This window comes from Micropterus dolomieu, linkage group LG07 (genome assembly GCF_021292245.1).
Source record: "Micropterus dolomieu isolate WLL.071019.BEF.003 ecotype Adirondacks linkage group LG07, ASM2129224v1, whole genome shotgun sequence".
Lineage (NCBI taxonomy): Eukaryota > Metazoa > Chordata > Actinopteri > Centrarchiformes > Centrarchidae > Micropterus > Micropterus dolomieu.
In genome coordinates this window covers 18,033,928-18,106,016 of record NC_060156.1, presented here as the reverse complement: position 1 = coordinate 18,106,016, position 72,089 = coordinate 18,033,928, and the positions used below count along the sequence as shown (strand labels likewise).

Genomic DNA, 72,089 nt, shown 5'->3' with positions numbered 1-72,089 from the left:
TGTCTCCCTACAATATAAAAGCATCTTTTCAATATTGCTTGCAAAGTGAAAACTGGCCACAGTTCAACTTGAAACTGAGAGCTGTGCAGCAAAGGGCAAACAGATCAATACAGGAAAATTGGCAAAGTGCAGCAGGATTATAATGTTACTGTGTCACTAACACCCTATCCATGTTTTCACTAAAACACAAAAAAGATACACACACATTTTACAAGGTATACAATTTAAGATTCACTTTATGTTTTGCTGTTGCAAAAATGTGTCTGTTTTCATGTGCCATCAATATTAGGCTTCTCATCCTTAAAACAAAAACAATATGTGGCTCTTTAAGCATCTGTGTCATTAAAACTCAAGACAGAACTAATTCACTAGTTCAGAGTCATGAAAATCATGGAGCACTGGCCTTATCATTTCTTTTCCATTTTTTGTACAAAAGGACTTTCAGCAGATCAACATGCCCAGGGCTGGAGCGCTGTAGTTCATCTGCATGCAAAATAATAATTCTGCTATCTTAACAATCCATGAGAGCTTCTCTAGCATCCACAAAACTGAATTATGATACTGTGCTTAAGTTAAAATAGGCTGGAGGCATAAAAGTAGAAAATGAGAAGGAGGGTCATCTAGGGACCAGAAAATCCAGGAGATTACGGAAAGAGGGTGTCTCACAGTGACAGACCTGTAAGTTTGGTTTCAAACATAGACTGGTAAATTAAAGAAAGTGAAGAACAATATTTACTTTTCATCTTAGTCTGACTTTGTTTGCTCTGTTTTCCTGAGGGAAATCAGACAGAATCACCACGTCATTGCCACACTATCATGTCAATATCTAGCAAGATCAAAAAAAGTATTTTACTTTCTAATGTGTAAAGTTCATAACCATTTTTAATCAAAACAGTTACATTAAGTTTGTTTATACGTTTATGGCAAGAACAAGCAAATTTTACTCTTGCATGTGCATTTTTATACTACCACGGGAAATAGTCCCCTTATATACAGAGAAGTTTCTGTCCCCCTCATGCTGAAAATGTAAGAAAAAAAATTTATGCTATACTTATGTGAACCCATTGGTCTTTTACTCTTGGCTAGAGGTAACAAGTCAAGTCTCTCCCTTCTTTTGATTTGTCTGATTATTAAGTTTGTACTATCTTTGTAAACATCTCTCCAAAATCAATGAACGATTATACCAAAACACATATCCCGAATAAACCAGGATAACAAGAACTTTACTGACAAGACATTAATCCACAGTCCCAACAACTTCCCCTGTATGGCACCATACCTGTCCCGTCACATCTGGCAGAGTAGTGACATCAGGCTCAGAGCCACAACAACACGTCCGCCTAGTCTAGCTTCATACTCTATGGAGCTTAGTCCATGTCGAGTATCACATCATATCATTGTCCGAGCAGTTTCTCTCTTTACTCTGTCAATTTCTTTACAAGCACAGCCCTTTGACTTGAGCCCTCCTCTAACTTTAAAGAAACCAAGCAGTCCTGCTGTTACTCTTTGTCTGGCAATGAGCACTATCAGATGACTTGGCCTTAGGGTATCAGTACACTGACTGACTGACTCACTCACTCTCTCAAACTGTTTTTGGGACAGGATTCGTTCAAGTATGTCTTCTTGGTCTGGAATTTTCAGTCTCCTGCTTCCTGAGACCAGCTTGTGACATGTCTGTTGTGTCAAAACATCATCAATCAAATGTTTTAACTGATCAGGTGATTTACAGGGCCATACCAGTGTTTTTCATTGAGTTAGCCTATTGACTACTGTGCATAACAAATCTCATAAACTTAACATCGCTTGTTGTCCATTTTACAGAGCACACCATATGCTTTTAGATTGGTTCCCTATGTACCAGTAAACATTTCAAAACACGTAAATGTACCTCCTTAATTAGTATGATAATTATATTAAATTACATTTCATTTACATTAATTTTGTCTAAAGCAACTTATAATAAGTGCATCCAAATTAGGAAGTGGATCCCTCCCAAACAAACGACTAAAGTGTGTTTCGTTGTATGGTATCACAAAATTGTGAGTAGTAAGGAATGACGGATGAGGATGAAGGACTCTATAGTAGATAATAATGAGTTACTATAGAACAGACTGGGAGATACTATATTATGAATCATTAGGTAATTATTTCTCAGTAAATATCTATGAACTGACCACTTTTATCAGGCCTGTGTGGATTAAATCACATTTGATTTACAGTGCTGCCAACAACTCCTAAAACTGTCAGACTGATTCAAATGTTGCTCAGTCCTGATTGGTGCACAGAAGTGTGTGACATCATCTTTTTCCAACAGAGCTCCACCCACCTCAAACCAGTAAGAAGAGCACAGAGAAAACAGGAAAACAAGAAAATAAAATAACAAAAACTGTTCCGACTTCAAGAAAACAGGTGGTCAGGGCTTTTAGTTCATGATATCACTATGTGAAGACACATAGTGAGACAAAATAAGACAACATCCATGATCCACGAGACAACGATCCCTGACAGAACGGAGCTCAGGGAAATCACAACACCTTTGCCAAGTTTTTGACGTCACAACTGCTTCTGTCCAGCTTCTGTTCAGTGAAACAGGTTTTAAATCTTGCATGACAGCACTAGAGCTCTGAGGCTGACGCATAGATTACACTATTCTAGTCCAGTAAAACAAAGACACATATGTATGCAATGTTTTGTAAATTGTACATATCATACACAGGCTATCAATCTATTTGGAATGAATACCTTGTTAACCCATCATGACCTGAGGTGCTATTCAATTACACTCATCAATTAGAGCAATCTGTCTCCTTTTTTCTCTTTCAATGGAAATGCTTCTGTTTGTCATAGGGCTAAGGTTGCGCTAGCTCATCTATTAAATGCCTACCTGTAGTTGGACAAACATTATTGATCGTACGGCCTCATGGACTGTGCCAATTTTTCTTCTAATATTTTGTCTTCAGAAAAACAATCTGATCTTTGACCCAAATCAGTTTTGTCTCTTTTATTTTTACCAGGCCTAAAGGGAATAGAGCACTCTAGCCTTCTCCTCAATTGACTGGATACTATTTCCAATGACATCTTACTTAACAGATATTGATTAGGGACAACTGACTGACTCCTACAGACGTTATTTGAGACACAGCTTCCTTTTTTTCTTTTCTTTCAATGTAACCTCAAGCAAGGGTGTGTGCACCAAAACGGCCCCCTATCAGAAGTCAGGTAAGTGGAAATGACACTAGATAAATGACAATGCCTGATGTTTGCAACTTGGTAAAACAGTGTTGCCATGTTGATAATGGCCACTCACTGCCTGGGGACACAAAGCTGCAACTGTCTAGCCATCTGCAGAGCGCTCATAGACTCACACACTCCGTGGAATCAAGTTCATACAAAAACGACCATCAGTTTCCAGTTTCTGGCCCAGCCTCACTCAGCCACACCCTGCCCCCCGCAACTCCCACACATATCAAATCAAAACCAACCCCCCAACCTAGGCCAGCAATAGCTGCACTTTGTTTCTAGAAAGAGGCTATTCGGTTACTGAAAAATCCCCTCCTGAAAGATGCCAATTTTGAATTCAGTCACTTTTTACGGTGTCTTTTCGGTCAAACATTCCTTTATTGTCGCGTCTCCTTTTAGCCACTTTTATTACTTTCTTCCAAACTTAATCTGATGATAAAAGCCCCTCTGGCCATTACAACAGGAGAAGATGAGCCAGCTTCAGATAGTACTGTATTTCTCACAATAAAAACAAACAGACCAGTGAAACTACTTGGGTGTCTTTTCTGATCTCTTTTTCTTTGTATGGTCCTTTATCAGCAAGTATCGATGATGTTACAAGAATCTTATAAAAGACATGGAAGTATATATTTATTATTGTCCCATAAGTGGTTTAAATGAAACTCAGTATGTGTTTATTGACACACACAGGCCACATCCTCACAACAGGAAAACAAGAATTATGAAGCTCACTGAAAATATGGGCTAAATTACTTTTGGTGTTTATTCACACACACTTTGTCTGCATTGCATTACATGGTGGATAAATAGAAGATACCAAAGTATTTGCTGTTTTAACCTTGGAATAAAAATTTGATTCTTACTTTTCCCTGCTATCCACACTGTGATAATTAAATTAAAGTTACTGACAAAGCAACTTAGCTAATGAAAAAATACACAACCTGGACAAACACATTACTCACATTCACACACATAAACACACACACACACAAGCTGCTGGTTGAGGCGCTAATGTTCTTTAAAAGGCTTAATGATGGGGATTAGCGTCCACTCACGCTCACGTTTTTGGGTGATGAGTCAAATGTTAGTGGGTCACAGTCACAAACCTGAAATCCTGGTTCATCAAGTCAGAAAGAGCAAACCAAAAGAAAAAAAAGGATAAACTATGGAACTGGTTGTTAGCGCATTCATGATTTGAAAATAACTCCTTCTTCTTCCCTGTCCTAAACTGCCCAGAAATTATTCAGAAATTATCTTGGACTCCGAGTATTATCAGAGTTAGTATCAGAGTTGGGGGTCAACAGGGCAGGGACAAGATGGACACCCACAAACAGAGATGGTGGACAGCAACAAGTGGGAATTAGGGGCTTACAATCATGGTTGTGGAGGAGGAGTGATAGAGACAAAGCAAAACACTAAATAGGGCTGAGCAGTGACAGATGAGTCCGTAAAACATAGCAGTGATAAGTTAATTTGTAATATTTAGGAAGCCTCGGGGGGAGAGGGTTCCTATAATGGTTAAAACAGGTAATGTTTAAGCTGATGGTTGTGGTTAACGAGGATGCTGCTCCGCTAGGTCTTTAATTAAACAATAAAGAAATAAGGATATGGCTTTTGAGCAGAAAAGTTGGAAAACAGTAATCATCCTGTAGAAATGAATGAAAAAAAGCATATTCAAGAACATTAATACATTTACCCATGGTCCTGTTGCTGCACTATATTTAGATATAGTGCAGCAATGTTGATCATAATTACACTACCTTTACCAGATCCCACCTACACAACAGGGCACAGATAGAGCACCTAATGTCTGTGATTTAGAGAGTTAATATTTTCTACTGCCATCAGAAGAAAAAAAAAATCAGTTGAAACAAATGTCGTCAAGAGTTCAGTGACAACAAAGAAACAAGTAGCAAATGCTGTGTTTTTCCGATTTTCCTAGCTGAAAGCAAAGTTAGAGCGCAGGTGAACTCGAACAGAAGAGGACAGTTGCAAGATGCAGCGTTAAGATGACAGAACCAAATTTCAGTTAATATAATGCACACAAACAAATTCGGTAATACAGTATTGTGAAAGAAAGACTGTGACAAGGGAAGAATCATTTTGTGGTACATACACGAAATAGATGAGAGATAAAACATCTGACACCTACCCACCAGCCAGTGGCAGCAGCAGGAAAATCTGTAGTATCTTTCCACCTCCTCCAGAGAGATCCGCACATGACGGCCACTCTCCTCTACTGGCCATAAAAACACATCCAATGCTCCCTTCATCTCTTCTTCTTTGACCTCCTCAGTTTGATCATCCATCTCTGCTTCAGTCTCTGCATTCTTCATTGACCCCGAATCAGCCTCCATCTCATCTTCCTCTTGAGTTTGACTTGCAATCACAAACCAGTCCAACTCCTCTCTATCTTGGTGTTTATCTGAGCCTACACTCACCTGTCCTGCTAAAATCAGCTCCACTTCCATGCAAAACCCAGAGCCTAACTTAGCCTCAACATCCTCCTCCACCAAGAAGCCTGAATCTGACATCTCCTCTCCCCCCATCTTGCGGTCCCAGTCTGCTTCTTGTTCACACCTCTTCTCCTCTTGTTCCATGCAGCTTTGCAAAAGGTATCACCATAACAATTTCCCTCTCATTCTGACTCCACCATTCACCGGACTCCGTATTCAGCCTCTCACTCTCTGTCAGGCTGCAGGTGCTCTACAGCGTGCTGGACGTCACTCACTAACTGTGAGGACTTCCTATTGCGACCTCAGGTTACCTTCCCTGTAGACAAAAGCTACAGTGTAGCACTGTACTCCGCCCTCGCTGTTCCCTCATCTAACCTTATCCCTCCCCTAAAAAGGACAATTACCTGACCCCTCCTGGTTGAATAGAAATGCCTCCAACCTGCTAATGTAGGACTCTGACCTCAACCCTAAAAGGGACTCTAAAAGTTATGACTCTGTGAGACTACTCAGAAACAGGAAAAGGTCATGCTTGCTAAGTTAGGACATGCCATGCTGTGTCCATGCTTAGGTAGGAAATGCAGCTCCTAGCCCTTTGCCCAGTGCTCATTTACCTAGGCCAACAAAACTCTGGCTCTTCGTCTGCCTTATCTCAGGAGATGTGGACTAAAAGTACAAAGCCTCCATTCTGACCAGCCCATTCAAACACTGCCTGCATCCCAATTTAACCATTCACTGACTGTATCCATTCAAAGACCCTATTCTTGTTTGCACTACTCAAAAGACCCCATTCTTACCAACTTACTGAAAGACTTAATTCTAATGAGACCTCTGAAAGAAAGATACTGTTGCTTAATAGAATGTGGCAATTTAGACTCTATGTCAATCAGCTGTATAAAAGATACAATTCAGACAAAACGAGCTAATAGACACCATTCTGTCTCCCAAGTTAGCCATTATCTACTAATACAAGCTCACTGTGCTTGTATTAGTAGACAGGTTTGGGCAAGAGATGTCGATTGCGTATGCTTCCATGTGTGTGTACATGGGCATGAAAGCTTGCATCTGCGTGTATGAGTTGTGTGCAGGTGGGGGGCTTTGACTTTACTCTGTGACTAAGGGCACGCACGAGGTTATCAGTGTCGTAAACCTTGAGAGATAAACATGAGAGCCATTGGGTTGCAGAAGTGCACATCTCAAAGTGAACAAGAGGGTCAAACAAGGGGACAGATTGCTTTCTGAGTCTAATTTAGAGACACTGATTCATTGTGTTTTCACATAAAGCCAATCACAGAGTACCGAGACTGAAAGCATCTAGTGTATCAAATATACTTTTCCCTTAACTTAGAGGTGTATTCATCAGATATTGACTGTAAAAAATGCCAGAAAAATATGTGTTTAACGTAGAAATCCCTTAAGAAATCACTCAATGGAACAAATGGTCCTTTTCATGTTTTCCTTGTTTTTTCTGCCAAATTAAAAGGAGAAATCCACAAATTTTACTCATCACAGTCTGTTTAAAGATCGTATGTAGATTATGTAGTTTACTGCATGTGAAATAAGTTGTATAAAATTTTTAGTGGCTCCAGAGGGGACTGCTGGAAATCTGCATCAGCTGGTTAGCCAGTTCGCTGGTTTGACGATGAAAGAAATTTCACTTACCTGACCACTGTACACTCCTTACCTCTGCTTGAGGCTACATTGATCCCAACTAGTATAACACACCTGAATCTGCCAAGCAAAAAGTCGGCAATCGATTTGCATTTTGGGTAATGTAGGTGCCAGGTTTTGACAAAGGATAAAAAAAAGACGATCTCTCTGGTTCTGCTGCATTGGTTTTAATGCTTTTTAAAAAAAATCTGTCCATCGTGAGTCCGACAATGTCATAGGAGCACAATGCTTCATTGGTGGAGTACTCTTAAAGGTCAGGTATGCGATTCTGGAGAATTCCAATACCACAAACACAGACACAGCAAGTAATGTAACTAACTTTACTTAAGTTGTAGGTTAGCAAACTGTCACTATAGTTATTCACTTGTTCTCACGCAGACATAATTTTATGAATGAGTCATAGGTAGAATCATTTTCTGCAAGTAATCTAAAAATGCAACCACCACTTTTTCCCACATTTTCCTACAGTTTTAGTGCTAGGTGGCCTCACCCTGTAAAGCCAAACATCTGTTAGATCAACAACATGATTCCTGTCTTGTATGAATTCACCTCATGGCTAATGACTTAAACAGAGCTGGGGAGAAACGTAAACATTCCCTAAAACCCCACGGCTTGAAGTGCTGACAAACAAAGCAGACAAGAACAACATGCACATACTGCACATATATGCGGACACACATACACACGTACAAATAGTGCAACAATATAAATATCTGAGTACAACCTTGCTTCACAAAAACGAGGGTCAAATTAGAGACAAAGATGTCAACTGTTGAAGAAAAAATATTTACATTGTGTCAGCAACCTATAGGAGAATAACTTTCACAAAGGCTACAGATGCAATGTCAGCTTTTTCAAGACATAGAAAAATACACAGAGAGACATAAAAATACCATCCATACATTTCCTAACTCACGGGGCTTAAGCGGGACCATCGGCATCCCACTATCCCATTTAGAAGCACTCCTCCTGGCTTTCCTCACCATGCTTTTCTCCTGCGAAAGTCCCTTTCTATGCAGTGGCAAAAAGCAAGGTCTCAAAGTGGCAACAATCTGGCTGACAGGACACCAACTTGAAAACTCAGCAGCTTTAATCAGCAGTTTCCACTCCTTTGCACCAGCTTGCCTGCTGCTAAGATGCTATGTGCCGCAATTTCTGCATTTGCTGAAGAATCTGGGTCTGCTACGGAAAATATCAGTGCAGTTGCCGAGATCTGTGTGTTGGAAACTGAAGGGGCTGTTTAAGCTGCGGAATCACGCACTCACACACACACATGCACACACACACACACACAGCAGTTTACACACAAAGATACAGATACAGTCCAGTGGGGAGCAAGGGAAGCCCACAGGAAACACTGTGTGAGGCTCTGGGCGTGATGCCCTACAGAACTCTGGCCAGAGCTTCAGTCAGGAATAAATTACACACACACACACACACACACACACACACACACAGAGGCATGTAGTCCTATAAACACTGGAAAGTTGCACATAAGCATGCTGAGTGCACTCAGAAACACACACACTATCTCCCTTTCTCTTTTAGTCTTACCATCCCAGTCTCTCCAGGAGTTCCTGCGGCTGGCAGGGCTGAAAGGGAAAGGAGAGCCTAGTCCTGAGATGTCCAGGTTCTGTATCAGATGACTTAGCCGGTTCATGATCCTTTGCGACGTCTCACCACCCTCCCGCAGAAACTCATGCAGAGACATGACAGCTGGCTGCTGGTCTCACACACTCAAACAAACTTTGTCATCCAGAAAGACCCCTCACTGCACCTTCAAAGCTCCGCTGCACACGCTAATAGACTCCAAATCACAGCCCCCAAATGCAGGCATGGGAAAGACCTTCTTTGTTGCAATGTGCCGGGTCACTCGGAATCAAACTGACATGGTCTCAAATGCGTCCTGTGAGGAGATGTATGCATTGGCTACATACAAGACAAGCCCGGTGTCCTCTGCAGAGCCACATTGGCGACTCGAGGAAACAGCACTGCAAAGCTGGCAGAACCAAAAAGAGCTGAGTCACTGTCTGCACAACCTCTGAAACAAACACTGGAGGTGAGAATGGGCCCAGCTCTGCTCTGCGCACATACACTCACACTCTGATGCATACGCATACCTTGTTACAAGTTCAACTATTGACAGCTCAGAGCAACATAGGTTTCTTAAGAAAGAGGGGAGGAGGGTAGAAGGAAGCAGGAGCAGAGGGCAGCCGGTGTAGCACAAATCCCCTTCTGCTGCTCAGGCTAATTATATTCCTCCACTCCTTAACTAATCTGCCCTTTCTTTCCCTCGTTCTATCTCCCCAGATTCTTCCATGCATTGATTCCTGGTCAACAGGGAAAGAATGCATAAATCATGAAAACGGCAAAATTTAAAAACTGCGACAATAAAACTTTGTGGTGGACAGAGACAGCTCAGGGTCAGTTGTTGTTCAATATGTGTCAAGTAAGTGAGGTGGAGGAGCAAACATAGAGGGTCCTCTTTGAAAGGAGAGAGGGGGAGATTCTTGGCAGGCTTTTGTGTGTGTGTGTGTGTGTGTTTGTGTTTGGTTGTGTTTGTGTGGTTAAAGCTGGCAAGCAAAAGGCAGCTTGCAGTTTATAGGCTTAGAATAGAGATGAGAGAGGAGCTGCACTCTCACACATACTGATGAGGTGACTGCAGGAGGACAGGACACACCACATCAGCCTTCTACCCATAACCCCCCATCTCTCTGTCTCCACCCTCTCTTCTCCTGTCCCCCTGTTAATCAGGTCTGATCCCTCCTTTATGGCATCACCCACCTCCTGTGTGTTGCTTCATTTAAAGCCCTTCATCAACGACTGCTCCCACACTGACTTCACACTTATATCTGCATGTGTGGACAAAAGCATGTACACATGCCTGACTTCTCCTCCCCACAATTTGCCATTACAACCACAGTTATTGAAATCCACAAAGACCAACACAAATCATGACATAAGAGTAGAGTTTACAGCTATGCTATTACCACTGTGAGACTTGCTAAAGCCAGCATACTTAAATCCTCAAAATAACAATGTTAACATGCTGATGTTTAGCATGTATAATGTTCACTATCTTAGTAGTGTGTTATCATGCTAACATTTTCTAATCCGAAGTAAAGTACAGCTGATGCTGATGGGAATGTCATTAGTTTTGCAGATTTTAGTAAAATGCAATGAAATAAACTGAGAATGCTATTTAGTGCTGGTTCTGGCTCCTTGTGTCATCCTTCTGCCCACAGCTAACTAGCATGACACTAACAATGTCCTCCTGGATCCATCTGGCTATACACCTGCTCGGCCTTTAGGGATGAACAGCACAGCTCACTTAGGCAGGTGTAATGAACCTCTGACCTCCAACTAAAAAGGAACCTAACACTCACATTATGTAAACAATAAAGTCTTAAATATATTTGATTATAAGCACCCTTCCTTGTGCTTTCCATCCAAACGATGCAACAGATGAGCGTTTGATCAATAACAAATGACTGACGTCAAATAGCAACCATGAAGTCATGAGACAGCTGGGATGCCTTGAGCTAAGACACTTTCTTAAAGCAGCTCCTGCCTGGCTCGGCAGAAAATACACCACTCACGCGCGCGCACACACACACACACACACACACACACACAGGGGTGTGAATGCATAACAAGTCATACTCACAAAACCCTCCAACCACAACATATAATATTTTACAATTACTACATGATAAATAAAAAACAGCAAAACTGCACCCCAAGCATCACCGGATGCATATGAACACATTCCTGCTGGAAAAGCTGAGACCTGTGACTCACTGAACTGGATGTGTCCCTTTCAATCAACTGGAAGTGGGTCAAATGCCCAGTTAGAGAGTCGAGGAGAGGCTGCCTGTGATCAGGGCTGCAAGTAACAATTACTTTCATAACTGATTAATTTACTGTTGTTTTTTCTTACAAGAGCTTAACATAAATTGTATTTTTTATCCATGCTCATGTCGCGGCAGTGTCGGTCGGTCAGTTCACCACTTTGGTCCAGACTAAAATATCTCCGCAACTATTGGATCGGTTGCCATTAAACTTTGCATGCAGAGGATAAAACATACAAAATTTTCACTTATGCATGGAAATATTTCAACATCTACCAGATGGACTGGCAAAAAATTTATCCAGACATTCCTGGTTCCCAGGCAGTACATCCTAATGACTTTGGCGATCATCTGACTTTTCCTTTAGCGCCACCATGAGGTGGACATTAGTAGTTTTGAGTGAACTATCTCAGTAACTATTGGATGGATTGCTATGCAATTTGGTACACACACTCAAGTTCAGTTAAGGATGAATAGTAATAAGTTTAGTGACATCTTTCATCTAGCGCCACAATCAGGTCAAAATGTTAGTTTTCCAATACTACTGTTTATGACCAAATACTAATGCTAGCATGCTATCACACTAAACTAAGATGGTACACATGGTATAATAGTATACTTGCATTGCTTACTCTGTCTGACCAGGAGTAATTTATCTATATAAAATGAAGAAATACACATTTCTCCATTGCATGAATTATTTATGTATCGACTGAGCACAGATGTCCACTCACTGCTGATTGAATGAATACAATTGTAGATGGATGGATTCGATCGCTGCCACTGACCACATTCACAAAAAAGAAAGGAAAACACAGTCAGCCATAGTTTTGATGCAAATAGGTCCCTACTTTCTATCAGTTATAGGATCTTTTATATGCAGTCATGTTCATAGCACCACAGAGACAGTCAGAAACCAGGAGCTAATACAGAGACGAGGTGTGTTTGTCACTTGTTCTCTGGGGAAAACGAAAACAAGGGTTCTCCCTTTTCCGCATTTTACAACATGACACTTCATTTTCAGCGCAGGAGAATCAACCAGACAGATTAGACAATGCTAAATCCTTTTCATCCTCAGCTGACTTTGTTTCCCTGAATCTCTCTTTTTCTCACTCTCCCTTCCTCTCTGCTGTCTTCTGTGATCAGTGTTAGAGCCTCTTCTCTGAGCCGATTACTGCTCTCCTCCTCCTGCCACAACACATTTCTGTCACATTTCCTTATAAACAGAGTGCTACCAAATGACTACTGTAATGCCACACACTTAATGCCTGCAAATAATAAAAAGAAAAACATGAATGTTTTCACATATTTTCATTTAATTTTGTCTAGAGTAGAGTGATACAGCTCTGAATTCTCCACCAGCGCTTTAGTTTGTTTTAGTTTTATTCCTCTAGCTTGGGCATAGCTATGCCTCTCCTCACTCAAGTCCACCCACTCATTACTTTGGCTCATTTCTAGTGCTAAGCAGGAAAAGATGCAACTACAGTACACTGTGCTGTGTTTGCTGCACATCATTCCCTCTCTCTCCCCGCCTTTCCTGTCTCTTGTTACTATCTTTTATCAAATAAAAAGGAAATGCCCAAAAATGATCTTGAAAACAAATATGTGCAAACAAGCTCAAAATTGTCATGCCCCTTTAAGCCAATTGTCATGAACACAAACCCACATGTGTGTTGACAGTATAAGCATATATTAGACTTAATTCCTCTTATCTCCACATACATATTGTTACTGTACGTAAACAGTTGATTTATACAGCTAAAACAAATCATGAAAACTACAATACAGTAAGACTCAGTTATCATTAACGAGCAGCTGTGGCTTCTCTAAATGAGACTAGCATCACTGACCTCCACTGAAACAATCATGAAATGAAATGTATACTGTGCAAGTGTGCTCTATATGTGTGTGTGTGTGTGTGTGTGTGCATTCATGCTTGTAAGAGTGGCTGTGTGTTAGCAGTGAGTGGATTAGGGTTTATCTCTTTAGATGGGTCAAAAGAGAAGAGAAGCAAACATCAGACCTATCACTCATATTAGTGACATTAGTTTGATAAAGGAGAAAAAGCTTCCTTCAGTCAGAGACAAAATATCAACAATCACATCAACAGTCTGGAAAAGGGTTCTGATGTCAACTAAAAAGGGCTCCGAAATAGCTTTCCTTCATTTACCTGCAGCAGCTCTCACTGTTCGGAGCAAATATTAAAGGCCTTAAACATACACAGATTTTATATATATATATATATATATATATATATATAGGTTTGGTAATGTATCACAACACAAATCAACTTGTCTGCAGCCTGTGTTTTTGCATAAATGTGTAGATTACATGCCAGATTTAATTTAGCGATTTAACATCAAGTTTATAATGGAAGAAGCTTTGCACCTGATAACTGGACTATTTTACTGCATTACACTATCAGACCACTGTTCCATAACACCATGCTCATACAAATAATATGACAAAATATTAGATTTTCCACAAGAGTCAACTATATAAACAGGTCTTGTAACAAACACACAGATTACTGGCCACCTGCCTGTTTAACGGAAACAGCATGAACAACAGCACATTAAACCAGGTGTGGTTTCCCACAGAAACTGAAGCTCATTGACATGATGATCCTGCATTTTCCTTCATAAACCACTTTGTCAGACCTTTTATTTGGTCTAACCAAACAAGAGACACAACACAAGACACTCACTGTGACTGCAAACTAATTGATATATATTTAAACAAACAGATAACCCTCTGCAATCAGGAATACAACGACCAGGGTCTATAGATGGTGTTGAGTGCGTTGTCACCCACCTATGCTTTGGGTGACTGTCCTCAGTCTCTCCAGCAGCTCCCCCAAGGCCATCTCCTCTGTCTTCATCCACAGGATCATCCTCCAGAGGGACAGTGGAAGACCAGCTGCCCAGCCAACGGACACTTTCGCAGGAAGAAGAGACAGCTTGCCTGCTTTTTTCCTGAACGGTGCTTCAGAAAGTGGATGGTGGTGAAGAGGATGGGAGAGAGGGACTGTTGCAGTGGCAAGCTCAGCTGAGCAGTAGGGAAGAGGGTGATGAAGCAGGGTAATTTAGCCCAGAATGTGACTTCCTGGCTGATATCGTGTGCGACACACGAATGACAGAGAGGGGATGCGTGCAGCTCGGAGGCGCTGGGCTGCTTGTAAGAAATGGATGCTTTCGAGGATGCAGAAGGTGGAGAGGATGCTGCAGAGATGGATGAGGGGATGATGCTGAAGCTGCTACAGCTGAGACAGCCCCAACTGCACTGACCAGTCCTCCACAGAGGGATGCAGAGCACAGGATGCCGGCGAAGGAGATGGGGAGGAGGTGGAGCAGCAGGCAGCCTCATTCGCACATGCATGCTTCAGGCTCAGCACACATGATGGTGCAAACCTGTGCAGACCTGGCAGACAAAGAGGGGGAGGGGAAGTGAAGGTCAGCATTGCAGTTTCACACAAACAGCTGATCCAATACTGACATCCAGCGGAGAGGAAACGAATAACAGCTTTGTCATGGAACATTCTCATGCACAGAAATATAAACAGCACTGCTGGTCATGCGCCACTGGTTATGCTGCATTGCCACCATGTGACAACACTTGGTTACAACAAAAATTGTTGGGTTATTTTACAAAAGGGTAAATTCCAGTTGCATTTTAATTACACTGCAATACTTCTAGTCTTTTTAAACTAATAAATGTTTATGCTTTTGGTAACCCTCATCAGTGTTAATGCACAGGGTTTAAACTGTGAACTCAACTGGCATCACTAAAAATATTAGAGCTTCACTTGTACTAAGCTAATTAGATATTGATGCATCCTTACGATACCATTATTTCTAAAACACACAACTTCACACAAACAAACACATTCTGGCAGGTAATACAGCAGATGATATTCCACGCCAAAAAATGTCAAGGGCCCTGTTATCACATGGTATAGAACTTTTTTTTGAAGTTGCACAATTTTACTTGATTGGACACTAAGCTACTTGACAAACCAAGTGACAGTAGTATGAGGTGTAGCATCAGGTTATGCTAATTTATTTTAATTATAAGGAACACCTTTAATCTAAGTTCAACTATGCAAGATGCTAATTACCGTATAATCAAATTATTGATCAGTGACTGCAAGGATGACTGTGAGTCAAAAAAATATAATTGTTTGATTTCATGTCTTGGACCTTTGCTGCTTTGTGCTGATAAATGTCATAATAAACTAATAAATAAATTACATTCAGAACTGAGGTAAATAAAAAAAGACGACATATTTGGGGTATTAGGGTGTTGTGTGGGTTATGCTTCATATAGGGTCAGTTCACCCAAACTCTCTCTCTCTACCAAGTACTTTGGTGCCTAAACGTAACCAAACTGCAACCGCTTCACATCGTCAACAAAGCCTCTGGCGCTTAACTTCCCATTTGGGTCACAGAATCTGTTTAGCTACTAATAGCATAACACAGCCACAGCTGAATCTCCCAAGCGAACGGTGGGCGGTCGAGTAGCATTGTGGGTAATGTAGGCGCCAGATTTTGACAAAGAAGAAGAACGCGTGGAATTAAAAATCGATATTTCTTGTTCTGCTGCATCGAATTTAATACTTTTGTTTTTAGTGTCTGTCGGCTGTTGGCTCGGAGAATCAGGGCAGGTGTGCTGGCAGGCGATCAGGTGGACAACAGATGGACTACTGCTTGACACGCAGGTGATGACATGGGCTCTGAATTGACAGGAAATGTTAGAATTGTTGGTGGAATGTAAACTAAGAAAGTAGTACTGTACTTTAAATTCAAAGTAATTGTTGGCAAAGTAAGTACTTCCATGTTTTGCAAATTTAAACTTCTTCTACTCCTCAACGTCTCAAGACAAATATATAGCCTAGGCTGTACTCCACTGCATTTATCTGACAGCTTTATAGTTTACTAATAATAATAATAGTTACTAGTTACCTTTCAAATAACAATTCTTCATAACTTTCTTATCTAGTGGAAACCATGTCTCTCCAAATTTGGTTATTTTGAATTGAAAGGAAAGAGAACACACAGTAGCCCAATGCATGTATTGAGGTCAAGAGGTAAGTCTAAAGCCTACTCTTAAATGTGCAGATAGTTTCTGCCTCCTGAATCCCGGCTGGCACCTGATTCCAAAGGAGAGGAGCTTGATAGCTGAAGGCTCTGGCTCCCATTCTACTTTGTAATGTAGTAGGGCTTTGACTGCATGCCTTTTACTAGTAGTGGATTATTTCCACAGTGCGGTATTAGTACTTTTAGTTAAGTCAAGGATCTGAATAGTTCTTCCATCACTGACAACTGGCGGACCTGGATCATGACAGAAAGAAATGCAGAAATTATATGACATTAATAATACACAACATTAACACAAGTGTTTTCACTGTTTATTACAAGCAGAATGACAATACAGTGCTTTGCCCTCACTTGCTACAGACAGGCTGGCAAAAAGTCAACAGGTGAACTTTTTAAAATTATTACCCCCCCCAAAAAAAGTTAATTCTCAAAACCTGTTTAGTAATCCAAACAGTGTTGTACTAAAGGTATGATATGAAGTGTGCTGCTCAGCACAGACGTCAACATTTCAGACCTTTGCCAAGCTCAGGAATGACAGGATGAGCACCTGCTGTTCTGCTGATGGACTTAGAAAAAGCAGTTTGACATTCTGATCAGCAGTAGAAGGCTGGTGCGATAAACCCATCTGTGACACAGGCTGACACCTACAGACAGTCCATTCCTAGTCAAGTTATTTGGTCACTTTTTTTTTCTCACCCCTACAATCTTAGAAAAATAACTTGTGAGGAAGAGTGAACACTTAAACCCCAGTCGAAAGACAATATAGACCTTGTTTAAGGGGGGAAAAAGGACCTGTTGTAGAACAAAGTGCAGTGTGTAGACCTATTGATACATCTCTAATGAATCATATAATGTATATGTTGTTCTTATTTTGGTTACAAACGTGAACACACATTCTAACAGAGTTAAAATATAGTATTCTCTCTGGGATACAAAAATAGCAAAAGAAATAGTCACCACGGACAACACAAAAATGACAAGTAGTAGTGAAAATTTGAGCTGTGGAGGGCTCTGCTACCAAAATACTACTACAAAGAATTCCCCATTACATTATTAAAGTAAAATAGACCTTACAGCATTATTGTGGTAGGATTGGTGTGTGACATGTAGAATATGTCTTAATACAGTATGGCAACAGCACAGTGAAGTGAGACACTGCATAACAAGCACCAAGGCCCTTCTATTAATCTACTGAGGTCAGGACGTTGAGCCCCCAAGTCCAAACACTTGAAGAGGCTTGTGGGCTTTGAGTGAAAACTGAAAGAGACAAATCCAGACCTCCAACCAAACTGATAAATCATCTGTGCCCCAGTAAAAAAATACAGAACACCTGTTATTAAATACATGTTGGCAGATGGTGATGTGTATGAAAATAAACTGTATAAACATACAAAAATGCTTCATAATCTGACATTCAAGACTTCCCGAGTCAGTCACTTGCTGTGCAACACGACAGATATGCTTTGGACAAAGAGGACTTCAGATGTTAGAAATGTAGAAAAGAGGTTCATCCACAATGAGCTACAATCTTCGGCTGGAGGACATGATGGACAAATCAGTTCAACATTCTATTGATTTGATTGTGACATCGCCGATTCAAGTCTCCCTCCTAATCATAACAGGCTATATACCACCCCTTCTCACTACAATATATATCAAAAGTGTTTAAGTTACATCCATACATCAACAGCGAGTGCCATCAATAATTTTAGAACACAGAAAAACTCATGGATTAATGCAACACAGAGAAAAAAAAACCTTATAATGTGATAACATTACATTAGCATTCTTACATTAACATTTGCATAACGCAGAGCATGGCAGCAAACACACAAGCACAATGCAACAGTAAAGAATAGCAAGTCATTTAGGACATCCATAAATAAAAGACTCCATCGGTCTCGGGCTGCTGCTGTTACCCTACATGGCCACATGGAGGCAGGAGTGGGCACAGTGTGCTCATTGTTAGGAGGAAGAAAAGGTGTCATGATGTGGTTCATGATGGATGATGTCTGGGATGAAGGAGGATGAGGAAGAACCGAGACAGGAACAGAGCAACATGCGGTAGAGAGATCTGACATGCTACAATGTTATAAAGAAAAATAAAAGTTGACACACTCGTGAGGAAAAAAGGAAGAGGAAGAATGAGGAGTAATAGACATTGTACCAGACATGTATGCCCTCTGAACCTCGCTTTCCACTTACTAACATGTTAAACAGAGCTAGAAATATAATCCACTAAAAATGGGTATTAATGAATTAAGGCAGGGTGGCTAGAAAACTGCACATCCCTCTTCAGATTTTCCCCATTTCTCTCCTTCAGCTGATGGGTGTGTGTGTGTGTAAGGCTTTGTAATACACCACTTTTGATTGTTTTTTGTGTTTTTTTTTACACCTTTCTCTTTTGGATCCTTGCCTGCTGCTGTGTGGTTACCTGTAAGGCAAAGGTGTGTCTCATACAAACATACAGTAACAGGCAAATTCATGCATACACACTCGCACATGCACACGCACCTAAAGGGCTGAGCTTGACAGCTGCCCCTTACTTGGCCAGACCACAAACTTTTTCAACAAACATTTACAAAGAAGCAAAAAAAAAAAAAAAAGGACACATAAGTGAAGGAACAGGCAAGAACGTGAGACTTAAAATGAGGACAAAGAATACAAAAAGGCCCGAGTGTTGACATGTTGAAATGACATGTTGAAACAGGACAGTTCTATAGTGCATCAAACAATGCACCTTCGCACATGGTTCCCCCTTAGTTCTTAGACTTTTTCAAGTAAGAGTTTGGGTAGGAACATTGATGGGACTACACTTAAATAAAAAGTTAGCAAAGTATGAAGATGAGGCGTCAGGGCTAAAATATCGCAAAGGTTTAGTCCACTCAGGTGTAGCCCAGAAAATGCACATGGTGAACTCAGCATGGAGGTTGATGTGAAAACGTGTTTGTTTGTATTTTGCTCTATAAATCCTTGATTGCACATCGTCGGATGTACTTTAGATTTCACCCCACGAGATCCACATACGCTATGTTTGTGTTCACACAGAGGTTTCCGGCCCTGGAGCGTAGTAGGCAAATCCCGCCCCTGAGAGACGGAGCATGTAGGGGCTGAGAGAACACAAGTCTGCCCCTGCCCCTTCTGCCAAGTGGGCCAGTAGTTTATGGGGAAGGGCGTCAGACCTCCGGAGTGACAGCATCTCCGCGCCGCCAAGGTGGAGGTGAGAAGAGTCCGTACTCGTGCCCATGTAGGATCGACGAGAGGAAAGTGGAGTCGACTCAGCCATGCCACCCCGCGACAGCTTCTCATGATCCTACAGAGAGACGGAGGACACATCATGACAAGAAAATCTAAAACAGGAAAGTAGAAAAGGAAATCAAAGGAATTGCACCATGCAGATCAAATCACAGAACTGAAGGAGAACGGATGTCAGACAGCTGGATACATAAGATCAAACAGCAGGGTTATATTCAGAAGGTTTAATAGTAATGCTGTTTTATTTCCTTATCTAATGAAATTAATTGTCCTTATGTACTTTATATGTAGCTTTGGCAATATTGTTGCTATACATTCATGGCAATAAAGCTAGTTTGAATTTGAACATCCAGATGTTTAGTTTGAATGATTAATGACTGGACTTCTGGATCAAATTTACTAAACAAACTGGCCAAAGAAATCCATTAAGTGCACATACTGGACAGAATTTACTGATCAATGATGAGAAAACCTTCTGAAAATTCCCAGTATGATAAATATTCATGTTAGCATGCATATGCAATCAAGACAACATTCACACTCGCTTTTCCATCCTTTCAACACCAGATGTCTTCAGTATTCCTGGTACAAGATGACACTCTTCAGATACACAGTACATGGTTTGCCGAGCTGCCTGGGCAACCTGGATTTTTCCAGATCAGCATCAATAATGGACTACGTAACCTATAAGTGACCTTGCCTGGTAAAATACAACCTTAGTTACTAACTAAATGTTAATCAAATCTGTACAAACCTCAAAAATTTGCCAGTAATATAAGTCACAACTAAACCTCCTCTGACCCAGAACCTTCAATTTGAGCCCCTAAACCTTACTTTCAGACCCGTCTTAAGCTGCGGTCCAGGACCAAAAAGGAGTCACAACAAGCCTAATATTTCTTGGAGCCCACATGACAAGCGGCAACAGACTTTAAGTAGCCTAGGTCTAATAAAGAGAGGATAAAATTTCTCATTAGGCCATGACCCAGATCAAGTTTTCCCATTCCCATCCCACATGTGGTGAGAAGCACAGCACACTTGGGAACCTGCACTACAGACTTAATTAGAGATCGTGATTCCTGAAAGTAGGTTTGACGGAAGTAAATATCCTTTGTAGACACACTTATATGGGCCCATCCCCCCAGCTTGAGCTATAGCACCACAGCATGCCCCATGCAGTGCAGAGCAGCAGGAAGTATCATGGCTGCAGCATTAAGAAGCAGAATCCCCACAGTCAACGCCCTCTGTGTGCTGTTACCATGGTGACCCTAGCCCACCTAGGGGGGTGTACTCTAGGGTTTGCTGAGCGGGGTGCTGTGGCTGTTTGACATCATGGAGTCATAGGTCCTAGCAGCTTTTTCCCCACTGTCTCCCTCACAGGTCCTATCAGGGTGGAGCGGACCCCTCTCATTGCTTCTCCCTCCACCAGCAGTGCCAGGAGCCACACAGTCCTCCAGGGACCCCGCTGTCCTTACCTTCTGTGGATGATGTTAAAGGAAAGGTGGTGATAAAGGAATCTGATCAGACCTTGTATCCTGATACACTCAGTTGGCAGATTATTAGGTACACCTAGCCATTGCAATCTAATACAACAGTCCTACAATAAATACTAGCTTCCTGAAAATTATAATGTTCCGTTTTTGTTGTTTTAGAGATGTGCTGATCCAATATGATTGTAATGTTGAATCAGCACCTCTGTAAAACAGTTTCAACAAAAATCTTCACAAAGGCAGGATTTATTTCAGGACTATTTTACTAGGCTGCACTAGTTTTAGCTAGGTGGCAGCTGAGTTTATATCTGGATTGCAGCTCAAAATTGGTTTAAAGTAAGTAGCTACTTTTGATCAGATTTCACCTCCCAGCTCACATTTGATTTTGTGTGTGGAAATTTCTGACCACCGCTAAACTGAAAAATGGAGCTGAGTAGGATTAGTGTCGATTTTTGGTATCTTGCTAAATTCATAAACTTATAGATAGAAAACATTGTTTAACTTAAACCAATAAACTGCAGCAAATTTTGTGTTGGCACTTTGTCATTGTCTTCACACATGCTGACATTTACCTTCACTACTATAAATCTGGTCACTCACATCCCTGACAAACTCTGAATGTGACTTCAGATTAAATCCCACGTGTGTGACTTTCTGGGTAAGGCGCACTCTCCAATTGTGATCTGATCACCAAGGACAAATTTCAGAGGTAAATTTGCACAGCGCCACAGATCTTTGGCAAAATGAGGTTGCCAATGCCACTTTTGGGACTGCAAACCTTTTCTGTAATTCAAATGATCTGATGGTTTAGTGATGACAACCAATAGGGAAATAATGTAAAGATTATTTCCTGGATTCATTTAGGAGTCCAGTGATTCTTGTAGTGTTGTAGAACTCGAGACTGATCTTGGTCTTGAGACCGGTCTTAACACCACATATTGACTCGACCGCATTTGTACTCGATCTTGTCTTGGTCTCGGATCTTGATGACTCAGGATTTTATTTGAAGACCAGTCAATACCATAACTTTGGGAATATCAATAAATTGCTTGTTAACATCCTTACTTTGATGGGATGTAAAACGTATTGCTTCACATGCAACCAATAACCCTTATTAAATGTGTTGTTACCGTTAACGCCTGTCACCTCTGGTAAACATGGAAAAGGAGTGTTGAATAAAGACGTTGATTTCAGCTTTAAGTGTTTGTATGTAGGTGTTTTTATGGGAATGTGGATCTTTCAGATCAATTTGAGAAGTACCTATGATCTCGTTCCACATTTTATTGTGTGTCATGTAATGTGGGAAACTGGTTTTGGTCTTGACTCGGTCTCACCCTCCCTCGGTCTTGGTCTCGACTTCAGTCTCAGCCCCTAAAAGTCTGAGTCTTTTCTCGGTCTCGATAAACTCTGGTCTTGGTCTTGGTCTCGGTTTGGGCAGTCTGGTCTACAACACTAGGTTCTCATACTTGAGGGCAGGGGGGGCAGAGATGTTGAGCAGATCTAAAGTTGCATGAATGTGATTCATGTGGTGGCATAAATAAAAAAAGGGCTCTGATGCAAGCAAGTCTATTTTGTTAGTTTTTGTTTTATTTCAATTGCCTGTGTTGTTAATGATTGATAAAATTGAAATCCACTTTTGCTGGAATATGGGGGCTTGAACTTTTTTCAGCTTCTAAAGGGAAGCGTGACAGAAAAAGTTTGAGAACCACTGGTTTAGCCAACAAAATCTCAGAAAATAGAGAAAGTTGCCCCTCAAATTTCCTAGAGCCGAAGATAACATCTTCAAAAATCTTGTTTTTTCAACCAATGACAAAACCCAAAATATGAAATTTACAATGATATAAAACACAAAGAAACAGCAAATCTTCAGATTAGAAAAGCTGGAGCTTTTGGCTGTGTGTTTTAAAAATAACTTAAACAATTAATAATTTATCAAAACAGCTGATGATACATTTTTGGTCAGTTGACTTATAAATTAATTGACTATTCCTTTCAGCTCTACAATAAATAAGAAACATCAAACTGATGTTTCACATTAAAAAGATTCTGCAAATCCAATAGTTAGCCTAATGTGCTTTTCGAATATCCATCCAATACATGCAAGGTGACAACATGGAAGACATAATAAAAAAAAAGGTATGGTGGATGCTATTTAAACTTCTTAAACAGTAAATGTAAAACAGGACAGAAAACACATGAAATATATAATGGAAGAGGTGACTTCAAAAATGGCATAAAGATGTTTAGAAGAAGATAAAATACAATCCTAACCTGGATTGCAAACCAAACACTGTGTCCCTATTGTCGTCATTAGCGCACTAGTAGTTAGTTTCAGTTATAAGTGGTTTACACTGGGACATGCCCCCATGCATACAGAGGCTAAAAAATAGTCACCTCCTCATCCTGCTCCTCTCTCGTCTCTCTGGGCCAATTAGAAACTCATTCTGCTGGAGGACTGAGAAAGCATGAATATGGTGGACGGCTCCACAGTAAGGCACGGGCGAGTGGACTGCAGCCCCGAGAAGAGCGAGCAAGTGCAGAGTGCAGAGACACAGGCACACAGGAGCAGTGGGGGGGGGGGGGCAGGAGAGGTGACAGCAATGAAGGAGGATAAGGCAGGTGAAAGAAAGGAAAAGGGAGAAAGGAATGAAGGAGGATGGTGTGAATTTGGATTGTGGTGGTCCATTAGGGTGCAGAGAGAAGGGAGACAAGAGAAGAAAGAGCACAGCAGGAAGAAATCTGTCAGACCTTTCATTCATTTTTTGCATTCATGGTGAAGCTTGCTTTACAGGAAGGTGAGGCTAAGCCACAGGGGACATGAAGTCACTCTAAATCATGCTGTTGCTTAAAGCTATTAGGGATGCTAATGGTCTTCTTGGATGATTAATAGAGTGGAATAGATTTGCAGATTACTCATATGGGACTAAAGGTCATTTTAGTTTGTGAACTGCTAAAATTCACAATTTGAATTTTCTTAAATATGGGAAAGCATTAAATAGTAATCGGTTAATGGTTTTAGCAAAGCATTTAGTTAACACCATCAGAAGTCACTACAGGGAAAAAAATCTAAAAACCTAACTTGGGAACAAGATCATTTAAAAGCTCCAGTTTCATTGAGTTGATGCCAAGATTTTACCTGTGCACGTTCGGTGGCTGTGGGACATATGGCCCTGCAAAGGACCTTCTTGATGACATCTGGCAACAAGCTGACTGTAATAAGCAGGATGATGCTAAGCCAGGCCGGGCCACTAGACAGCATCTGCATGAACACGTAGTACATCCTCTGGTAGTTCAGGAAGGGCCTGAGCAGCAACAAGAAAGACAGAAAAGAGTCAGTTTTTTTTTATTTTTCTAATCAACACAAAGGTTACAGATTCTAGAAAAAAAAAAAGCCAAATACCAAATGATGCCTCCCCAGAGAAGAGAGAAAATAACGTAGAAAAGTAGTGAGCCCCAGATGACAAAGTGATTGATCCAGGTCCAGTGGTGTGTGTCCAAGGCAAGCTGAAACAGAATATATACATAGTAAACACTCCACCAGTCAATGAAGTCAGTGCAAACCGACTGGCCAGTGTTGTCGATCATTTATGTGACATGCTCGTTAACATGTGCGTGGCAAACTTGTCCACACGTAGCATCAGGAACACATGCATTGGTAATGAACTTATCAAAATGCAGGGATTATTCAATACAATAGACACTAGTGTCCCCCCCCCCCCCCCCCCCCCCCCCCCCCCCCTTCATTTCCAAAGACATGCTCACACACCTTGAGCGTAACGGTGAAGACCAGCACAGTAAAGACAAGAGTCCCGAAGGTCCAGTTCCCAAACATCTGCGAGGGAAGCGAGGAAGAAGAGGCTTAGTGGCCACATCAATCACACACCCCTACCACCCTGCATCCATGGATTAGTGAACACACAGTGCATATATTATTATTACTGATGTGGTGAGAGGTGCTCACTTTGGAAAAGAGTATTGGGGCCAATAAACTGAGAATATTTTCACTTCACCTCTTAGCATCCACATTTTTCTAGCTGCTGAAATCCTACAAAGGTTTAGGCAGACATCAGGAGTGAACAGATGGAATGAGAGTTGGAAGGGAGAGAATGAAAGAGGGAGGAGGGTGGAGGGAGAGAGCGATCAAGACAAAGAAACTGGGGAATTTATGGAATTACTACAGCTAGTACCAGTGCACCTATCTTTGCTAGAATTCCTTCATCCTTTCCTTTGTGGATGAGAAAAATTGGGAGCATTTCCGTTTTTCTTTGCTGTTTGATTGTTTGTCACCAGTGCAAAGAGTACAGGATGAAAACAGTCTAGCCACCCCCTGGATGCTGGAGCAGTGAAATGAAAAACCAAATAACCCCAACAACTAGTACCACAAATACATGGACATACAAATACACACACACATTTGACAGAATAACAAACAGATGTTGGATCTTAATCTATAATACATACTAGCATTATTCTACTTACTACCACAATGAAACACAAGGATTATGTGGGGAGAGCAACTAAGGTTTCTACTATGTCAGTGGAGTTAAAATCAGTTACTGTGTAGGATTCTGGGCTTTACAGAGATTATGGGAATAATGGAGCACTAGAAAGCTACACATTTAAATGCAAGTGCATGGATGATGTGAAGGATGAAACTGGATGAAACGGTCAAACTGAAAGCTTAAACGGTATGACAGGAACTAAAAAAGCGTGAAAGACAGAGAGAGCTGACAGGGAGGGAGACAGGCTTACCATCTGTGTGTTGGTGGTCATAAGCTGAGGAAGAAGGAGAAGGAGAAGTAGAAGAAGAAGGGCAAAATAAAGAGAGAGGAAGCACAGAGAAGGAGGAGGAAGAAAAGAGAAAAGAATCAGGAAAAAGGGTAAAATGAATTTCAGGATGTTTCAACTTAAAAAAAAAAAACAGGACCAAAGGCAATCGAAAACAGTAGACATGATACAAATTAACAATACAGAGAAAGATGCTATTACGTTGTCGATATGAATGGAGATCCAATGTTGCTGACCTATAGGGGGGCCCGGGCCAGAAACCTTACTGTTATAGATCCAAAAAAACACAAAGTCATCCTGCAACACTTAACTCCTCTTTCATGAGACTCCAGTGGAGATGGATGAGTGATCGTAAGGAAAGCACTTACTTTGTGTCCACTATCCTCTTTTAATTTCCCTGACATCTCGAACACGCCACAACGTGCCATGACTGTTCTATTTTCACTCGTTTCACAAAATGACAGATGAGACAGAGGCTCACCTGGCCATTGCTGGTGAAAGTGGTGTTGTCAAACAGGAAGTAGGCACCAAAGAAGAAGATAACAGCATCAAACACACCCAGGCATGTCCAATACAGGAAGACAGGCCAGCGGAGGAGGGAGTTCTTTGCTATGTCCCTAAGAAAGGTGGGCAGAAAAAAGAACAGTTGAGCAAAAGCAACAAACACTGAATCATAAAAGTCTTTTTTTCATCATTTTTTTCAGCAGAACCGCTCCGACATTTCTTCGCCCTCACCTGTACAAGGACGGCTCCCTCTTGAGTGTCTCCATTGTGACATGCTGCTCAACTAGGCTGTAGAGGAGAATGGGGAGTGAGGTGAAGCTGATGTTGTACAGCGTCAAATAGGCTGTGTCATACAGAGGCTGCAAAGGGACAAAGACAATACAGATGGCATCAGACATCTGCAACTGAAAGGACATCTTAAAAGAGACATTAATTGATTTTTTTGGCCACTTGGGTGCAGCAGAACAAGCTGAGACAAAGTGTGGTTCCAACTTTGTGCAGCTGGAGAAAAGCAACTGCGGCCACCGGACTCGGTGCCTGTAGCCGCTTTGCTCCCGCAAAGTTTTAATGTCTTGTGACATGGTGACGTTTTGCAGTGCCGGTGAAAGTCAGACAATTTCTTACCAGCATGCCTTATTTTAAGTCCAGCATGCATCATGTTAAGTCTGCGCTGCACTGCGCAGCGCCGCATGGAGTCAAACGATGAATATGCTGACAAATATTCATCTTATCAAGTTGTTATCGTGAATATGTTTGCAACTAATAGCAAGACACAGCTTTCATTTAGCGTTGTGCTTCTGGCTATTTGACAATTGTAAAGCCAAGAAAGTCTCTTTCGTGATCTGTTTTGCTCTTCATCAACTCCAGAGAAAAATGTCTGGTCCTTCAGCTGCTAGATGTTCTGCTTTTTGACCTGCTAATTGGTGCTAGTCAGGTATTGTAAAGTAGGTTAAAAACAAGATTCATGAGAATCAAGTTTGAGGGCCATAAAATCAAAACAATGAGCTAAAAGAGGTGGGCATGCTCAGCAGAACTGAGCTGCAGAGTAAGGTTGTCTCTACGAACAACACCTTTCACATTCCACATAGTCATTTGATCCATTGCTAACATGAAAATATTAATGACTGCAGTCAAAAAACATTAAAAACAAAAGCATTAAAAACTATATAGAGCTAGTTTAACGCAGAATACTGTGAGGATATGAAATGCATACATACTAAATACATGTTAACCCCTAATGCAGTATAAGTTACTTACTTGCTGGGAGAACCCACAGAAAAACTGATACAGGAACTGAGGGAAGATGAAGCATACATTCTGGAAAGATTTAAGAGGAGAGAAAAAATAACAAATGGAGAAAGTGATAAGCTGGTGACAAGTACACATGAAGAAATTTGAAGAATCTAAAAATGCTACTATCTACACATTTCTGTTTATGCAGAGATTGTGTGCTATAAGCTCACTGAGTGGGCTGCAAAGAGCTGGCCTGCCAAAAGGAAAAAATGAATCAGTTGGCAGGGCACTGCTTGCTATGGAAGCCGCCCACACTGATCATCATAGCCATGAATCCAGAAAAGAATGCTGCACTGGGGATTCATGAATCCGGTAATCTGTCAGAGTAGCTGCAAAATCTGGTTCTTTGTAACTCACTGTTTCACTGGGAATTACGATAAAGTGATTAAAATGTGTGAGCCAGTGGAGTACACTAGGCATTTGTCTTGTACCTTGTAGAAGAAGTACTGAACAAGTTCAGCAATCCGGATGTAATAGTAGTGGCCATGAACAAGTAACATCTTCTTCAGGTGTTTGAACTTGGGGATGGCGTAGTCACTGTTCCTTGCTGCCTGTCGGCCTTCTTTACCCATGATCCCTTTAGAAAAAAAAAAAGGAGGTTGGTTATATAATCTGATCAGGAATGTAACACAGCTGTGTGTAACATGAAAAGGTGGTCTAAATACAGAGAACCCAACCAATATACATCTATGTGGCTTATCACATAGGCATTGTATCCCTGTAAGTTTTGGCATATACGCAAAAAGGAATCTAGTGCATACATGTTTTATTGGCTGAATTTGTAGGTAAAATCTAGTTTAATATATATAATATAGTTTTTCTAGGCTATTTATTAACCATTTCTTATGAAGTTGGATTTTCTTTTCAAAATGTATATTTACTGTTGCTATGATCTTTAATAATAAAAGCAAACATCAACATAATGATTCAATACATACAGTCACCTTCAAAAGTATTGTAACAGTGAGGCAAATTCCTTTGTTTTTGTTGTTCACTGAAGACATTTGGGTTTAAGATCAAAAGAGTGCGTATGAGACAAGAGTTCAGAATTTCAGCTTTCAATTTCACATCTAGATGTGTTAAACAACTCAGGACATACCACCCTTTGTTTGAACCCACCCATTTTTCAAGTGAGCAAAACTATTGGAACCTGCGACTGACAGATGTCTCTTGTTGCCCAGATGTTGCCTTTTAGATTGATTGTCCAAACATTGAATAGCTCTGTATGACTAGTCTAAGTTTTCATACTTGGTTCAAACCTATAAAGACTGCATTTCCTGTTAAAGAGGATAAACCATCATGAAGACCAGAGAGCTGTTTATGAGAGAAAAGCAAGCCATTGTCAAGCTGAGAAAAGAAGGAAAATCAACCAGAGCCATTGGACAAACATTGGGCATAGCAAGCACAACAATTTGGGTTGTCCTGAAAAAGAAAGAAACTACTGGTGTACTGAGCAACAGACGTTAAACAGGTCGGCCAAGGAAAACAACAGTAGTTGATGACAGAAATATTGTGAGAGCTGTGAAGAAAACCCCCAAAACATCAGTAAGTGACATCACCAACGACCTCCACAGTGCAGGGGTGAAGGTATCACAATCCACTGTTGGAAGAAGACTCAGAGAGCAGAGGTATAGAGGTCACACCACAAGATGCAAACCACTCATCAGCAGGAAGACTTGGAAGGCCAGATTGAAATTTGCAAAGAAGTACAGAGATGAGACGCAAAGGTTCTGGACCACAATCTTATGGACTGATGAGACCAAGATTAATCTCTACCAAAGTGATGGAAAGGCCAAAGTGTGGAGAAAGAAAGAAACTGCTTATGATCCAAAGCATACAAGCTCATCTGTGAAGCATGGCGGATGTCATGGCTTGGGCGTGCATGGCTGCTACTGGAACAGGCTCATTAATATTTATTGATGATGTAACTGATGATGGTAGCAGCAGAATGAATTCAGAAGTGTACAGAAACATTTTGTCTGCCAATTTATGGAGAAATGCATTGAAACTAATCGAGAGGAGGTTTATCATGCAGCAGGACAATGACCCAAAGCACACTGCCAACAAAACAAAGGACTTCATCAGGGGAAAAAGTAGAAGGTCTTAGACTGGCCAAGTCAATCGCCTGACCTTAACCCAATAGAGCATGCATTTCACCTCCTTAAGAGGAGACTGAAGTGAGAAACACCCAAAACAAACAAGAACTGAAAGAAGCTGCGGTAAAAGCCTGGAATAGCATCACAAATGAAGTTGCAGTTATTGCAAGCAAGGGTTATGCCACCAAATATTAAATGTAATTTACTTTAAGATTTTTTGTTCCATTACTTTTGCTCACCAAAGAATGCTATGGTCTAATACAAACAGTGATATGTCCTAAGTTGTTTAACACATCTATATGTGAATACCAGGAAATTAAAGCTGAAATTCTGAACTCTTGTCTCATACTCATCTTTTGATTTTAAACCCAAATGTCTTCAGTGAACAACAAAAACAAAGGAATTTGCCTCTCCGTTCCCATACTTTTGGAGGTGACTGTATCTGTCACAACTGATTTCCAAGTTTGAGGAATTGTTTGTGAAAAAAACAAACACATATTCATCAGATTTGTTTTACTTTATATTTAATATCAATTTAAATATAGGCTTTAGAAATCAACTCTGGCTCTAATAGAAACAGCATCTTTCATATATAAATGGATGATTAAGCAAATTAGCCACTAAATACGCTGGTGAAATGAGCTCACCAATGCCCACATGTGCTTCCAAGATCATGCTGACATCGTTGGCTCCATCGCCAATGGCGAGGGTTATGGGGTGCTCCTTGGAGGCTTTAATTAGCTTCACAATCTGCAGAAACAAAAACCCAATTTCAGTCACTACCATCATTGATAATTTAGGAATGTGCAAGGAATGTGCAAGTGAAGTGCAGTTCTCTCACCTGTGCTTTCTGCAGGGGTGCCATGCGACAGCAGAGCACAGCGCTGCAGTTGCGACAGATCTCTAGAAAGATCTCTCTGTAGTTGCTGGGCCCGGCACGCTCCTGGTTGGGCTTTAGTATTGCGGACAGAGTGGCCCCATCGATGATAAGACCAAAATCAAGGCAGTCTACTGACAACCTGTAACAAAATATCACAGACCGATCAACAGGGAGCTTTCCACATAACCCTGCAAGCACGCTTATTCTTGTTTTACATTTTAGTAAAATCAGTATCTTTGGGTTTTGGAATGCTGGTTCGACAAAGTAAGACATTTGAGGATGTCACCTAAGACTCTTGGAAATTGTGACAGACAGCCCTAATATACTGTAGATCATACCCAGAAATGGAGCGTTGTCTGAGAACGGTCCTGTTTAGTTCAAACAGGACATCGTGCAGACTCTGCTCTTCTGTGCGTTTTTTGGTCAGCTCCAGGATTTGAGTGCTGCGACGGAACAGCTTGCTAGCGTAGCAGGTAGCCGCTGCCGTCTCCATCTTGTCCCCTGTCAGGACCCAAACTTTCATCCCAGCCTTGTGCAATGACTCAATGGTGTCTGCGGCTTTCTCCTGGAGCCTGTGCATCAATAAGTCGATAAGTGTTTCAGCCTCCAGCGGGGTAAGTAAAAGCATCCATCAACACTTCAATCAGTCAACTAGCAAGTGGTGATAACTTATCAATGCATGACCACCCACGTCCCTGCCCATGAGCAGTGTATCTACTAGGAAGTCAAACTGTCAAGCACCTGATCAATTAGTTAGGGAATACTATCTTTGCAGGCCACTACTGAAGTCTACCTTGTAGGAGAACAAAAACATCTCATACTGTAACAGAGCAGGAAATAAAAAGGGAAAAAGGAAACAAATGGCACAGCAGTAATCAGTATTAGTAGTAAGTCACCTCTCAGAGTTTAGTCTTTTATGCCTTCATGAGTCATTACAAAAACTTTGATGAAGACAACTTCATGACTCATAAATCTTCTCTGCGGTCCCCCTGCTGCTGCACTGCTTTTAAATCTTTCCCTTCTGTTCTCTCTCTCTCTCTCTCTCTACAAGGCGACCAACCTGTCCTCCACTGCCGTAGCGCCCAAAAGCACAAAGTCCCTCTCAATGATGTCATAGGCCTGCGCCAGCCTCTGCTCCCTGTCCTGCAGGGCCAGCTTGGCTTCGTTCAGGTGATGACACGCCTCCTCGTATTCGGAGTCTGACAGCCTTCGATAAGCGACACACAGAGTCCGCAGCCCCTCCTGTGTTAAAGTGAAGAAGAGAGATGTTGAGGGGGACTGGAGCTGTGAATGTTATCTGATGTCGGGTGATCCAATGTGAGCTTGCTGAACAACATGGGTATTGGAAAGGACAACACCATTACTTCGTGTCTTATTATTTTTGGGGCTACTTAAAAGCACAACACATTAGTATTCATTTGGAGTCATGTTTCTGGCCAAATGACAAATGTTTAGTCCAATTTTCATTCTCCTTTTATTTCTGCTTTGGTCTTCAAAGCTCCTGAGGGAAATATCCGGCTTTTTAGCTGCTACATGCTCCACAATGCTAACCAGCAACTGTAAGTCGCTAACTTTCTCAGTCTGTCATTTGGTGCTGGGCCAAAACAGAAAAGTTTACAACCAGTCAATGAGCTGAAAGATGCTAAAACGCTACACAGAGCTGACAGAAACTGCAGAGTTGGGTCATAATTATCTGTGGGTAAAACAATCGACACCTTTCACATTACACATACTGTAAGTCATTGATTACTAACTAAAAACTAAATTTTATTAAGCTGCTGTTAAGAGACATTTTTCTCTGACTAAAAATCAGAATTTTCAGTCAGAGAAACTTTTTTCTTTTTATGTACTCAGTGTTTAGCTAAATATAATTCTTGGCAGGTGCATTTAAGCTAACATGGGTCAGTGAACATCTTTTATGATCCTTGTATTTATGTAATTATTTTAAATGAGAAAAAAAGCTTATAAGGATACACTACATCCTACACATCATACATTGCGTTAATAGGTAAGTTTGATATTTTGAAACCTGGACCCCATTTTACCTCTCTGGTATACCACTGCCTCGATCCGTAATTTAGTTTGTATAATTGTGTGACCCTTTAAAACACCAAATTTACACAATAACACAAACAAACAAAAACACCAAAGACACAAAACAACACAAACAAACTACTGGTCTGAGGCAGCGGCTGACAATCAACTCCCGTGTTCTGTGAGGTAAAATTATGTTTTTTGTCAAGGGAGTCTGGTGGTTTTGACGAGAGCGATATAGCAATTGTTTCTGGTTAAACCAAAAGGTTCTATCTAGAATCTGTAAGGATTCTTTCCATAAAGACACGTGTAATAACAACTTTGGTGGACATTCTTTAACAGTGCGCATTTTCCCGCAAGGATTGCATTACAGCTTTGTTTTACTGCTGCTGGCTGCAGAGTGCTCGCTCAATAGAGGACCAATTTCAAAAAATATTGTCCCAGTTAGTAACAGACACAAAACATGGGAAAATAAGGTCCAGGTTGAAAAATACCAAATTTAAGTTTGAAAAATATCACTGAATGACAATGAACACAATGTCTCAACCCATTCTATATCTGTACTTCAAAATGTACACTTACTACAGCATTCTGCTCCACCCGGGCTTTCACCTGCTCCACCTTCCCAGATACTACCCGAGGAAAAATTGATGAGTCTGCCCCCTTACAAAACAGCAGGTATTCTCCTGAGATTCCACAAACACAAACATAGACAGAAAAAAAACACATTTTAAACAAACTGCAAGAATAATCCAGTGTCTGGTCACGGATTAATAAAATGCATTAACATAGCATTGATAACTGTTTCACTTCAGTATATAAGTATGTCTTACCTGAGCTTGACTTGACTATGACGCTCATTCTCCTCCTGACAGAGTCGAAATTCAGTACATGGAGCAGCTCAAACCTGAAGGAGAGAGAGTCTTTGCATAAAAGTTGTCCTCTTTGTTAACTATATCATTTCCATTAATCTTCTTTAGTGGGTTTTTCCAATGCCTTGCAAATGAAGTAAAATTAGTCCACTTCAGACACCTGTGCCTTTTTTTTAAGTCGACCACGACCTTTTTTACAGGTTCATACATACAGTACCCACTCATTATGTTCATGCTTCTGTCTGTTTAAAAGTCTGTTCTGTAACTGTTACAGACCCTGATGTGATGCGACGGTAATATCAAAAACAGAAAGTAAAACAGGTAATTCCAGGGATTGATCAGGCTTTTCAAGGGTGCTTGTTTGGCAAATAGTGACTTCTAGAGACACTTTTATTATTAATCTGCATACAATGTCATTGATAATGTTTTTTTTACTAATTTAATTAAAAAGTCACTTGCATCAAGTGCCTCTTGTAGGGCCACCCACTTCTAAATGAATGACCCCCTTTTGTGTTTCAGTTTCTGAGAATTATAGATGATCCTTAAACGTCTTCATATGCAAACCATAATTAAAATCAGTAAAATCTCTGACTGAAGTTTGAGATCAGCGGTAAGTACATTTTAGACTAGTCTGGTAGTTTGTTTCAAGGGCAAAAGTATTCAGATTCCATATAAATGGCATAAAAGAAAACTGCAAGTGTGAGAAAACTCTAAAACCTTTTGCCTTTCCAACCCCTCCAAAGTCTTCACATCTGCTGGATGCACCCCCCTCCCCTCTCCAGCTCCCCTGCTTCCTTAAAATAGCTCACTATTGACAGGCCACTGCAGAGAGGGAGAACGGGTATGTGAATACTTCCTACGGATCAAAACATTAGACACTCTCCACAAAACCACTCTCCAGTGGAATCTTGCTGCCTTTCATTCTTACAGATCAGTTGGAGGTTTTTGATCTGACTGAGCAGTTTCTAAAAACAAGCCTCTACCCACTGTTTTGTGGTTGACTTTGTGTTTTGTTCTAACCTCTGTTGAACATGAAATGCAATCCCAGAGCCGTTTCTCTCTAAGCAGCTGATTTATGATCACAACTCCATCAAATAAATTACTACTATTATATCTCCTGTGCTTTAACCACAACAGACCACTTAATAGACCAACCTTTCAATCTCATCATCTTTGTTGAGGATCTCCATGTAGTTGTCTTTCAGTCTCAGATAGGTGTAACCCAGCCTGCCAACGAGAGTGAGAGAAAGGATCCATAAACACTATGCAGTATTACTCACTTGCATCACACTTAAAAAGGCTAAAGGTGTTCTGACGCATTAAGCGTAACCTGAGCACAGCTCACACATACACTTAGTACATTCTACTACATCTGTGAAAGCAATATGTGAGAGCAACACCCTGTGATTTGGCACATTGGACGATGTGTCTTACATGTGTGTAAGGCCATTTGCAGACCAAAAATAGCACTGTGTTAAAAACAAACATATAGGTATGTGTTGGTGTGGACATGTTGCTCCACGTACCACTGAGATGATCAAATACAAGCCAGGAAGTCCAGGTTCAAGCTATGGATATTAAAGCATACGTGATGCCAAAACACTGCATAACACTTCATTATGATATGAGACAGCTTTTAACAACTCTGGAGATTTTTCACAGCGGCAGTCCTTTCATTTCTACAGGAACGTGAGTATTTGATTTGCCAATACTTTGTTTTGCCCGGTGGCGTTGCAATGCATTGCAGAAAAAGAGGAGCCTGATTCAACTTTTTGTTGGCTGACAATGTGTTTTTTTTGGCAGGACCCCTTGGAAACGGGCCAACCAACATAACGGTTTGCACAGCAGCAGAACATCACCAGGGAAGACACCAAGTTTTGTGTGTGTGTGTGTGAGAGACTTCAGACAGTGATTGAGTGCCGAGGATTTCCAACCAAATATCTATCCTAGTCCCCAAAATTTGAGGGACTATGAATATAAAGGGCTACATTTCTTACACTGTTCACCTGATGTGAATGTATACACTCTCAAATTGAAGCTAGAAGTCAGAGCTCTTTTTGAAATCCCATGTGTGAGTACAGAGCCAACACAACAAAATGAGACTCTGCCCTATTACTTAAGGGCTGCAAAGTAAATTTAAAAAAATTGTGTGCTTTAGTGTGTTTACCTTTTCATTCCCTCCACCAAAGCCACCTCATCCGGTGAGGAGGAGATGTAGAAGGAGGTGGGCCGGCCCTGGTGGATGCCCCTCTTGATGCCATCCACCGTCTCCTCCTCCTTCACCTGTACCGTGTGACATAGACACAGCGCCCGGAAAAACAGGTCCTCGTGTTCCTACAGACACAAAGTCATACATTATAATCCTCTGTAATTTTATAATTTCAAAGGCACTTTTATTTCACTGAAATAAAATACAAAAGTTCAGAACTTCTTTAGAGGCACACATTTCCCATAATAACACAGAAATAAAGCAGCATAACCCCTTTTCTGCAAATTTAAATTTAGGCAGGGAGTGCTCATCTTTCTCTCTGGTCATCTGTGGTGGCTACTGCTGCTCATGCTGACCACACAATATTTCTTCTATTAAATCTAAAGAAACCACTGTTGTCACTGCCGGAAAAGCAAGGCTCATCAGTTTTCTGTGTACCAGAGGAACTTTATCTCATCTAAAGGCCCGTGCAGACTACACAACTTTCAGCGTCGTGACCGGAGTCTTGAAGTCGTTGTGGCGTTCACACTACGTGACTGATTGGTAACGGTGTCACACACTACACGAGCTGACAGCGGCTGTGTCACCCAACGCTGGTCTCCAAACCAGGTTTTGTCAAGAAAACACATGTGAAAAGTGAAACAGGAAATGACACTACACACGAAACAGCTGTTGTTTGTTATTATAAAGATACCAATTATAATGACAAAGAATATGGGTGAAAGAATGGATTAGCACATGCAGATAGCAGGGATTATCTGAGCTACAGAGAGAGTTGGAGGTGAGTAAAAAGTGTTTTGTAGTCTATCTGCGATGTGTCAGTGATGTGTCTGGGAGCCGTTTTGATGCATTGTTGAGTAGTTCACACACAACCACAGATGGATCGCTGATTTACTCCTGATCACAGCCCGACGGTCACCGAGCTTGCCGACCGGCAAATCGGGCTAAAAGTCGTGTAGTGTGAACTAGGCTTTAGACACAGCAAAAATTTCAGTTTTCATAAACTGGATACCGGCTTGTATGCCTACTGTGTTTATCAGCAATGGAAATGAGCAGATATTTGTTTATATCAAAATGTCAGAGATAATTACTTTAATAGTCCTCCTGCCTGAAAATGTGACATGTTAATCTGCAAGTGTGGCTCACTTACATTTTCAACTAGTTTTCTTCACTCACAGCCAAGCACAGCCAAGAAGCCTGTTTACTTTGTCAAACGCACATACTTACTCTCCTATATCCTCCAGGTGAGGAATCAATCATGTCTATACTGGAGGCAGCACTGAGGATTTGGCCGTTGCAGATGGCATGTGGGATGTAGACGTTTCCATCGACACAGCATTCAATAAACTCCATGTTGTTTTCAGTCAGAGTGCCTGTCTTATCAGTAAACACATACTCCACCTGGGAGGGAAGAAGGAGAGAGATACTGAAGAAAGTGCAGATACTTTATGCAAATGTGTGTGTGTGTGTGTGTGCACTCATGTACCTGTCCCAGCTCTTCATTCAGGTCAGAGGTGTTGACCTGAGCGCCCTCTCCCAGCTCTTCGTCAAACATTTCCTCATCCCAGGTGATGAAATAGGAGCCCAGAAATTTCTGCATCTCCACCGTCACGTACATAGACACTGGGATGATGTAATTAAACAAGACCATGAAGGCCAGGAAATCTGTGAATGCTCGGATCACCTGAAACAGGGAGAAAGAACGACAATGGCTATGAAGTTTTACGGAAATTAGATATGGGCCTGGGTAGCAGAACTGTGTTTTTCAAGTTAGAGGTTGATGAACAGACCACATGGCGTTGGCGCTCGTTCTCAGTCCTGTGGTTGTACCAGGGCTCGTCTCGGTCAGGAGACCACTGCCAAGCGTATTTCAGAACAGTGTTGATCACTGCTTTACTGATCAAGATGCACAGATACACTACCAGAAAGGCATTCATCGACCTGCAGGGAGACAGAGTAAAGATCAGGAAGAGGAAACAGGAAATGTACTAATCCTCAAATAAATTCTCAGCAAACTTTAAACCTAAAGTGTGAAATGAATGGGGATGTTGATCATACTTTTCTACAGCGGAGCGCTTCTGAGATTTGGACTGGTAATTAAGTGCCATCTTGGTGTCCATACCAGTGTAGACTGCAACAGCTGAGGGCAAAGAAAACACTAAGTTATCAAGACAATAACGCCTTTCATCTAACTTTTCTCAACATTCAAGAGACACTGAACAGAGTGAATCCACATGTTACTACCGTAAATATGTTGTGTGTTCTTCAGTGTGGCTCCTCTAAGGAGCAAGTTCTCAGCCCCAAGTGGTCTGCAAGAATGAAACAGAATCATCGGCTGTCTTAATTTCAGGTACATCAGACATTCAATTAATTCAGAATAGAAAGAGTTGGCCTTGTCAATAAATGGCATACACAGAAACGTAATGTGTACAAATAGTACCTGCCTACAAAGAATCAGTACACTCACCTGGCTACAGGCTCTTCATTGTCCTTGTAAATATTAATGCGTCCTACAAACCTGCAAAAAAAAAAAAAAAAAATCACAGCAAAATAAAATCAAGAGAAGCAACAAGGAAAGATCTGCTACCAAGAGGTTGTAGCTGATTATGTGTGTGTGTACAAAGATGCTTCAGTGAGCGTGTGTCACACTCACTTGTAGAGGTCAGGCTGCGGTTGTTCACATTCAATAGTGGCATGTAGTGAATCCACCTCCCGCTCCGTTCTAAAGGCCATGGTATCTGGTACAGCATAATAGGTCTGAGACAGAAAGGTGGAGGAAGGGGGAAGAGGAAGAAGACAACAGAGGAAAATGTCACCCACAGCCACTAATGAGAGCAGGGTTCATTTGACTCCTCAGCCTGGCTTCCAGTTGATATTCTAAATGTCTGGGAGAGCCAGGGAGGTGAGCTGTTATAGATCGCTCCCGGGGTCAGCAGAGGACAGCGTGCTGGGATGGAAAGCACATCAGGGGGTCACCCTGTGGGCATGTATGAGGAGGGTGGGTGGTGTACTCTACGGTACGCTGTGACATGTGTGTGTATGTGTGAGTGCTCAGTCAAGCATATGGTCACGTGAGTGACATCAGTGAACATCAGAGGTAAAGTGAAAATGTGAATTGACTGTGTGCGTGAGGGTGCATCACCTACATCATTATGCATTTGTGTATCTGTGTTCATGTGTTGATTGATATAGTTTATGGCTGCAATTAACAATTAATTTCCTTTAATCCGAATATTTTCTCGATTAACTTTCAGATAATACCGAAAAATGCTTCACAGTTTAGTTAAGCCTTGGGTGACAAGACAATTGACTTGTTTTGTCTGAATAAAAGTCTTAAACCAAATATATTCAGTTTTCACATACAGTATGATAAAGAGAAGCACCAAATCCTCACATTTGAGAAACTGGAATGTTTAAAATTTAATGTTTGACAGAAAATGATTACACAATTTAGAGCGAAAATGTCATTTGTTATGGAAAGATTTCAAATCTTCACTGATTCTAGCTTCTCAGATGTGAATATTTGCTTGTTTTTTTCAGGTTTTTAGAAAACTAAATAACTTTTGGTTCTGAAACGTTGGTTGAACAAAACATGCAACTTAAATATATTACTTTGGGCTTTAAAAAGGCGGCACGGTGGTGCCGGTTGTTAGCGCTGTCACCTCAACGGTTGCCCCGGCCTTTCTGTGTGGAGTTTGCATGATCTCCCCGTGTCTGGATGGGTTCTCTCCGGGTGCTCTGGCTTCCTCCCACCGTCCAAAGACATGCGGACTAGATTAACTGGTGACCCTAAATTGTCCTTAGGTGTGCATGTGAGTGTGACTGGTTTTTTGTCTATGTGTGGCCCTGCGATGGACTGGTACCCCGCCTTTCGCCCGATGTCAGCTGGGATTGGCTCCAGCCCCCCACGACACTGTTCGCAGGATTAGCGGTTTACGTTGGATGGATGGATGGATGGATGGATGGATGGGCTTTAAGAAATGTTAATAGAAATTTTTCAAGATTTTATTACATTTGATAGGCCAAACAATGAATTGATCAATTAAAAAAAATAATCAGCAGATTAATCTCTAATGAAAACAACCATTAGTTGCAGTCTTAGTCTGTATCCAAATAGTTAAAAATTAAATTAATTAATTATCAGGCGATCTATTTCAGCTTTGTAAGCCTATTTAATTCCTATGTGTAATCTGATTTGAACCAATTAAAGAAAAAAAAACAGCCAGTTTCTAATCTAAATATATATTGCTAATCAAACGTTCTGCAGACACTGACATTGTCAGTAGACATACTAAGACCTACTTAATCAAAAAGCTTTCCTGTTTTGGCTTCAAAGATGGCACATTTAAATTCAATTTAATATAATATAATATATCCAATAAAAATCATGCTCTAGTCCTGGCACCTTGTGACTAGACTCCCCGTCCAGGCTAGCGGTAGTAACGTAGCAGGTCCCATCATGGCGGCTTGAGGAGAGCAGGATGAGGTCACAGGGGAAAGTCTCGTCCTCCCTCACTATGACGATGTCCCCCACCTGACAGAGCAAGACAGACACATCACACACCCCACAATGGCTTTCACATCAATAATAAATAGGGAGTATTTTGACGAGAGGTTCACTTGAACACAGAGAGTAAAAGACAAACAGAGGGACCTGCGGGTAATCGTCTGCTCATCCTTTACCATTCCTTTTTTTTTTAAAGGATTGAGAAGTTGCATAACGGATTATGCAAGCGGAGCAGCTTAAGCACTGATAAATCCCATCTCCACGGTGACCATACACATGACATACACTCTCTGATTTTGCATGATTAATATATTCATCATTATTCCTGCTCCCAATTCACACTCTAATCCCTGCCGTTTGATCTGCGGTAGTGAGAAACCTTGGTACAGAAAATGACTGAAAAAGACAGACAGGGAGAAAGGCAGAAAGAAGGGACTAAGAGAGAGAGAAGGACGGGGATGGTGACACAAAGGGAGACAAAAAAAGACCAAATAAGAGTTTCTGTGCATGTCAATGTAAAATGTCTTGAAAATGTCGTGAAAACTACTGTTATGGCAACACAAACTGTATGTCTCTGTAACCTTTAAAGGGTATCTTCGGTATTTTTCAACTGGAACCTATTATTTCCCATGGTTTTGTGTGGGGGCCAAATGTGCTCCGTCAAAGTACGTCCACTTAAGTGCTTGTTTTTGACACTGCTAAGATAGTTATTATAAGTGTCTGACGACATTATGGAAATGTGCCCTACAGAGATATACCTTTTTTAAAGAGTAAGATCTTTTTTGTTTAACCAGAAACTGTCGCTATATTGCTTTCGACAAAGCCACCAGACTCCCTTGACAAAAATAGTGATTTTACCTCTACTTCCTTGATTGGTTAGTTTGTGTTCTTGTGTGACTTTGGTGTTTTTCACCCTTAAAAACACAGAAGTCACGCAATAACACAAAGGAACAAAAGCAACAAAGCCACAAAATAACACAAACAAACTAGCCAAATGAGGCAGCGAACCAGCAAAATGAGTAAAGTAAGTAAAGTAAAATGACATTGGAGGTTGTCTCTGTAGGGATCTTTTCCACATTGTTGTCAGACACTTATAATAACAATCTGAGCCTGTCAGTGGCAAAAACAAGCACTTTAAGGGCTTACAATGCAGCCCTGTTTCACTTCTGCCGACTGCATCATGTTTACTCAATACTGGACCAATTTAAAACACACCAACATTACCCTTTAAGGCTGGGCAGCTGTATTGAAACATTATTCTAAGCTGAACCTCAACATCCTACACAGTCTTTGCATACTCGACAGGGGAAGCAAACTCAGCAGAAATGACTGCACCCATTATACACGGCCCGACACAATGGTGAACAAGACTGAAATATATCGTATCTATGCATCTATATAGAAGGTTTTGAGTTAGACACTCACATTATGCATACCAAAACCTCTCTTTTCAATCACACTGGCATGATATAAGATGTTTTCCTTTCTGCCCTGAAAAACACTGTTGGAGGCATTCATTTCCACTGATGAATCAGGGTTTCTGCAATGGTCTTTTTAAGTCCTTTTTCATAGGACATAGAATGCAATTTAGACATTTTTCACACTTTATCATCACAGAAAACAATAGCACATAAGAAGTTATTGAGCTAGTGACAGCAACTGTTTGCTACTGGTCTAATGATGCTGACTGGAGCTCCACAAAAAATGTTTGAACGGCCTCCTGCATGCATGCATGCATGCGTCCCACTTGTAGTATACATTAGATGGATAACATCTCCTGACAGTCCAAAACTACATACAAACATAAATTATAACTAATAATTAAAGTTATTACTAATGTTGCAGTCTACCATCGGCAAGAAAAAAAATCACGGCTGAATCGAAACCCCATAAAAAGACAAATACCAACAAATTCATGAATTGATCCAATTTATAAGCATCATCCTTATTGCCTAATCTAGATTATTCTTCTTTGCCATACGGCTCCATTGTTGTCCAAAAAATATTAAAATAAAAAACTTTACATGAGCCACACTGCTGCACTGGTTGATATTATTTACAATGACCACCTGCACTGTAGTTTATTTTGAGTCCACCCCACATACACGGCGCTGCTGTCGTAAATGCAAAAAATAGTGCCCAGCAAATGCTCTGTTGATTATTTAGCCTTGAAAAAAAATCGAATATAATCTAATCTAATATTTGTGACACAGTTTTACATTACAATATTTACATCTTAAGTAGGGATGAATAGGCTTGGGACTGAGAGACACAGAAAGGGTAGAGAAGGCATTTTCAAGAATTAGACTGAGACACACTACCAAACAGTGATCTGCTGTTGCATCAGAATCACATGAGAGAACATCAGTGTATGATGACAGGAATATCCTACTTTATGAAATACATCAGTCTTGTTCTTTTTCTATGGGACTCCTGCATGGTGCAGCAGGGTACACTGCAATTGTTCGTCTACTGCAGTTTCAGGGCAGTTAATTGGTGTAATTGGTGGAAAAGACAAGAGAACGCAAGAGAGGAAGGAAACAAAGTTGGAGAGGACTGCAGAGAGAAAGAGAATGATGGAGTGTGACAGTTATAGTAAAAGTGAGCTATGCAGCAGTGCTGTAGTGTTGCTTTGTGGCCTCAGGTGCTTTACTGTTCTAATGAGGCCATTCTTACCCGTAGCTTGTGACTCTGTGTCCTCACCACCTTCCCCTGCTGCACCACGTCCACCGGACACTCATTTATAGAGCAGTCAGCCTTGTGTCTGAGCCAGTCCTCATAGCCCTGAGAGGGATGCAGCGAGAGAGGGGGATAGAGAACAAGATTATAAGGGAAAAAGGAGAGAAAGCCAATGTTTGTTTGTTTGCAGGGACGAAAGGGAGAATATAGATTATTGTGCAAAGTAAATTGGGACGGAGGGGAAGAGGTGAAAGTCATACACTGTAATTAATTAGCATTGTGGTCCCTGAGCTTAGTGACCTCTTTCGTGGATTTCTAGCCAACATGTCATGTTTTAGATTTATGTCCCAGGAAAGCTCAGGCTTCCTTAGCAAGAACAGCTCCATCTATCACTGATAGTACCCTATCCCTCAGTACCGGGGACGCAGTAGAGAGGATGCGACTCTCAGGGGCATGAGATCCTCAGCTAGAGTGATTAACAGAGGAGACCATTCATTATCATATTTCTCACATCACCAGACATATTCAATGGCATGTCCTTTCGCTGAGAGAGGAATGTGTATATACAGATAATAGAGCAGCAATTGGTAGAGTGTGTGTGTGTGTCTATTTGAGGGCGGGGAGTTGGTGCGTGTGTCTGTGTGTGTGTGTGTGTGTGTGTGTGTGTGTGTGTGTGGTGGGGGGGTTGTTGTTGTGAAATCTTTCCCGAAAATGTGAGCACGTTTGTGTGTGTCCTACCTGTTTTATGGCGGTGACAGTGATAACAAAGAACAGGGGCAGGCCGCTGGTGACTGGGCTGGTGGGGGTGTCAATGATAAGCTGCAAGAGATAGGAACAGTGGGAGGAAGACGCAGTGGTAGGGAGCAAGAGAAAGGTTAGGTGAGAGGATGCCAAGTAATGCAACGCTGAGTAAGGAAGTGCAGCAGGGAAAAGCTTCAGTAATAAGGAATCAAGCACCAATCCAGCAAAGTTAAAGTATCCAAGTTATCAAATCTTGCTTGATTTCCTCCATCTGCACTCACAGGATAATTTTCGTTAAGATATTTAAGTCATGTCTTTTAATGTTTGATTAACACCAAAGTAGGACCCTTTCAGTCAACATAAAGAAAGAGACATACAAGCATTGCTGCTGTGCGCCATACTCAGTTTGTCCCATTCAGAGGATGTGGAATTTCACATGCTACTGATAAAACATACAGCAGGCAAAGACCCAAGCTGTGGCTATGTTGCATTCTGGCCTACTAAGACAACTGCTGGTAAAGGAAGTGTTTTATCCTCCTCCTCTTCAATGAAGAATCTGTCCTTGTGCAATACAGTGGTTCAAGGAAAAAGCTGTTTCTCTTGATTCTGATTTAGACAGCCATGGAGCAGTACAACACTCATTATTTCAGGATAACACGATGTTAGCTAATTCAAATGATGCTGGTAATCCTCATCCAGGTAACCTCAAACACAGGCACAAGTGCAGGATTTAATTTAATCTCACTTAATTGTCAGGGAACAATGAGGGCAGGGTCTAAACTGTCATCAGCACTCATGAATGGCTGGTGCACGAAAGTGCTTAAAGAGACAGCCATGAGTTAATTAAAGGCAATGTCGATCAAAACATTTATGAAAATGCAAAAATGTAATGTACAGCATTACAACTATAAAATAGGGTGAATACGGTTGCATGTGTTGCTCATATGAAATCACTGGAAGCAACCAAAAAAGGTTTATGCATTTAAATACCATGAGAAACTATTAGAAAAGTTAATCAAATACATTTACGGACTTCTAAAATCTATCAACAACTATAGGGTGAATTTTGGTGCAGACGTTAATGTTCAAAGTAAAGTCAAGACGACTCCAAATAATCTCCTGTGTTAAAACATTTTCACCAGGTTTTCTATTTAGTAAAGTAAATCTGGGCAGTGTTCAGCTGTCACACTTCTCCTGATGCAAAGCCATTACCCTTTAATTAAAACTAAGAATTAAAAAAATAAAGCACAAAATGGACCCAATGTTTGTTAGTTTGATACCAGCAGCTGCTTGAGAGACTTAGGATGTCTTTGTTTTTATTTGTTTGAGTATTTCCTTAGAGTTTCAGTGTTGTATTTTCAGATTAAACAAAGAAGGTGAAAAAAATTACCACTGCTTACTGTTTTCATGAAAATCTCACCTGGACTAGAAATATGACCAAGAAGTAGAAGTTAGCGATTCTTCTGAACTGCTCAAACAAATTCTTGGGAACGAAGTTCCAGAAGGTATACTGTGGGACAGAGTGACAGCAGAATTATTATCACACACACAAAAACAGAAGGGGAAACAATGGCAATCATCATCTATGTCCTTCTGGCAAGAGAAATGGTGATGCACAGCTTTGCCGAACACAAATAAAGTGAAACGTGTCATCCTTAAAAACACGGCCACGAGATTACATGGTTGTCTAAACGTGAAACAAAAGAACAGCACGATGAAAACAATGTTACGGCACTGACTCATGGGCTGTGGCTCTCTCACCTTGGAAGAGACGATGCGGTTGTCGGGGTAACGCTGAGGGATGTAGGCCTCAGCTCCTGGAGGGGGTTCTTTATGCCCGATGTACACCGTCCGACTGTCCACCCAGATCTCCTCCCCCACACACTGACGGACACGGATAAGTAGATATAAATAGCAATACAGGTAGAAAGAAAAGAGAAAAAAGTGGGTTTAAATCAATCACACTGTTCAGCCTTTGTAACGGGTTTGTTTTTTGTCATCCACCCTCACTAACACCTTACATTAACACCAAAATCTCTTTACAAATACATCCATAGTTTAGAATTCATTATTTGATGATTATTAATAGAATTCAAATTTTTGCTGGATGTATAATTTATTGTTTTGCTCCCAGCACTAACAACACTAATGCTGAAATAATTAATTAATTCAATGAATGAATTGATTAGCTGATCAAGCAGTTTGATAAGAATTCCCCATAAATGAAATAAAGTTCAAATAAATTATAAATAAAAATTATTTTTAAAAAGAAGCTTGCCTAACTGTCCTGGATTAAACACAAACAGAATATTACACAAGACTGTTACACGACATCAGTCACAACCTCATAGCCGAGACCAGGCGGACTGAAGAATGAGTGTATGTTTGTTGATGTGTATAGGTGGGATCAGCTCTGAGTCACACAAGTGTGGATTTGTCATTTATCTTTTCACCTCTCTGTGGTCTCCAGCTTTTCTTTTTTTGCACACGGACCCAAAGCAACACTTTTTAGACACTAGATGGTGTGTATGCGAACCTCCATCTAAGTTCATCTCTTATTTATATTACATCTAAGCAGCTCCCCAGGGACAAACAGATTGCATTCTGGGAGTTAGGCACAGCACATATTTTTCCAATGTGTCCTTCATTAAACACTATTGTGGGAAGAGAGCTCTCAAAGAGAAAACAAGAGTCACGAGACCACAGCATTCCGCTGTTTGTTTCCATCTGGTTTCCTACATGGTTCCTAATGCTTTGGCCTGAGTGGGCATTGTGATCGTAGCCTTTGGCAAAGCTACCTACCTGACACAGCTCAAAGCAGAAGTGTTGACCATTAGCAGAAAAGTTCTGGAACAAGCACTTCAATGGAAGCAGCACCTCACTGCTTAAAATGTCCTCGACATTTTGGCAGATATGTAGCTCATCGTTGCCAATGGCCAAATCTTTCAATGTAAAGATCAAATGAAGGCTAATGTAAATGCAATAACAAAATATGTGTCAAAATAGCAAATTGCAGTAGAAAAAGGCTCAGAGTCACAGATCTAAACTTATCCACAGTGATCAACAGGCACTTGGCAGTGGGATAGAAATAGACATGGCGCTAACGGTGTCAGCACTTGAGACCCCTCCAAAACATTGGGGGGGGGGCAACATGACCCAGAGAGAAATGGTGAGATGGAAAGTGAGGTAGAAAAAGAGTAGCACACTGAAGGGGAGCAAGCAGCAGGGGCAGGAGAGTGAGGGGGACAAAAGAATGAAATGACAACGCAATGACACAGTAAAGAAAAGGCAGCATGGAGAAAGGGACTGACAAACAGGAAGAGAGGTTGGGGCTGACGCCAAGTTCAAGCAAACAGAAGCTGTGGTCGCTGACATGTTGACCAGATAATGTAGCAGTTTTTGTCAGAAAAACACACAAACGTTTGGCAGGGATATAAATTGCTGTGGTCGCTGGTCTCAAATCAAAACTGTCAATAGAAAGTCAAAAGTAACTCCCTGGGTTCTCTTTCTCAAACATACCTGCAATAATTCTGGCTATCATCATGCTAGCCATCTAAAATAACCCTATTAATACTCTAGAATCTTTTACCAAGAGACAATCTCTTACAATTTTTAATGAAAAATGTGTCTGACTGAATCCTATATAATTGAACTAGAGAGTAGCTACAACAAACAGTGACATCTGGATGTCCAAAAAAAGTCCAACAAATATTAACTGGTCATGCTTATTAATTAGATCAACAGTTAATTACAAATCAAACATAATGTTTACAGTTAAGGAAAAAAAACACACACAAGGAAAACCCTATCTGGACAAACAATTAAGTTATAACTGAATATGTTTATCAACTTTAAGTTGAATTATGTCATAAGGTTATGATCATATTGTATTACACCAGTGTCTGTTATCACATTCAAATGAATAATTCATAGCAATGTGCGATCAACAACTAGACTACCTCACTGACGTTTGTTTTATGCATGCAACGAGTATAGTCACATGTAATGTATTAAAGTGGAACACAGTTCATTGTCTTGAAATTTATTTTGATTCATTCATCATGTGATTTTTCCTACATTCCTTATATAGTGATTTCCATCTACATACATCTATATGTATGTAGATATGTATGACATCTATAAAAGGTCCAAAAATGCGCATAACAACTTCATAGTGTCCAGGTCCTTTAAAAGGCTTGTTTTGTCCATCCAACTGTCCAAAACAAAAGATTTTCAATTTACAATGATGAAAAAAGAGAAAAGCAGCATTATTGGAATTTTTTGTCAGATAAATAAGTAATAAATAGTTGCAGATACATTTTCTGTCAATGCACTAATTGATAAACTGACTAAAATTTCAGAACTGGTCCTTATTAATATCCATCCATCCATCCATCGTCAACCGCTTATCCTGCGTACAGGGTCGCGGGCCTTATTAATATCATGATAATTATTTCAAACACATCACCCACCCCTATCTACACATCACATCCACAACGTTCCACTTGTACTTCTATTCAAACATTTTCCTTCTAAATCCAGTTCCATGATTCCATCGTTTGTCCCTTCATATTTCTATCTGTACTCTTTTCTCCCTTTGTACCCTCCATCTCCTGGCAGTGTCATACTCTTGACAGTCGGACTGCGGGAGACGGATGGAGAAAGACACGTAGAGATTGCATTGTGGTTTGTGGTTATCTGATCATTAATCCTCACTGATCCGTATCAACCCCGTGCCCACTGTTCTCTCTTCACTCTACAGCTCCATCAGACAAAGTAAAGTGGCTGGCTGGTTGGCTGCAGGACATGGAGACTTTGTCTTTATTAACAACACTGAAACAGCCTCCTAGCAGAGAGGCTGGTCTTACATCACCATCAATCATCAACAATGACAAGATGGATTTGATAGGAACAAACATCCCACCACTGTAACTTCTCCTTTCATGTTATCTAACTGTATAACAGTGCTCTCTCTTGGGCCAATTTGAAGTGTTTAAACTCTGCATTCAGTATTAGAGAACAGAAGAAGGTCCGCAACTTTTAAGGTTTAAATTGTTACTTTAAAACGCCAAGATAGCCTTTCTAGTTCTGCCCTTTTAGACTTTTAGCACTTTACAGGACTACGGGTGTATATCTTTTTCATTATGGAAAAGCAACCCCTGACCCCAGCAATACCATGATCTATCTGTGCTGTCCCTGTGGTATAGCTCCTCTCTACCACAGAGGTGTAATAAAAGGTATACACCATTAACTGGCCTGATTAAATGGTCATCCTTCCTTCACTGTCCTGCCATGCTATACTGCAGAAGCACACAGCATGTTGAGCAGGTCTCCCTCATTAACTCACAGATCAAATTCCTCTGACTGAGCTCTTCCTTAATGAACTGCTCATGTTAACTGGACAGATGATGTAGAAACACATAAAACATGATTGCACAACACCCATATGCAGGATGTGGTAGATTTTAGCCCATATTAGTATCAGTCAATGTTATCGGAAAATATGCAATAATTGTGAAAAAAGTGTTTACTAAGTAGAATGGGGTATAGAGTTGCAATGATGAATTGGTTTGCGTAATTTGTAAAAGGAACAATGACAGTAAACTGAATATTTTTGGGTTGTGGACAAAGCAAGAAATTTGAGGACGTCACCTTGAGCTCTGGGAAACACTGATCAACACTTTGGGTCATTTTCTGACATTTTATATACCAAACAACTAATCGATTAATCAGGAAAATAATTGACAGATTAATCAACTACGAAAAGAATTGTTAGTTGCAGCCCTAATAGGTTGCGCCACACAAACTAGTTCTTAAGTGGAAATTAGTTGTGAACAGACTGCCAGGTGTAACTATTGTGTAGCTAGCTGACAAAGCTAACGTTAGCTAATATACTATATCAGCGGTTCCCAAACTTTTTAGGCAACGCACCATCTTGACCGGGTTGCTGCACCCCAAACCCCTGTGTTGATATATATATATCAGCACATGGCTCAATACAGGGCAGGACAGGGCCCAGAAGGGAATGGGTAGTAATACTAGGAGAGCCAAGCACCAGCTACAGGTTGATAGAGCAGTCACTCGAGACTGCAGACCAATCTGTGCACCGCCTGGATTGACTACAAGAAAGCCTACGACTCAATGCCACATACATGGATACTGGAATGCTTGGAAATGTACAAGATCAACAGGACACTAATAGCTTTCATCAAGAACTCAATGGGGCTGTGGAAAACAAGTCTGGAAGCCAACTCAACAAGTCACCATCAAGTGCGACATATACCAAGGCGATGCACTATAACCGCTGCTGTTCTGCATAGGCCTGAACCCCCTCAGCCAGATCATCACAAAGACTGGCTACGGATACCGGTTCCGAAGTGGAACAACCATCAGTCACCTCCTCTACAGGGATGACATCAAGCTGTATGCCAGGAATGAACGAGACATCGACTCACTGATCCACACTACCAGGATCTACAGCAACGACATGGAATGTCGTTTCGGACTGGACAAGTGTGGTCGCATTGTTTCAAAAAGAGGCCACATTGCAGATGTTCAGGACAGCTACAAATACCTTGGGGTGGAGCAGGCTAACGAAAACCATGAGGAGGCAGCAAGGAAGTCCACCACAGCCAAATACCTACAGACCTCACATAACAAAACAACATGCTAATGTAAGGCTAAATGATTAGCTATACAGCATTGGATAGGTTAGCATAATCGGGTATTTCCCACTCATTCTAAACATACATAAAAACACATTTCTCCATGTATGAATATACAACTAAAACAAAGTAAAACCTACATTTACAAAGAATTGGCAGCCAAATTTAACATATATTGCTAGCTCCCCTTAAAACTGTTATTTTTTGCAGTTACTGTATGTTACTGCTTGTGACGCTACAGTGACTTCCAGTTTACAAAATAAATCGCTTTCCATTTACACATTACCGAAGTCTTTCCCAGCTGAGACATTTCATATGTTTAACTGGTGCAATTCAATTTAATAAATCACTAGTTTGCTACTAGCCTATTAGTTAATAAGAACATAATGAATTTACAAAGATAACCAGAGCTAACAGTGTTTCTTGTACAATACATTCAAATGAGAGAAAGTTGCAAATCTGCCAAAAAAATCTTCTCAGGGTAATTTAGGATAAGAATATTACATGCTTTTAATATTCTTATTAACAGAAGCTGTGAAGTTTGTTCTAGCACTGAGCAGAGATAAAAGGAGCCTGGAGACCTTGATCAGCTTAAAAGGAAAGAGGCTGTTCAACGTGCACTCCACTGCTACTCATTTGCCATTATTCACCATAGCAACACAGTATGTAGCAAAAGACAGCTACGCTATGTCTAAAAGTTCATAGTGCAAAGAAACAGTACCACACAGAGGCTTCATTATGTGTAAACTGAAGATCAAACGTGTAGGATTTTTTCATTAATTTAATGCTGTGAAACTGGATTTGACAAGAGATTAGAAAGCTTAATGGAAAAATCTGGAAGTGTACTTCAGACAATATCCTCAAGATCTTCTTCGTGCATTTATTCGGTTCAACTTGGACTTCTTAAGACTGTTTTCTCTGTGGATAATCCCTTTTTTGGAACAAAGCAGAATGAAAGAGTAATCATCAAATGCCGCAGTGAGGAAAAAAAACGAATGAAATAAGGAGACGGAACGCAGCTCACAGGGAAAGGAAGAGCCATTCGCTGTAATAACTCACAAGACAATAATATTTGGGGGAAATTGCTAGGCAGATGTATCATTATTTTGGTTAGCAATAGGGACCGTCAGCCTGCCCTGCACAAACTATCTCAACTGCTGACACTGATGACGCAAATAACTATACCTGCAACAAAGTCAAAGAATAATTGTGAGAAGATTACTTGAAATTTGTATTCTGTTGGTGCCCTAGCTTCCTCTCCCACTTGACTTGCTGTGATCCAACTGTTACATAAGTCTTTAATCCAGCTGTGCTACTTCTCCTCTCCCCTATCTCCCTCCGCTCCTTTTCTCTCGCCACCATAATCTGAGGCCTAAAAAAACAAAACAAAACAAAAAAACACTCTCATTTTCTCTGCATTTAACACCGACAACATCCTAATATGGGCTTGAAACTGTGTCTTATTATGAAACCTCTGTCTCCTGGAAATTAAACGAAATTATTTTTATGAGCCATCTCGCAGATGCATGGCTGTTTCCAAAGCTTTGCCCAAACACAAATCTTGTGTGTTTTTGTCACCTACAGCCTCTGTCTCTCCGCCAGGACCCCATCTCCAGGGGGGCGGCGGACAGGAATAGACTGCCCTTAACTGAGCTAATGTGGCAAACAGTAATCCAGCAGGTTGTGTCTGCCTTTCAACACTCGCCAGAAGACTCAGAGAGCTGTAAAGTGGCTAGAACCCTTTCTAAAGCCCTTCAGCACTTGGGGACCTGCTGGCACCCTTTTGATCAAAGGGAGGCCTTCCTCTTTTATCTGCTGAGATTGTCAGAGGTCTGCACAAGAATAACAGTCATACATTCATAGATAAGATGTAAAGGAAGGTGAGGATAGAGGGGATGCAAGGGTAAATCAAGCTGAGGATAGGGAAAAGCAGCGGGCTGATATTAATCAAAAGGATGTTATCACAAGAGTCTGTTGTGTGGAAGTGAAAAGGCAAGCTTTACAAAAAAGAGAACATATTTAACCCCTATAATGTATCGTGTTTGTTTAAATATGACCTCCAGTCACACATACCAGCACTTCTTATCCAGATCATGACCTCATGCAGTTCTCATGCTTTGCTCCATGTCTGAGGGATCACGCCATCGCTATTATTATTACCAGGCGAGAAAAAGGCAGAAGGAAGGGAGTGGAGACAGCGGACAAATGTAATACATGCGCGCGCACACACACACACACACACACACACACACACACACACAGGATCTGTTCGAACCACAGGAGGTAATTTTACAGATAAATCTCATTAACAATACAATCTCTTCCTGTTATGTCCTGACCCAGGGTCTGCTGATATACCAGAACATGCACGCACGCACGCATGCACGCACACACACTCCTATTATACTGTATATCTTATTGCATGTAGGCTGAGCCCTTCTTTTATGCCAACAAAAAAGAAGAAAAAGTAAAAAAGTGAAACAGATTGAGCCCACTCTTTTTTTTTTTTTGAAACAACTATTTACTGTGCTGTATAGGTTCAATTCACCAACAATTTTCTTGAGTCAGAAAACAGGCTTTTGAGCAGGACAGAAGGCTGTGCCTTCAGAAAATTAAATTAGAAATGTGCTGTATTGGATAGATCTGAAAAACTGTTTCGGGCAGCCCGGTTTACACTCAATTCACAGTGTTTGTTTGAACAGAGGTCCCAGCAAAGCGTCTTGAACCATGTCATGCAACAGTTTCACAATACTTTTTAACTTGTCTGCTTCCTTAAAAGATGTGGCAATTGTTGTTAAGATTCATTTTTATGTGTTTTAAGTTTGCATTTTTGTGAAACACTTAATGCCTGCCTCAGTCTTCTCATAAAATGTGTTGGACTGTGTAAACACCACAGACAACAATGGAAATAAGTCCAAGAATTTATCATTGTATCCCCCAACAAAGTCTAATATTTTGTATTTTAAAAAGATATTACAATGTCATCAATAAACCAAACCAAAAACAAGGAAAGCAGGGCTGGCCTGTCCTGTACGACATAACTGAAAAACACCAATTTCCCGCACACAGAAGTACATGAAGAACTAGTCACACGTCTATGACAGGATGATAATAAGGGAACAAGATATAAAGTGAAAGTAAATTTGCAGAGTGGAGTAAAGTGGACTAAATCAGAAGTACATCATTTCATGGCTGGAGAAGCTTCACTAATTCAGCATTTTTTTAATAGCAAACTTATTAAAGTAGGGGAGGCTGTCGACATTTGGGCAGTGACCTTGATGGGAGTTTACTTCACTCCCTGGCCGGAGAAAAGGCTCGACTTGCTTAGCACCATCTTAATCACCTTGCATGATGTAATGTTTGTTCTTCTTTGTAGCCTCATTAAGGGAGCAGCTGTTCGGGATATGGCAGGGTTAAGAGAGGGCGATACACGAGTAATAGAGCACCGGATATACATCAACCATGCCTCCAAATTCTAAGTCAAGATCTGGATAATTAAATTAATGATTAATTACATGCCTACTTCAAAATGCTGCAGAGTGAGGATGCAAAGGGGGACAGGGTGAGAGATGAGGGGCGTGTTCGATGACCCCTTCACTCCCCCACCCCCGCTCCTCACTTGTGGCTCTGATTTCCCCTGATATTAGCCCTACAGAGCATCAGTCAAGCTCCCTACACACTGTCACCCGCTTGCTGCACACGCACGTACACTCACACTCCTCACTCATCCGAACACATAAATGTGCACACAAAAGCTTGAATGCACATGCACACATTCGCTCACACTGATTGTTATCTTCACAGCACCTGAGCCAGTTTAAAGGTCAGGTGAAAGGGTCGCATGACTTCATATCGCAGATGTGAAGACACTCCAGAGGTGCCCGGTCTGATGAACATGCCTGGACCTGTCAGAGTCGCTTCCTATTAGAAACTTTTCTCTAATTCAGCCACCCACCACCAACCAGCTGCTTCCTGTTCTGGCTGATAAGCAAAGACTGCTGATGGCACTGGCCAGTTCAGACCAGACCAACTAGTAATATGGTTACAGCTGATCATCTACTTTGTTATTTTGTGGACATTTTCTGCTAACTGATTACAGATAATGATGCTGCCCTGCTGGACTCTCTCTTAAAGTATTGTTCTACTGAGAATGACAACTTCTAGTTTAACCTCCACCTCCTTATCAGTCCACCAGTCTGGAAGGAAGTGAGTTTAAGTCTGCAGACTGCAGAGTGAGTCCTCGCAAGGCCTCTCCAGTCTGTGAGCCCTGATTGGGATTTATTTCCTCTGCAGACCAGAGCAACTGGAAGCCACAAGATAGTTTAGTGTGCATGCACGCTGTAACTCACTAAAGCAACGTAACTGGGCCAGCCAAGTTCATTTCTATTCTACACATTCACCAGCCATCACTGCATCTGTAGCCACTGGCACATTCCCCATTCAGCTCCACAAAAAACATTGTAAAGCCCCACAGTCAGTGGCCTGCCAAAACAGCTCGTGTTTATCATTGCAGATGAGCAACGTGTTTGTCATCCTGAGCGTCCAAGCTGAAGGCAGTTTACTCTCCAACACATACAGTATGGTAAATGTAAAAACACAGCCACAAATGACGTGTGTAACATTATGCATTATACAGTGTTGCACTTGCACAGCTGTAGCTCTACAGTTGTGCAAGTGCTGACAGATAAGGAGGGGGGTTGGGGGCTTACGTATCTGCTGATGATATTCCGGAGCAGGTTGAAATCCATCCTTTAGACAGCTCCGGCGGCGACTTGACTGTGCAACAGAGACGTTCAGCTCTCCTCGGGTCTTCGTGAACGCTACCTAATGTGGATCTTTTCACCAGCATCCATCGCTCTCCACCACCACCGCCGCCGCCGCCGCCGTGTCTGTGATAGCGAGGAGCAGCGGTCTCTCAGTCGGCTGTTCTGATTTTCATGGCATCCCTGGGAAGAGCCATGGCAGCGACCGAGCGATTACAAGCACCAACACTCACACTGCTGGCTACATTTGAGAGGAAATTTCACCGCATGCGAACTTCCAAACCTGCGAAGTCTTCCTGGTTACTCCTCGTTTGTTGAAGTGTTTTATTCTTGCAGGAGACGGTCCCTCATGGAGGTTGTCTGTGCCGCGCTCTGTGTGAACAGCGGTGGCCCTCGTTGTAGCGGTGAACGCGAACCGTCCACAGCGCTCACCCCTGTCAGATGACTACGCTGCACATGCGCGGTGAGATTTTCTCGCCTTTCTTTACTGCACCGTCTGAAAAAAAAAACACCACTCCACATGTAGAAGCCCCTCACGAGTATAGAAAACCGAGATTAATCAAAACTCATAATCATGTCCAAAACTGCAGAAGCCACAACAACAACACCCAAAACGGAGCCTCACCGTGACTATGGTCTGCCAATGTTAGGAGGAACGTGGGAGACATTTTAAATACCTACCCAATAATCAGATCATTTATAAGTAGCAGCACCACAGTGTAAAATACTCTATTACGTGTTTTACGTAATAGAGTATTTGACACTGTTTTAATTACTATTAAGTAAAATACCTACAATAAAAATGTAGTTACTAGTCAGTAAAAGTAGACAAGGTATTATCAGCTAAATTTACTTGCAGTAAAGTTAAAGTACCCACTATGAAAAGGCCTTAGTAACTTTGTGGGATTGTTATTACCGGTGCATGAACATGTAAGCAGCATGTGGCTGGCTGAGGTGAAGCTGATTCTGGCTATTTTATATGTTGCTGGTGATTGAATTTACTGTATGACAATGCAACAATGCAATTTTATATGGTGATGATAGGTTTTAAACAAAGTAACAAGCCTACTAAGATTATTTCTCTTTTAAATGTAGTGGAGTATAAAGTAGCATTCAATTAAAATACAAGTAAGTAAGTATAAAAGTAATTACTTGAGTGAATGTACTAAGTTACTCTGCCCTGTCTTGCTGGTCTCACTTTTTTACATAGCTATTAGCCTATATTAGAATTATATATTTATTATAATATACGTAACAGTATATTTAAGGACATTTCCCATACCCTAAATGCCAGCCGCCTGTTTCCACAACACACTCTGACTACATATGCACACACAATAATAGTAATAATCCTACAAGACATGAGTCTGTGCTCAGCAGTGAGCTTTTGGTAACCTTATTGTGTTGTAATGTTCCTTGGTAATACTTTCTATTCTATTTCTAATGAGTCCTCACACAGACAAACCAGTCAAAAGGACTTTTCATAGCCTGACAACCCAAAAGTTGTTCTTATTAAATCCTTTTAATGTATCTATAAATGCTTATTTAATGATTTACTAATGAATTCATTTGATACAACCCATAAATAGTTATTAGAAAGTGGTGTTGCCACACTTTATTTGAAACTATGAGAAATAGGAAATCAAAGACAACGACAAAATGTTAAAGACAACACAATAAAGTCTAAGACTGAGGTCTTTAATGTAAAGAGAGAGTCCATGTAACTTGTTACATCGTATTACCAACAAAGCAAACAAATAAACAAAATAATAGGTGAACAGAAAGAATAAACAAAAAAATTAAGCAAACACTGAACAGAGCTCATGTTTACTGCAGCTACAAAACAGCAATCCTGCCATTGTTTGGCTTGTTGTCACACAGTGTACCTTACAAAAACCAGACAGAACCCAACTGCATCCATGATCAAAGAGAATATCTAAAATTAGCATCGTCTCCATCTAGGGGGATCCTCTGGCTAGAGGGCGGCCGGGCGTGATGTCTGCCCCAGACGTTTTCATTTGCGGAGTTATGACTTTCAATTAGCACAGACTCTATTAATAATGTATAGGGATCCAGCACTTTCAGCTCTGACCTATACTAATGCTTGATGCTGCTGTTTACCTCCCTCAAGACCCCAGGGCACTTAGTGTCTAATGATGAGTCTGCCTCAGTGGGAAGATTACAACATGCTCTATGGTTATGGACGGTGACAATTAAAGCATGTTGTGTCTTATGTCATTGTCATGTTGTGGAGATAGAAGTGTCGCTTATTCCCTTTTAACTTATTCGTCACGCCTACAAAAAGCAAAATAGTGATCAAAAACTTAGGATAGCTTCTGCAGTGCCACCATAATGTGCACTATAATAAGACTACCAGAAAAGCTGACTCTAATAAATGTGTCCTAATTCCCTGGCTGTTAAATTAACTTTTTCACTTTTCACGCTGAAGAGACTGGATGATGAACTCACAGCAATGACTTCTCCATTCTGGAAATAAACCATCCTGTCTGTAACTATTTCTCATTGTCTGAATCTAAATTTTTAAAAATAATCTGACCATGTACTGATCAGAACAGCCGATTGTATCTGAATTTTCCACCTTCTGAGAGCAGCTGGCCTTGATTTCCAAATGAATTGGGCGGAAATTGCTGCTCAGTTTGAAGCGTAGGTTTCCACTGCTGTTGCTATGATTATCACATGGCTGACTGACTATTACTGTTCCATCTGAGTGGAGGAACCGGGTCATTCTTCATTCTATGGGGCAGTGGGTTACTTTCCTCATGTTGCCATCCCTCCTGTGTGGGCAGAATCTGCATATCTGGACACAGACTACATTAATAAGACATGATAATGAGTGTTATGCTAGTAATCAAGAAATGTCAAATTATTTTATAAATAGATTTAGCTGCTTACATTCTCTACAGACACGGGCATGCTCACGACTGCAGATAATGGTGGATTATGACAAAATGAGGCATGTTTACATCTTACTATAATGGTTAATATTTGTCATGTGTCAGGTTTTGATGCACATTGTTTGTGCAGTAAAGTAAAAACATCTACCCATTTTTAGACATGGATATGTTCCCAGGAGCCCTATCAAAATGTCAGTTTGATAGGTGATAGGTGATTAAGTGCAGCTTTACCACAAAAGTAAAATCAACAAAGGTGGGCTCTGCATTATTAGCTATATCTTGTCTTGTCGACAGACCCTGAATCAAACTCTAGTTATGAAACCTTTATTATCTTAGTTTATGTGGGGCTCACATTGTGTATATCCTTTTAATCAAATGACCGCAACCTATGTAACATACAGAGAAGGTAGGGACAGGTCATATTATTCCAACATAGGAGTGCTGGTTGGATTATGTTGGGGCATAATGAAAGTTCCATGTATCAGTTATTTCTTTCTTAAGTTTTCTATGAATTCTTGAGGAATTATGAGTGATTTATAATTTTTTGTTTGGCCTAATGTCTGTTGAATGAGATGAGCTCTTTTGTTTGTTGTGTTTATGTGGCTATTGTGTGTATAAATGTGTATGACTGTATGTGTGGTGGACCACAGGAAGAATAGCCAATGCTTGCACTGGTAAACAAATAAGTCCGCTGTGTACACTGTTTATACTGGGAACTTGAATACATACATGGCGGCGGTTGGGCCGTCAATAGTGGCAAAACAACACATCTTTCCACTTTCCTACAGACTGTAGGAAAGTGGAAAGATGTGTTGTATATACATATTGATATACTTTATGTGGACAGTGAAATTAGTGTGATTAAATTGAAATAACGATTTAAAGGTATTTCAGTTAAACACACGTGCTGACTCAAAGATAGGCCTAGTTGAAAGCTAGAGAGCTAGTTGACTGAAAAATAATCAATAACTTGTTCAAAGATCATTAACTGTTGTAATGTATTTTTTAAAGGTTAAACTTTTGAAGATATTGGTTCAATCTACCAGTGTCTAAATGCTGACATGATGTCTATTAGCTGAAACCTAAAACTACTTTCCAGTGATGTTTTTCAGGTTTTTAGTGTAATTTCTTCATGTATAGTTGGATCATTACAGCTCTTGTTGCAATGCAAGCAGCTGACTCTGTACTACTGTCAGCACAAACAGTGGATCATATTGTGCTATAGATGTGAATCATCCCTGTATCAACTCCCAGACTGTGGAAAATAAACAGTATGCGAGGCATTAGAACTATAGATATAATATAACCAAGATATTTATTTAGCACTCATCAAATATAAAAGCCTACCACTAATACAAAAGTTGACAACAATTATTAGAGTTTAGAAATGTTTAGAAAAACAGCATCTTCTGTTTGTGGTACCTGATTTTCAAAAATATTCATTTATATCAATACATTGGAAATAAGCTTGTTTAATATCAGTGTAAATTGGACATACACGAATTGTTTGGTACAAAAAGTGGTAGGAATATTTTTATATAACCCCCTGAATATTATCATCAAGTTTTGTCACACACCAACCATGTTCTTTACTCTTAGAAAGTCTAAATTATTGGATCCCCTTGTAATCAAGTCTTGCAAAGTCTTGCTGCATCTTAGCAGAATCTTACTGGCCCTACTTAGTTTATCTGAAGTTACTTTCATGGTGAAGATATCCATGCAATTCTGAATCCAGATGTTAACAGAAATGGAGTTAGGACTGCCTCAGCTGATTTGCGTTATGAGCTTTGGAAATGAGCTGAAAGGTTTGTCCCAAATTACTGAAAGGTAGGAGTGCATCATTTGGGAAATTTGAAAATTTGGAAGAGTTGACGTTCACGTGCAAAAGAGAAGTAAATTCAGATATTTGGTGCCATCTAGTGGCTGTTACACAAAAACACATTGGTTGCCTCATAAATGCAACACTCATATCCACTCCCTGGTTCTGTTGGTGTAGATGCAGGTAATTTGGCTGCTAATTAATTGCTCTGAATAGTTGTAATTGGAGTACCGTTAAAGCATGACTTTATCATGGGAGGACAAATTTACAGAAGGTGACAATTAGGCCTATAGTGTTTGTCTACTGTTTATTAATTCATGAAGCTTCAACAGACTAATTTGTTGTTACTTGACTGAATGAGTTTTTGAGTGTGTTTGGTGTGCGAGTGATTGCTTGAGTGATTCACTTGATGAGTGAGTGAATGTACATGGGAGTGAACCAGCGCACAGGTGTACGTGTGACCCTTCGACTCATGTCTCAGGTTACTGAATGGGCCTAAAACAGTTTGTGAGAATAAGATTGTGTGAGTAAGTACTGCACACACCGCAGGACGCCGGTCCCTCTCTGAGCAAAGATAATAGGTGTGTTTGTGTCTCTGGCGGTGCTGATGTGCGTCACATGCCTTCTCTCTCCATGCCCAGTCTGGGTGCCAAGAGAGGGGCTTAAACCTGCGTCTGGAGATGGGAGCTGTGGAGATCCCAGGGAGCGGATGCTTGGCACCGTGAAATAGGATTTGGGGAGGACCGAAGCAATGAAGCGAGAGGGAGAAGAGCAACTGCCAAGTCCTCTCTACAGATTTGATGCCCCCCTCCTCACCCCTTAAACATATTCAGACTGTGCACATACACACACACACACACACACACACACGCAGAGAGGGAGAGAAGGAGAGGGGGATTGTGGATAGAAAAGGAGAGAAAAGCAAAGCAAAGAGGGGAGTATAATAAGAAGAACAGGGTTTGGAGCAATAACATAGTGCAGTCAGAGAGACAGTGACCTGAACATGTGTTCCTCACTGTAACCAACTCATCCAACTCACTAATCCTGCAGGGCTTTCACCAGGTGCCTCGTGCCTGCCTATATATGTGTGTATATGCGTGTGTGTGTGTCTTTATGGGCTATGGCATGTGTGTGCTTATGGTTTCCTGCATGCATGTTGATCATCCTCTAAGTGACAGACAGTGGTTGACAAGAAACAGAGAGAAACAGGAGGGAGGAGAGGGGAAATAAAAGGGCGGGACAACTCACATGGCTGTCAAAGGAGGTGATTGATTTTCCGCCCCCCTGTTATCGAGGCCTGCAGCCACGAGGACCCCTAATACCCCCCTGTCTGACTGACACACACACACACTATCAGCAGCGCAATACCCAGAAAATAGGCCTATCAAGTATCATCTGTCTTTCTCTCTCTTTCTCTCTCTCTCTCTCTCACTCACGTGGTCATAACAAATATCTAATCAGCATAGTTGGCTCTGTCTGCATGGGGCATAGAGAGTAGAAGAAAGGAAAAACGCAGTTGGCTCAGTTTGCCTGTAGCTGAGAGAGCACAAGAAAGAGAAAACAAAATCAGTTGCGAACCACAGCACAGATGATCGAGGAGGCAAGATGATTTCAGAAAAGAAAGATGGATGCAGCTAAGTGGATGCCTCTGGGCATTTCTATTTCATCTCACATCTTTCTGTTTATCCCAGACTGCCCTGAATTCTGATCTGAGGAAAGCATTAAACCCCAAAGTTGATAGCCTGTGAGCTAGACTGCTGTAAATGTTGTTCAAAGAGGGGAAATTAATAGTAGGAGTGTGGTGGCAAAAAGGCAAAAACAGTGGAACCCCTGCATCGCTATCTTCCCCGCATTTCCTCTTTCTCTCCCTGACTTCACCTCTCTTTCCCTTTCTTGCCTCTTGTTCCATGCCCTCTCCAACCCCTTCTTGAATGATTTCTTTTTTTTTTCAATTTTCTACAAAGGACTTGTGCAATTTTGCCATTACTCATATTATTGCTGGTGGCTGCAAACCGAGTCTTGGCTCCATTCCTCAGGGGTAATTGGAAACTGCAGGTGTGAGAGGGCACATTAGCATGCACAAGCCTTGCACAGCACACTGCTTCAGTCCTAATGGCAGCATGAAAAATACATCTATCACGCTAATGCCGAAGAGATGGATGTGTACTGTAGTTACACCACTGAGACCAGCTATAAAAATGTGGCATCCTGTGGTGTTAGTGAGCTTGTGTACTCTTTTCCCAAAGTATGTCTCTGTAGGTTTGTGTGTGTACCTGAGTCACAGAAAGAGAGGCGAGGGGAGAAACTCAAAGTGTTACTGAGCATCTGATGCTATGTGTTGGAATAAAGAAAAGGCACGTGTACATCATATGTCAAGGGGAGTGTATTTGTTCAGCTTAGAACAGCAGAAGAACAAATGATTTATGGATTTCAGGCCAGGTCTGGTCATTCTGAAAATATGTTTTTCTTATAACGTGTACCAAAATAATGGCTCATACTCTTCGGGTTGAGTGAAGCAGTTGGCACATTCTGACACATTTTGATGTGACTAAAATATGTACATATATTTCAGGATGTGGTGCATCCCTGGGAATAATCAATTTGTATCTAAAATAAACTGTTTTCAAAATATGGCTTTCCAAAAAAAAGTGGACTCTTGGTTCAACTTGCCCCATATGAGGGGTAAGTTGAGCCAAGGGAGAGGATAGGTTGAGACACATGGGGGTCGGGGACATCAATGTAATTTCATTGTGCAAACTCAAATGCCAGGTCCCAACATTCAATTGCACTTAAATAGTGAAACATCGCAGCAATGTCTCCTAGTTGTTTCATATCAATGTATCGCTTTAAAGTCATCCTGTTTATCGTCATGTCCCATGCCACCTGATGAATGGACTTCCCATTTTTGTACCTCTCCCACAGCTTTGTCCATATCCACAAAAGGAGTTGATATGTCTGTCTTCCATTTATAGAAGCATGTCATAATGGTTTTTCGTGTAAAATACATAATGTCACATAATTTCGGTGATGCATAAGAATGCAATGTAAAATGACAACTTCCCCTAGGTCTTTTGGCTCAATTTACCTGTCCCTGCCATTTTAGCAAACTTGTGTCATCCAGCAGTTTAAGGGTAACGTCATGCTAACAGTATAGCCTCATATTGTAACTTCCTAAAGCACTAACACATGCATAAGACTTTCTCAAACCTGTCTGTAATTGTTCAGATACAAGAATCAGGACTCCTTGAACATAAAAAAATCACTTTGAGTGGCAAAAAACAGTTTTTTGATCTTAAATGTGCTTATCACTTGTTCCATGGGCATCATCACAGAGTGAGTAAAATGGATCACTCTTGGTTGCCGAGAAACAAAGGGTGGCTCAACTTCCCCACAGGCTCAAATCACCCCGCTCTCCCCTCTATTGTATAAAGATTGTAATAATTCAGTATTGAAAGGTATAGCTAAGACATTAAGTTTAAACCTAAACTTAGTAATATGCTGCATACAGAACAAATAATGTATGATTTAGCTGGAAAATCAACCGGTTTTTAGATATATGGAATCCATTTCTCACCTACTGAGATCTGAGTTTTTAATACTGTTTTTAATGCTTATGTATTATACTATTGCACTAAAATGTGTATGTATTTGTGGGTGTAAATTAAATTTACCTTTGTATACATGATTACTGATTTCTGTATCCAGCTTTTACCTATTCATGGAATACAGTGGGAGGGATAGTGGTTGCCCACAGACTCTTATTTGAATTATGTTCTGAAAAGTGTTTTGTCAAGACAGTCCATAGACATTACGATGGGTCCATGTGTAACATGAAACTATGAGATAATGGGATAACTTGTAATTTGATAACTTGTTTTCTAAGACTGCTGTGAAAACCTGGTTATGTTTGTAGTATTTTTCTTGGTTTGTGATTTGACTGAAAAGGATCTAAATAAAATATCAAATATCAACCTACATGTTGTCAAGTTGGAGCCAATTGTGATGATATTTCAGTATTTTAAAGAAAATGTGATAAAAAAGGAACAGCTGAATACATTAGACACCTATTCTATTCACTCATGGAGGGAACATTATTAAAAGTTGTCAATTCAGGTCCGGCGAACAACAGTGAAAACTGTCCTTGATACTTACAAATGTCAATATCAGCTCAAAGTATTTGCATTACAGATATATTTTGGCTAAATTACATCTCTGCAGATGTCTTTAGTAAATGTTTCATAGTATGAAGATGAAAAGAGAATACACAACTGTCCATTTTATGTAAAATAAGTTAATAATAGTCTTTTTGTACTTTTTGGGTATTTCTAAAACTGAGCTCATTATTATTTCATCAATTAGTTGCAAACGTTTGTAACAACATTTTTAGCCCAACACGTGAATGAATATTTTTTTTCAGTTACTGCAGCCCTTCAGGTCAAAATAGCAAATGAGTACTTGAAATTATGGACTTTACATAGGTCGGCTCTAATGTTTTACTCTGTTATGTGTATATTTTTGAAGGTGCTTCTGATAGATTAGAAAGCTTCAATTAAAAAAGTCATATCCCATTAACAGGATTAGGCAAAATGTTATTTGAAAATTTAGTGACAATTTAACATATGTAATAACATCATCATAGGCAGATAAATAAAAAATACTGAGAAACTGAAACCACCTTAGTCAACAGATCATTTCTGCCAAATGTTAAGGTGCATCACCAAATTCAAAATTCCAGAAAATCCAACTCTGAAGACGTGGATGGCAACATTTTAGAACATACAAGACTTTTTCTGTGAATAATGTGTGTTGAGAAATTGTAACGGCTCTGATTGATTACTGAGGTGCAGAGCTGGGGTCAATAGAATCACTGATACCAGAAAACTCAGGAACACGTGCAAAGTAGGGAAGAATCAGACTATTTTTTTGTGTAAGTGACTCTTGTTTTATTCAGTAAGAAGTAAAATACAAGAGGAAGATATGTGAGTGCTCACCCTACTTATTTATGAACACTGAAAAACATTCTTATACATTAATCAGCTTTTAATGCTGTGTGTTACTTTGTGTTTGTGATGTGTAATAAAGTACATCAATCTAATCTAGCCTAATCTGTCTAGAATATGAAGCCACCATTGTGAAAGTTTCCTCTGTTTATCATGTACTCACAGAGAATTTTACAATACTAGAAAACTTTATGGTAATTAATCCACCTAGAAATGCCACCAGTGTCAGGAATAAAAGAACAGCAAGTATATAAAATTCTCAAGAATTGTAATGAAATCCAAATTGTCAAAAGTAATCACGGGATCTTTTGTATATCTGGATATCAAGAGTGTCACCATTTGGACCCCCCAAGTGTGTGCATAAGGTGTGTGCCCCTTAAACTTGCAAACCATAGTCATGTGTTATTTTCATATCCACACACATACTTGCAGGGTCTGTCTTTGTCCTGTCTCCACTCTGCAGTTTTTCTTGTCTATAGAACAGTGCTGAAACAGCTTGTTAAACAGTGACATCCATTGACTCCCAGACCCCCCGCTGAGCACATCTCGTTGCAGTCAGGGCTTCATGGGAGCGAACCAGCCATCACTCCACTTCTTCAGAAAGGCTGTAGTTACTTAACAGTGGCAGACTCAAACGGCCTCACAGAGCATGCATGTGCACTGTGAATACACAGAGGGATAAATAAATACAGGTCAGAGGGCAGAACATGTAATTAAAAGAAGAATAGAATAGCAGGAGAAAAGTGAGAACACTATGCTCGTAGATGGTTTGACCCGTCTGTTCCTTTGTTAGTATGGACATAAAACCCACCATGAGTTTCCCACTTGCCTTTATAGTTTAATGAACACAGATTTACATGCAGTTATGTGCCTGCTGGCAAACTTAAAAAAATGCCAAACCAGAATCCAGAGTTAGTAAAAATTTAAATGGAATTAACATGGTGTTTTTAAATTTCTCATAAATGCACCTCTTCAGGAGAATATGAATATTTACCTATTACCTAAATGCATCAGTGGTTCTGATGCATATGAGTAGTAAATGTATTCAATGTGCAGTGAAAAAGAAGTGGTTCTGCTGTGTATAATTGCATTATATTACACCAGTGCCAATTACCACGGTGTTCATTTCTTTATTCTAAATACATTGCTGTAGCTGCAGCTGGAAATATAAGATATATAACCTCCATGAATTTAAATAAAACAAAACTTTTATGGTTGTCTGAAAAATTCCTTTTGGCATTGGTCAGATTTACCTGAACTTCTGACCTCTTTGTTTGAACTGGAGTGACCCCCAACTGGCTGAAGTCTAACTCTGAAATATTTGTTTCAGGAGACATTGTCACTGACCATTTGATCTGAGTGAGGGCCACAGTAACTCATGGGGACATTATCTGACACCAGCTAATGCAAAGAGGTTCTCAGTGGATTTCAAGCAACTTTTAAATTTTCTAGTTTCATTCTAATATTCCACTTTTTTAAAATACAAAAATCGCAAACAAATTACAGGTTCTTCCTACATATTCTTTCATTTTAGTTTCCTAATAGATTCACATCTTATCATTTGCATCACATGTAACCAAATCTCTGTCACACATATCCTGAATGGTTTCTATGCATATAACCTCAGCAGTGGTAAGCACAAAAATGAGGAGCCCATACATATTCAGCCACAGCGGGCCTCCTCACCCCTTTAACAAATGCATTGTCACACCGCGACAAACAACTGAATCAACTCTATATTGTATAAAACATATACAAGAGGAGAGGCTCTTGTTCTTGTTTCAGATACAAGAAATAGTCAGATTTATTCAGCCAACAGTAATAGTTTACATAGTAATGTAAAAAGTAATTCACAGGGTTTGTCCCATGTTGAGGCCATGTGTAGAGGTGTCAGGAAACAGCAGCTAATAAATATCAGATGTGCCAATCGATGGCGTCAATTCGACTGATGATGTTACATACAAATCAACACCCAAAGCTCTTAACATCATATAAACAACTTCAGTTTCTTAGAAGCTTTTAGAGCACTGTTTAACGAAGGTTTATATCTGCTAATGGGAAATACTTCTTTTTGGAAGAAGGATTTCGCAGTATTTACCCTACTTACTTCTGTGTTTTTGTCTTTTGTCCTTTTACTATTGTCTTATTTATGAGATTTCTCCAAGTTCAATTCAACAGGAAGTTTCATAATATCAGTTTGACGTTAGATGCTCTTCTTTCGAGCCAGAAATTAAGTGTTTGTTAACGTTAGAATCTTCTTCTTTCATCCTGCGAGAATGTACAGACTTTACCAGGTGTGTGGTGTTTATGTTCAAAACTGTGCAACAGTATCTCTGACATGTTTTCAAACCTTAAAGCTAATACAGCAGATGTTCATTAAAAATGAGAGGCAGCAAGGCAAGTGTCTATTTCAGAATTGGCCAAAGTTTGGAGGTGGTGTTTTTCACAGTAATCATAATGAGTGGTTTGCATTTGTCAGAGAAGTATGAGAAAAAAGTACTTGTGAGGTGCTGCAACGTCTGTTGGCAGCTATAGAGTAAAATGGACACAAATCAAAACATTATCAGACAGAGTTTGTGTACCCTAGTATTTGTATTCTTTAAAAATGTGTTTAAAAAAGTGTCTGTGTGTGCACTTTTATTTTCCTGCAGGAGGTCAGAACACTACTGCGCTGGCTGACTGTGAAGGATTATTATGGGATTAGGGGTGTCTCGGTTACCACGGTGAGATAATAATCACAGTGGCTGTCCTCTGATCTCTACAAGGATAGGAGCGTCAATCAAACTGGAGACACTCAGAGACGAGAGGGAACACTGCTGCGAGCATGAACACGTGGATGTGATGTTTTCTCCGGACCACGCGTTATATGTTGCGCTCATGTGAGAATGTTTTGTGTGAATCAGCTGTCAGGTAGAGGGGGTGGGGGTGGGGGGGTGGGGGAGTGTTGCTTTTTTAACCCGCCAGCAGATGAGTGAATTTATGTTTTATGGAAATAAAATATGGCCTTCACCCCCACCCCCCCTTGCCTCCAGATGGTCCCTGTGGAGAGAGGGTGATTATCTGGCCCATCTGAGCCAGGGAACCTGAGAGTGTTGATGTTGGGTGGGCAGTGCGGTGCCACGCCAAGCCTCCTGTCCCCAGGAGCCTGAATATGATCCCCTTTACCTGGCCCCTGTCTCTGGTCCTCTCCCTCCCTCCTCCACCCCACCACCAGCTAGACTTACTGCAACTCCCTCCACCTCTTCCCACCCCCCGTTCCCCTGTCTCCGCCCTAGGATAGACTTTCTTCCACCTGACAAGGCTTGGCCTGGATTACTGGAATACCTGGACAGGTTAGTCTACGGAGGAAGGTGTCAAGTGATTGTATGTGTTTGCATGTGAGCATGTGAGGCACAGAAAGAGAGAGGTAGTTTGTGATGCTTAGCAACCTACGAGGAGCAAAACAGCAAACAGGCCCATTATGTTGTTGAGAACTTGGCAGGGAACTCTGTACCAAAGTCCTCTTTAGTAATGCCATGAATAAATAACCAGGGGTCACCTGCTCTGTTAATAAAGTCTTCCTCGTTTTGATTTTCAATCTTCTCCACCCCCCCCCCCCTTCTCCATCTTTTTTGTCCCGCCTGCTAATTAGGCCAGGTCTTCGGTTTCCCTGTCATGTGTGATATGAGTTTATCAGAGCTGCCTGTCAGGCTGCAGGGGTCAAAGAACGGTGCAGACTGCAGCCTGAGCCACGGCACAAACTCATCTATAAGAGAGACGCAAACTACAGCTATCGAATCAGAACTAAAAGAGATCCTTTCAGAGGCGTTAGAGACGCTGCTAAGAGGCTCAGCAGAAGACAAGAATTCATTATGGGACCACAAAATGATATTACAGCCACTGTCTGTACAGTATGTAACTGTTTCATTATTACCACTACTATAGCAGTGAACAAGTACCACAGGGCCTACTGAATAAAGCTAAAGGTTGATGTGACATATAGACATGTGACATATAGAAAAGTGCTGCTGCCGCTGCTGAACCCTTTTTGTGAGGACTAGTCTTTAAAAAGGGAAGATGTGAAGATAACTGTGTTGTATCTCTCAGAGGATTTTTATAATTTCTTTGTTATTTCTTTTTGAAGCACTTTGTATTGAAATGTGACACAAAACGTGCAACATATAGTAAATAAAGTCTGAACATCACTTGCACTTCGGTTTCTTTCTGTTTTAATTAGTTGATTTTATTATCCAATCTCAGAAAGATTTATGTGAATAGACACTTGGAGATAGGCCTTTTTGGAGGAACACAGATTAAACAAGTCTTCTCAACTTTTTCTTTCTTTCTAGGGACATATTTTACATTTTCTATTCAAATACTTGTGACTGATTTGTTAATGTAAATAGTTTATGAAGTGTAATGTAAATACTTAAGCAGCTATAGCCACACCATGTATTATTGGTGGAGTAAATTAAGTTCTAATCATTGATAATATTACACACACTGAGGAAGCTTGAAATATATGTATTTTAGTGGATTGTTGTGGCTAAATTAAATAAAAGATAAGCGTGTGTGTGCACCAAATATCATAGGCAATTAAAAATTTTCCCAAAATCTGACATTTTACATAATTATGTACAAAAGTTTTGTAATTTTGAAAATTACAATATTCACACGTGGCTTAACATAATGCTTTTTAGGAGCTCTTCAAATTTGTTTGGGAATAACACAACAACTGTTTTAAATGTATGGCCACTGTCAAACGATATCAGGAGTTTCAAAATTAGTCTGAACATTACTGCATAGAACCCATAAATTAATGAAATCTGACTTAGTTAGTCACAATATTACATTTGTTACAATTTTGCTCCATTGTGTAGGAGGACAAAAACAAGTCACCCTCCGGTACTGCACGTCTTTCACCCAAGATAAATTTGAGCCCCATCTGGAGAAATAAAGGATATCTTTCTTTCTTTTTCTTCCGAGCGGAACAAGACATAAGATCCTGCGGTTCAGGGACAAAGAGAAAACCCATGGAATTAAAATGTGTTTATATGAGCATTACTGTTTTACAACTTCAATTTGAATTGAATTACATTGTGAACATTTGCTATATCTGTCCTTAAAGGTTTTTTTCATTCTGTCTCATTTAAAGTTAATGTCAATTGTCTTGGATTTCTGATGAATTTGAGTTTCTACTTTCAGTATTTTTCACCACTGCAGCACGTCACTTCAGGGATACTCTGCAGTGCATTCAAAAGAGGGCAGTGTAACCACACATGCCGGGTTTCCTTAATGCGCTCCTCTATTTAAGTGTCTATCTCTCACATAAACAATATTAGTAACCTATATCTACATACCACATGTATATCTATTTTTGTTTAACTACGCATTTCTGCAAATCAAATCTTTCCAGCAGCAACTTGTATTTTTTGTTTCAAACTGATCAAATCTATGTGTCAGGGCAAAATAACTGGAGAAAAGAAAATGCCTAAAAAGAGTACGCCTAATATAGGATTTCAACAGACATTTCAGCAGTCAGAATGAAAACCTCAGTGGTCAAGCTGTGAGGAAAAAGCTGCACCTGGTAATTGCTGCAACACCCACTGACCCCTCCGCAATGTGCATCAGCATACCCCATGACTACATGTAAGAAAATTGCTTCATAGTTAGCGCATTATTGTTTCAGTGATCGCAGAGAGGTAGCTTTGCCTGGCCCTGGGTGGCATCATTAACACAGTCTGAAGTAACACGTTTAAATCAGATGGCATTGTCACAGGTGTAACTACTGCTGTTCATGCATATGATTAATGTCCCCTTTTTTGATTAATTTCCGACGTTGGCTGAGAAGCCCTCGCATTTGTGATTAATGAACTCGCAGCCTAATATGATGGTGGTTTGGTACATATTTTGTGTGTGTATGTGCGTGTGTGTTCTCTCTCTGACTGGTGCTAGCGTGCAGCATCCTTAAATCCCAGTTGAGTCGATGGCAACAGCCAAAGGTCAGGCTGGAGGACATCACACACAACACGTGGCCTTTCCGTGTCTTAAAAGCAGAGTCTTACTCACTGTGGAGTCACGATAGGGATAATACATTGGGCTTTCCTGCTACAATAAATCTTGGAGACAAAGAAAAGAAAGCAGACACAGAAACTGGCATAGCCCTTGTATGTAAAGTTAGTGGCAAACTGATATATAAATCCACATACACTGACACGGCTCTGGTCCCATGGGTCTAAGCTTCTATCTCTGCCTGAGGGCTGGAAAGGGTACGACAAAGATGCTGCAAACCAGAGCTTCCCACTCTTCCTCTGTTCACAGAACTGAAGGGGGATAAAGTGTACCACTTGGTTATACCCACTGTTGACCTTTTGATATCTAAGTCAATATTCTCTCTTTTTTTTCCCTCTCAGGCTTTTTCCCTTTATGCCCAACCTTCCTCATCTCCCCGGTGGTGACAGAGATGGAGGGCACAAGGGTCTGTAATTAGCTGGTTGACCCCGGGGTTGGGTTGTGTGACCCCGGCAGCCGCGAAGCGCAGAGCTACCCTGATCAGATGAGTAGTTCTGAGGGATCAGTGGTTGAAAGACAGCCGCCTCCGTGTCTCAGCCAACCCATTCACATTAGCCAGCGTGGCCGAGACAGGCACAGTTACAGGGGCCCAGCTGCCGAGCCCAAACAGAGTCACAAACACCTGTCTGGGTAGAGTACAAACATACAGACACATGCTTTTCAACATCCACAGACACCGATGCGGCTGCAAAACACACTACCTGCCACCACCCATGGAAATGAGGAGGAGAAGGGGGGCTGAGGGGTAACCTGACCCAGGTAGGGGAAGGATAGGGGAGGGAGGAGAAGTGCTGGCCCTTGGTCAAGTGCCTTGTATTCCACAAACAGGCCTCATCCAGTTACACTCTACCTGAGACGCAGAGCCTGGGGAGAGGATTCAAAGAAAGCATGTGGACCTCCCTCCCTTTGGTGTGCCTTCTTTGGCAAATGGAGATTTTCCTCTCAGAAAACACCTTCTGATTTCTTCTCTGAGCAGGTATCCAGGGATTTAGTGAAAATCAAGACCTGCTCCATTCTTCTGAGTCAGTTCATGTGTAATTGTGTTGCTTTATTTTCCCCAGCTGCAAAAGTATTAAAAGCATTGCATTGCCATCGCAGAGGTACCTATGAGCAGGTTGATAATTGGTAAACGTTGCTCAGTTGTCTTTGCTGCCTCCACTGCTCACTACACTAATTAAAAGCAGCGAGATGGGGCGAAAGGGAGAGAGTGTCAGCAAGGA

The 72,089-nt window shown here is 40.8% G+C and overlaps 1 protein-coding gene across 5 annotated transcripts; it reads right to left on the bottom strand.

The window, feature by feature from the left end:
• Positions 1–16,609: 16,609 nt before the first annotated feature.
• LOC123973694 (phospholipid-transporting ATPase IH-like) lies at positions 16,610–55,460 on the bottom strand. 5 transcript variants are annotated; one of them, XM_046053913.1, is made up of 31 exons: positions 55,031–55,460; positions 45,418–45,540; positions 45,077–45,166; positions 43,654–43,734; positions 42,913–43,020; positions 40,135–40,263; positions 38,383–38,486; positions 38,197–38,247; positions 37,974–38,038; positions 37,788–37,869; positions 37,520–37,670; positions 37,216–37,413; positions 36,957–37,130; positions 35,688–35,854; positions 34,676–34,747; positions 33,482–33,555; positions 33,231–33,334; positions 31,675–31,856; positions 30,953–31,186; positions 30,576–30,753; positions 30,382–30,484; positions 28,070–28,215; positions 27,603–27,662; positions 26,577–26,704; positions 26,323–26,458; positions 25,806–25,829; positions 24,820–24,885; positions 24,454–24,557; positions 24,190–24,355; positions 20,822–21,041; positions 19,487–19,624 (listed from the first exon to the last, which is right to left on the bottom strand). In XM_046053913.1, exons 1-30 carry the CDS (start codon positions 55,067–55,069, stop codon positions 20,856–20,858), a joined length of 3,525 nt encoding a protein of 1,174 aa, XP_045909869.1. In that variant the 5' UTR covers positions 55,070–55,460; the 3' UTR covers positions 19,487–19,624; positions 20,822–20,855. The 5 variants fall into 5 exon arrangements, with proteins under 5 accessions (XP_045909866.1, XP_045909868.1, XP_045909869.1 ...); XM_046053914.1 differs by lacking the exon at positions 19,487–19,624 and adding an exon at positions 23,448–23,562 and having other exon boundaries at positions 20,905–21,041; XM_046053910.1 differs by lacking the exon at positions 20,822–21,041 and having other exon boundaries at positions 16,610–19,624.
• Between the last annotated feature and the right edge of the window lie 16,629 nt (positions 55,461–72,089).

Bases quoted from the DNA above. Each gene is read 5' to 3' on its own strand.
- LOC123973694 (XM_046053910.1), bottom strand. From the start codon at position 55,069: ATGGATTTCAACCTGCTCCGGAATATCATCAGCAGATAC. The intron at 37,870-37,973 runs GTAGTAACATGT...CTTTGCCCTCAG, and splicing joins GAACACACAACATATTTACG to CTGTTGCAGTCTACACTGGT. The intron at 35,855-36,956 runs GTAAGTATGTGC...TTGTGTCTGTAG, and splicing joins CACCTGGAGGATATAGGAGA to GAACACGAGGACCTGTTTTT.